At 39.5% G+C, this 72,089-nt stretch overlaps 1 long non-coding RNA gene across 1 annotated transcript; it reads left to right on the forward strand.

Moving 5' to 3' along the window:
* The first annotated feature begins 2,700 nt into the window (after window positions 1-2,700).
* LOC125694789 (uncharacterized) lies at window positions 2,701-55,905 on the forward strand. The gene is made up of 3 exons (XR_007377720.1): window positions 2,701-2,745; window positions 54,306-54,452; window positions 54,888-55,905. It is a non-coding gene; the product is annotated as an uncharacterized LOC125694789 (long non-coding RNA).
* Window positions 55,906-72,089: the final 16,184 nt, after the last annotated feature.

Raw genomic sequence — 72,089 nt, forward strand, 5'->3', positions numbered from 1 at the left:
TGCCATATGCTACCGCTCCATAAAACAAATAATTTATTCACAAATTACAAAGATCACAAAGAAGCGGGAGAACAGAAGAATTGTAACATCAGCTTCATGCACAATCAGCACAAAGGAGGAAACAAATCCTCTGTGGAAACACCTTTATTTGAAGTCCCTGCAGGATTCATGTTTCTGATGGCACAGGTTAGCCTTGCAGCTGGAGAAAGGGGATTCCTCTGAGCTGTGGAAATGCTGCAGGATGTGAGGCTGATGGGTCGCTGACTCTGGCCTGGTTATGGCTCCAGTTCAGCACTTACATCTCATTGACTCTGCAGTGAAACATGTCTGTGTTATGCAGAGTCCCTGTTGCTGAATTGCACCTGGAACTGAATACAATTATAGTTTTGATCTTTCAGGGGATGTTGTCTGTTTTAAACATATATTAAAAAACAAAACAGGCCCATAACATTGGGTTTATTTGCCAGTGATATAGATAATGAGTTATTCAGTTGCAAGCCAGATGTACTTTCCATTTCCATTATTTTCCATTCTCTCTGCCAGATTACCACTGTTTTGGAAATGAAAATAGATTAGTCTATCTCACTTCTGTTTACATCCTGATCCTAAAAAAAAAATCACAGAATCATGGAATGGCCTAGGTTGGATGGGACCTCAAAGATCATCTAGTTCCACTCCTACTGCCATGGGCAGGGTTGCCAGCCAGTAAATCAGGCACCACATCAGACTGCCCAGGGCTCCACCCAACCTGGCCTTGAATACCTCCAAGGATGAGGTATTCACATTTCACAATGTTCCACAGCAAAGAAACAATGATAAGGATTATTGTCATTGGGAGTTAAATAAATTGATTGGTTATTTTAATACTGAATTTTTGGTTGTTAGGGAAAGAAAAAAAAAAAACAAAAAAAACCTTTGGTCAATAACCTTCAGTTATTTAAAAAAATACTGTACTAACATTTAGCAAGATTCACAATTCTGTGCTCTGAATCTGTTTACTTTAAAGCTGCCTTCAGTGCATTCCTTGCTTATAGAACCTTCAGCTATTGCAACTGGGCAGATGCCTGGGGCTGAATTGCAGAGGGGTGAGCAAACACATGAGAAGGCCCAGTCTGATCTGGCACAATGCTTAGAGCAGAAATGGAAGATGCTCTGTGACTAATTACGGTTCATTTTCCCATCTATGAAGAAAATACACCTTTTTTGCTTACTCTATCAGGAAGCTTAAGCTGGTTTCCTTTCAGACCTGTGTTACTGTATTTCAGTGTATTAGTTCATTCTTCTATTGCTGGCAAAAATCTGCAATATAGGTTGCGTTTATAGCTATAGCATATAATCCCTTTTATCCACTGCACATGCCAGATTCCGTTTTGAAGTAGGCAACACTCTCATTGTATCACTGACATTATCATTTTAATAAAGCCTTTTCACAGAATAGTTCTTACTCATCTGTGCAGAAATTGGATATTTCTTAATTTGCCATCTAAGGAACTATAGGACTGCCTGTCTTCATCTTCTTTAACTCTTCGCTGACAGAAATTAGGCTTACATTTCCATTTTTCTATTTGCAAAATAAATATTAAAAATAAAAATAAAATACTCTTGAAAAACTAAATATCCACAGCCGCAAATGATTTAACTGCTTTGAAATTTTAGCTGTCTTCTAGCATGACATTTATCAGTTATTTGGCAATCTATTTGTGTCTCCCATAATGCATTGTTTTTCTTCCTTCAGAGAATGAACCTGGATATATCATAAGCTGTCTTGTCCAAAAATAAAGAAGGACAGTGGAGGAAAACATCCATAGGAAATAGCCATGTCAGTCTGGTGCTCTTATGTAGATCACATCTGTTCCTATACAACTTCATTGCCTCCTTTCTCCTAGAGACTGTGCCATATGAAATATAGGGAAAGTCATACTTAAACAAAAAGGCTGGAGCAAATGATAAGGGGACCAGTTTTCCAGAAGGAAAAATGTTCAGCACTTGCATTAAAGTCTGAGGTTGGGGGATAAGTTATGGGAGAAAGATTTTGGAACCATTTTGAAACCCCATTTTTTAGCCAGCTTTAAACCATGTTTACAAATTGAACCTTAATGCTAGGTATTGACATACTTCTCCAACAGGACATTGATCCAGCAGATACAGAGCTGGAAGCTTGCAGAAGTCATAGATTTACAACTAAATTACTTAGTACAGTTAGAACAGATAGGCTGTCTCAGAAACAGGGCAGGAACACAGCCCAGACACTTCAATTGCCACCTGATGTTCTGTGCACTCCTTGATCAAGAGCTACGGGGTTTGGTTTCCTGTACGCCTAAGGCACAAGTGTCAAAATGTTGCTGGTAAATCATCTCAGGTGAACTTTAATCTGCAGATAGACACCACAGGTGGAACAGGGCAGCTCCTGCCTCTAGAGCAGGAAGCCCTTCTGTTGTTCATGTAATGCAGCTGTGAGCTCTAATAAGCTCAGAGTAAAACCTGCCTCCCCAGGTTCAGGTTTATCAGTGGTGGAAGTGGCTTCCTAGCTGTTTCCTATCTCTTTGCAGTTCTGTGTGGTAGAGCTGAATTGGAGCTGCCCAGGCTGTTATGGAATCCATAGGCATTTGAGGCAAAGTGGAATCCTTGTGGCTCAGGCACATCATTTTCTATAATTAAGTCACAATGGACTTTTGGAGAGCTCTGCTGAATGGCTGAGAGCCTGTGCACAGCTGGGCCTGCTAACAAACTCTGTGCTACTCTAAGGTAAGGCTTGAATTCAGTATTCTAACTTTGTTGTGAAGGATTTTAACTCTTCTGTTTCCATGCTCCTGCACTAGCTTTCTCAGTGTTAAAACTGCATCCAAGCCTTGCCTAGTAGTAGGGCAACAGCATAGGGTTCATCTGGTGTATCCTCATTTCTCTGCCAGAGTGGCATCCTTGCGATCAAAGCTATGTTGTTCCAGCTAGTGCCCCTGAGCTGCTGCAGGATAAGTACATCCAGAGACCCATCAGCTAACATTGTGCTTCATTCCCTGTCCAGTGGACTCTGGCACTTCTGTAATGTTTATGCCCTGAAATTCTCACAGTGTTGCCTTTTTTTTTTTTTTTTTTTTCTCCACTTCCTCCACCACCCTCTGTTTTCCTCCCATGTCTCTCCCTGCCCACACCCTTACCAAATGCATGTCAAGCTGTGCTTATTTGGATGGCACAAAGCGTTTCAACAAAATCTCTTCAACACAAGGGTTGTATGAGGTCTATGGGAGGAGAGGCCTGTGGATCAGGGGCTGGGCAGGAAATCTGCTGTTTGGCTTTTGTACTGACCTGCTGTCTGATTCGAACCCTGCTTAAACTGCTGGCTCCCAGTGACATCTGTCGGGATGACAAAACAGGGAGTGAGTGCTTAGTGCCTACCTATGAAGCAGTGTTGGGCAGAGGCAGCAAAGACAGTGCCTGGCTGCCAGCAGCATCCAGGCTGGGCTGGTGCTGCTCTGCTAGAGGCTGCTTTTCCCCTTTTTCTTCTTGGGTTTATTCAGCCCAGGGGAGAGGGAGCGGAGGGGTTGGCTTGTGGTGGCCTACAGCTCCTCGTAGGGAGCAGAGGGGCAGTGCTGAGCCCTGCATTACACATCAGTTGCAAGATGTGTGGATAGAGAGCAATGCAGAACAAGCCCTGGATCATCTCTGAGTTTGCCAAATCTCTGTGAGCATGTAGAGCAATTAAAAATAAAATGCTCACCCGTGTTACTGATGAGTAACGCTTTACAGTTACTAGAACTGAAAGGACTTTAAGTGGTTGATTTGTTTTCCATTAGCTGGGTTCCTTTGTATTCTTTGCAGTTCTGCCAGCCTGGGCTGTAGAAATAAAGCAGTCAGGTTCAGTTTTCCTCAGAGCTGTTTTCTAGTCAGGTTTCTTTGGGCTCAAACCAGTGACTGAAGGAACTGGGGTTGTTTAGTCTGTGGAAAAGGAGGCTGAGGGGAGACCTTATTGCTCTCTTCCAATATTTGAAAGGTGCTTACAGTGAGAGCAGAGTTGGTCTCTTCTCACTGATGACAGGATGAGAGAAAATTGCCTTAAGTTGTGCAGGGGTAAGTTTAGGTTGGATTTCAGGAAGAACTTCTTTACTGAATGGGTTGTTAAGCGCTGCAATAGGCTCCTCAGGGAGGTGGTTGGGTCATCATCTCTGTCTGTGTTTAAAAACAGTTTGTATGTGGTGCTCAGGGACATGGTTTAGAGGGTTTATTAGTTAGGTTAGTTTAGAGGGTTATTAGTTAGGTTAGGATAGTTAGGTTGTGGTTGGACTCGATGATCGTTAAGATCTTTTCCTACCTGAGTGATTCTATGAAGGAAAAAACAGAGTGGGGATGTCAGAAGTTCCCTAATTATTCCTGTTTCTCTTGTTTTCCAAAGGCTTGTTAGTAACCAGATTTTGGACAAAATTGGTTTCTAGAGGCACAGTTTTACTTCCTTTTTTTTCCACGTGGCAGAGGAAAATCAAAGATGTCAGACTTGGCACTGGTAAACTGTTTATGGTGACAGAACTGTTTCTCCTCAGGCAAGCTGATATGCAATCAAGTATGTTAAGAGCTTGGCAGATGTACTCTTCCACTGTACAAAACAAAAAAAGTTGTGATCTCCTGCACCTCCCTTTTTGTCTAACATGAGAAAAACTTTGGTCCCGGAGTCCTGGCCTTAAAGATTCTCTAACTAATGTAAGATTGGTAACTCTGCAGTTAGAAGTGGCATTTACCTGATCAGGTATACTGGAGGCTTCTTCTACATTTTAAAAAAATATTTTGAGAGTTTTGCATCAGGCTGGCAGTTCCTCGTCTCCCTGGTTTCTGAGGCAAAATGAAGAGGAATGCACTGAAACCTTTTGTCACACACTTATCTGCATTCCTGGAGAATGTCAGTGTCTGGTGTATGACTCATTCATGGCCTCTGCAAAGCTTTGTGAGTCCATTACAGCCTATGCTCATTCTGCTTTATTTCTCAAAATTAGAGCTTCAGTTTTTAGAGCAAGGCATGTGTTATAAATATGAGGATGGCATATTGTGGAGCAGATATGTTCATGTTCTCCTGATCAGTATGTTATTTCTAAAGGGAAATCTAAGCCTACTACAAAAAACAAACAAACAAACAAAAAAACACAAACAAAAAAAACAGGGAAGAAGTTATTTGTTATTTGATAGAAAATCTCACAGTTTCTATGTTCTATGGCTAGAGAGATGCTCTGAAAGTCCATGGGTACTTGTTGTGCTCACATCAAGCAGTAATTCAGAAGAGGTAAAATACAAATCCTATCTTGTCTGCTAAGATCCCTCTGATTAGAGAGTCAAAGTAATGTTGTTCATATGAAACAGTTTAACTGGTGAGGAGAAGTCTGAGAGGGGATTTTATCAACACCTTAGGAATATCTAGAGGATAAGTGCTGTGAGGATGGGCCCAGGCTGTCTTTGGTGGTGCCCAGCGGCAAGACAAGGAGCACAAACTGGAACACAGGAAGTTCCATGTGCACTTTACTGTGAAGGTGACAGAGCACTGGAATGGGCTGCTCAGAAAAGTTGTGGAGTCTCCTCTGGAGATATTCAAAACTCGCCTGTGCTCTTTAATCTGCAGCCTCCTGTAGAAAATGTGCTTTAGCAGAGCATTGGACTGGATGTTCTCCAAAGGTCCTTCCAACCCCTACAATTCTGTGATTCTGTATTCTGAAGAAGATAAATATTCACCAGGCTTATTTCTATGCTATTTCTTTCTTACACATCAAATTGTGAGATAAGGACTGCAATATCTGAGTGTGCGCAACATAGATAGGAAATGGGTTGTCTGTGTAAGAGAATTGAAGGGTAAAACCAAAACAGCTTAAGGTAGTAGCTAGGTCTGTGTATGTAGAGCAAAGAATGAGCATATTTGCTGATAAGTACATTTAGTGGCTTTGCTTGTGTTTTGTCTGAGCTTTCACTGCTTTGTGATTTCAGAATGATTTTGAAAATGATTTTGAAGCTCTGGTGCACATAGATGGGTGAACCTCAAAAGAAATTTTAGTTTTAGTTCAGTTGTACTAATAATCACCTGGTCCCTACTAGCATGGCTGGACTAGTAATCTAAAGAAATTTGTCCTGGGACTTGCTTGTACTGGCAACCTTTTGGCTATTTTCCCCCCTCATTTGGCAAATTTCCTCTGGTTGTTATACCATAATGAGCAACTTTCTATCTTGGTACACTATAACTCAAAGCGGTTCATATGAAACTCAAGAACAAATTCTTGCACCTGGTGATGCAAAGGTAAGTCTTTGTGACTTCAGTGCTTCACTGAAGCAAAGCTTGTTCAGAAAAACAAGACTCACATAGCAAGCAAAGCTAAACTGGAGAATTTTACGACTAGCACACACTGATTCCTTTCTCTTAAACTAATGTATTGGTCTTTAAACTAATACATTGATCCCTATCTGTAAACCAGCCTATGTAAGTATCCTCTAGGGATACCAGAAGATCACACTTGAGAGTATTAATTTTCTCTTTCATTTAGGTACTACGAACCAACTGACAGTACAGAGAGAAGTTCAGTGCAGTTGGAGATACAAAAGAAATGTCCACTTCATGCTTGCTTTACACATCTCTGTTGATTGCAATTGGGCGTTAAACATAGAGTAACGACCACTGGATCAAATGTAACCAGTTTTGTGAGATAATGAGCAATGAAGGACATTAAACAAAACTAAGACAATAATGCTAGTTTTCAGTAACAGCTATAGTGGGCCAGATGAAAATGTGATGCATCTGGTAAATACTTCAAAGGAGATATTTGTGAAAAAGGAGTGCATGGGGTCAGGAAAAGGTAATTCGTGGTAAAGATAGCAGAATCTGAGACAGTTTTTCACTGTAGGGAGCACTGTGGTTATAAGGGAAATGTTCAAACTGCATAGGAGCAGAGACTGATAAGACTTGAACTGCAGAGATTAAGGTATCTGTTTCCAGGCAAGGGGATCTGGGGATTGGATCATTACTGTGCTATTAGCTGTTGGTTGGAGATAAACAAAATGATTGTTTATTCCCAGGAGAAAGAGCTCTTAGAGGTTAACTGACATTGCTAATTTGAAATTCCCTTAAGCAAGATGGCAGTCTCTCACTGGAGCCAGGATCTTCACAAGCTAATTTGAAAAACCAAGGGAAGTATTTCTTTTGCAATGCACAATATGTGGTGAGTGTTTCTTATCTTCTGCAGAGTTATTTTCTGTATTAACTACCTTGAATTGCTGAGTCCAAAACATATTTATACACAATGTTCCTCAGTATTTAAGGAAGGCTTGTGTGAGAATGTGAACTTGCAGCCCTGGTTGATGTCTGCACAAGTTCTTGTCCTGTCTCTAATGCCAACTGAATATATATACTATATATATATTTTTTTCCCCCAGATGTCTGTCTGTCACCTTTCATGAAGGTTATCTTTGGAAAGCAACAAAAAATAAGAAACAAACAGGAAGTAGGAACAGTGTAGTAGCGTGTGTCATTTCTCATTCAGACTGCAGAATTTGTATTAGGAGAGAACATATGAACTTCAGAGCTTTGTGCTGGTCTCTGTTAGGTGGCAGGGCAATACTAGAGGATATTCTAGCAATGAGAAACTGTTTTGTTTTATTTTTTTTGCATCAGGAAGATCTTTGAATGTAGGATGCTGATAGATGGTCTCTGACATTATAGATGTTTCCTCAGGACTGTTCTACCACTTCTCTCCCATGAGGAAGAGTGAGATTGCACAGTGAGACACTGGTAGAACTGAGCGAGCTAGGATTGGGCAATCACTTCTAGGAAATTAAACATGAATAATAGTAAAATAAATAATTTTTTTTTTTTAGTCCTTTATTTGGAATGGATAAAGCCATGATTCACATATCAGATTGCATGTGGACTCTAAGCGCAAGACATCAAAGGCTTTCCACGTAGGTTTTCTCCTGCTCTGTCTTACTAGTGTGTATGGTGCCCTGAGGATGTAACAGGTGGAACTGTAGAATGTCTTATGAGCAGTTCAGATGTGAAGCTATAGGTTTGCTCTAGACCAATGGCAAATGAGAGAGGCCATTGTTTCAAACAGGAGCAATTCTCAGGAGAACTGCAGCCCTTATTTTAGGACATCCTTAAATAACGCAACCCAACCAAAAGTACAGCAATGGAAATAATCACAGAGGCAACAGTGACTTTTTAAAAATTGTTTCCAAAATAATATTCTCCAAAATTCTTTCTGGAATGTATGATGTTTTAGGCTGACTCTGCATGCACTCTGAGTGTGAATTCAGTGAGGTTCTTGCACTAGCAAACTCAGAGCTTTCCGGATCGAAATACTGAAGTGCTTTGGCAGTATTAATAGTTCAGCAGCTTTCCTATGCATTCAAAGCATAGCAAACCCCTCACACAGGGTTGAGCCTGTGCATATATTCTCTCTTTATTTAAAATTTACTTTTCTGATCATTTCCAGTGTTCTGGTTTTGCTTTTTGTGTGTGTGTGCTTATTCATACCACCTTTACTAGTCACTAAAAGAAATTCAACCTTGCTGCATTTGTGGCAGTGGCATTTTGCCTTCTACCTTTTATTGTACCTATTTGTCTCTAGCAGCAGTCAGCATGTGGGTGGTTTGGAGAAAGATTTACACGCTGATATTGTAAGCAAGGTTCCTTTTTATTCTGTAATTTAACTGGGAAGATTGAAACGTTTTACATTATTTTGCCTGTGGTAAAATAGACTTATTTCAGCTTCTGTTTTTCCTTTCTTCTACTTGTTCATTAATATTCAGAGTTTATCTTATCTTTTCCCCTCTTCATTTGGTTTGTAAATGATTCCTTTGCTTGCTCCTTTATTTTTAAGCCTGTTTTCAACTTTTGTTTAATCTTCTTGTTGTCTTTTTTTTTCTTGTTTGTTATTAAATTTTGAGTTAGCTATTTAAGTTTATCCCTTTTCATATTCCTTAAAATGCCAGCTGCTCTTTTTCTCTGTCTTCTATTCAGCCTGTGTGAGTATGCAGAGATGGAGTTACTCCTTCAGCACACCCCAGATTGCCAATTTTCTTCTAGTTTGCTGAGGTGCCAGAGGCTGGGAGAACTTTAGCCTGCCATTCTCCTCACCACAGCAATACTAATGTACACATTCAAGTGCATGGGTGCATCTGAGCTTTGTCCTTGTTATCTATACCATGCAATTCCACATATAGCAAAGGAGCTCCAAAAATAATATGTAATAATCATGTGATAGATGAGTGGGACACAATGGAATTGACATTTAAAGGAAAATAGGAAAAACTTGACACAGGAATATTATGTTATTTAGCAGTGGAAGACATGAATGCCAGGACAGATATATACAGTTCTTCTGAAATGTCATACAAATTTGTTGGGAGCAATGACAATATTGGTATCTTCCAGGGGCATTTGTCATTGTCAGAGGCAGATCAGTAGACTATTTGGAGCCAATTGTGACTATTATGACAATTAACTAATTCCTTAAGGATGAAAGCACTCTTCAGGTTGCTCTGTATACAATTAGACCAGTACATGTGTAAGTTCTATATAGAAGATCTGCTAAAAAATGAAGGGTATTTTTTGTACTGGTAATTTGTTTTAACTCTTTGCATTACTACTTTGCCGTCCTGATTTTAAATTGTTTGAAAGGTTGTATGCTGGTAGATGCAGGACATCAAGTGTGACTAAAAAAAACTAATGCATAATTTTAATTCTTTATTTCCTCTCACTAACATGGCTTTTTGGGGGGATTGTTGTGAGCAGTTTGGTTCGTGTAATTAGAATTTAAGACTGCAAAATGGAAAATTGCCTTATCCCAGTAGTGGCGCTCAGGACCCTTCCTAGATATCTTCTTTAAGAGTATCTTAATCCATCAGATTCCATCATGATACAGTCTATATTATTTATGTGAGTTAGCTTGAAGGCAAGAAAATGGAGGTTGCATGAGTACGAATGCAGAGTTGATGCTTCCATTTTGATATTGCTTCTGGCAGCCTTGGTTGTGTTTCTCAAACCTGAGTTTAGATGCTATTTCCGAGATACAACCTTATCTAATGGCAAAAGAGATAGGTAAAGAGTTGCTTTCCACTTATTGCCCTGGTTTCTGAGTGATCACAGTTGCTATAGACAGCTGTAATTGAAGTGTTTAGTGTTTGTTAAATATGGTTATTACCTGAGGGTTCTTGAAATACTGTTTGCATTTTTTTATGGTCATTGGATTCTCCTGATTACCAGATGTAATAGACTTTTTATGCTACAATGCAACTGTTGAACATTTTAATTGGAATGCCATGTCAAATTTTTAAATTAAAAATCAAATACTCAAAGCACCAGTGCTTTTTTGATTGCTAAAATTAAAACCTAATTGAATTCTCCCACCAAAAAATATCCTGTGGAAATTTAATTAGAAAAGTGTAAGAGCTGATTTTTAAAACATATTAATTTTTAATTAGGAGAAATCAGGCAAATTAATAAGTTTTAAATTTTCCAAAATACAAATATGGAGATGCCATGTAGTACAGTAAAGCAAAGACCCAAATCCAGTTTCCCAAATGACTATATACACAGGGCTTGAGTCTTACCTGACTAAAACAAGAAGTGATGGATGCCTGTTTCTTTGAATTGTCTTTAAAACCACCCATATCTGTCATATCAGCACGTGGAAGGACTACAGTGAAAAGTTAAACTAGCTTTGAATGAATATTTGGAGCAGAATGCAAAAAGAGGAAAGCTAACTGGTTATTTTGCACTGGTGTATGAAGTACACCCTTGTAGTCAGTGTTCACCTGTTGATTGGGAAAGCTGTCAGTGTGTGGGTTGATGTAGGTTCTATTTGCAAGCCCTTAGCTCCTCTGACATGTTGCAAGGTATGTTACTCCAGGGCTCTGCTCCAGAGGCTAGGCAGTTTGAGTTGGATGTTGCATTGCTCTTTATTGCTCTGCCTATGTTTAGTTTACCACTCCATATCCAGGAGGAGTCGCACAGCATAAATAAGTGTGAAAAAATCACTGACAACCTAGGTTGGCTCAATTTGGCCTTGTCAGGACGTTTCCATTTCCTATAGATTTTATTGGTCTGTAGTTGCATACGAAGTGTCAGTCAGTGAATTAGAATGGAGACAATGGCCCTTGGGAAAGGACGATGCCATCATGAGGCAGCCAGACTGGCAGTAATCACAACTGTACTTATTACTAATTTTTCTCTGTTAAAGATGTGCATCTCACAAAGTACTTCTGTATTTTGTGGTGCTGTGTAACTTCATGATATTGCAGTTCGGAAACAATGGAAAGAAAGAAAAATAAAAAGACTAACTCCAGCTCTCTGGAGACCCATTGCTTAATGATATGCACTTAAATGCAGATGGAATAACAAAACGAAGAATGATGCCTGTAGGGTACATTCAGAACTGTGGTATCTCAATCTCTCACTGCTGGAGCCAGGGCAGCGTGAAGCGTTTGCTCACAACCTGCACTTGGAGGGCCAGGGGGGACCTACCATGGAGTTGAGGCTCTGAATCATTTTCCTGGTGCGTGTCTTAAAGTGTGGCACCAATCCCTTCAGATGTTCAACTTTATCATTATTTTGAAAAGCCTTTCCTTGCTTAAAGAACAAAGAAAAAGGAGCCTAATCAAGGAAAGGAAAATTGAAATGTGAACCCCAAACCTTTCTTTACCTTTTTCTTAAGCACTAAAGTACTGCTGGACACTTTCCCTATTGTTCAACTTGACTTGGAAAAATTGCACTTTTGCCAATGACAAGTCTGGTACCCGTGTTTTTTTTTTTTTTTTTCTGGGAAGAAGTTGAGATGGAAGGGTTGAAACCTTACATCTACCACATCCTGGACCATAATGCTAGTATGAAAAGATTATACACTTGCTCTTTTCCTGCAAATTTGAAAGGAACTAAGGCAGGTATATATATGGGCTTCTCTGAGAAAGTTATTGTGTTTCTGCCTGGTGTACCTCACTCCTTCGGGAGACAGGGTGCTGATAAGACAGGCAATTCATCTGACCCCCCATTGCAAATCTTGTGTTACCAGCCCTGAATGCATGTGAATGTTAATACAGAAAAAAGGAAGGAGAGAAAAACCCCAAAAATATACATAAAAAAGGAGTTTGGAAATGTGTCTGTAAACTATGCACCAGGAAAAATTCTACTTTAAGAAAGAAGATTAAATAATGACATGTGAAGCACAATGGAAGGTACATGAACCTGAAAGCTGCCTGAATGTGACAGGCTTTTGGCAATCTTGATCCCAGACATTCAGAGTCTCATACTCTGTCCTAATGTGTACTATCCTGGTCTTCCTCTCCCCTACAGCACTGTCATCGGGCATCTGCCAATGCCAGATTAACTTTTGTGCCATCCTCGTCCCTCCCTGTGTGGTGGAAGCTAGCTTACAAATGATTACTTTGAAACAAAATGAGTAGATAATCTGAGTTTGGTAGAAGGCTTATGTTTGTGTACAATGCAGCAATTTGTGATCTTTGCAAAGGTTTGGGAATTTAAACTAGAGATAGCTAAGCAGGCTGGTTTCTTTCACATTAGTTTAATTACTTATTCTTGTAACGAAGCCTTATTTGTAGCAGAGTAATAGAAAGACAGCATTGTGAATAAAAATTTCCAGCTGAAATAGAGCAAGGTAATTACAGCTTGTCCACTGGGTTGATGCAATAATCTTTCATTTCAGAACAGCTGAGTTCTTTAACCCAAATGTAACCCTCTAGCAGATGCTTCTGTCAGCGATGAGGAGCATGTTTCAGTCTACCTTGAACAGAAATGCTGGGAAAACGAAGGGTTTATGCACAAAAGAAATAGTCTTCTCAGAGAAAATAAATTTCCCAAAATAGGGGAAACCAGGAATTGTTTTCTTCCTGCTTGCTGCATCTAAGCATAAAATTCCCTGGGCTACCTTCTCCACTATCAGGAACCAAATGTTTGAATTTATTTAGAAAAGAAGAAACCAAGGAAACAATTGAAGCGGCTACATAATTATATATTTAAATACTAGCAAATCCAAACAATATATTGGAGTGTTGTCAACATTTGCAAAAGGTAACCACAAGTTCTTAGGATACAGGAATCTTAAATGTTGCTGAAGTTTTCTGAGAATGTTAAGCAAAAACAAAACAAAACAAAAAAACATATTTTTGTCAATAAGTATCTGTTCATCAAAAAGATTCCTCAAAATTTGATTTTTAAGTGTACACAAAGATTTCCAGGACCCAGAAGTTTCATGAAGAATCAATTCCTGTGTTATCACTTGCTTGTAGTACATAGATTACTGCATCTAGGATATTGAAGACCTGAGGTCACATCGCTTCTCTACTGTACTTGGAATTCTGTGTTGTGTTTCTGGGAAATACCAGCTACTTAAGACACAGATCTGATTTCTCTGCCAAAGGCTATTTGCTTCCCTTGTGATGTAGTCTAAACTGTACATCTCCCACTGAAGTAAAACACAATCTGCATTTGGCCTTCTTGGAAGACCTTGATGTCAGAGTGACAGTATTCAGTCAAGTGGAAGACCAGGCACAGTCTTAACATGAACCTTTGTGGGTGTAGCAATGGAAACATACAAATGGTGCTTTTATATGGAATGGTTTCAAAGATACAAACCATCTCTTGTTCTACAGGTCTTTTTGTCTCAAAGCTACTTTTCAAAAACAAAAATTCAGAGGTTACAGGAGCAGAAAGAGAATAACTTACCCCCCCCCCCCCTTTTTTTTTTTTTTTTTTTTTAAAGAAATAAATGTTTAGAAGTTTTAGAAATGTTATTTCCCAAATGAAAAAGCTCCCTGCGCTGACTAACTCTAAAACTTCCCAAAATTGGGATATATGCTCAACTGTGTGCTGTAGGGTGTCTGAATTCTATTAATGTTAGCTGGCTACTTCTGTCTATGCAGAGTTAAATCTATGATGGCTTTGGATAAAAAAAAAAAAGATACTTAAGTATCTTATAATAAATAAACTGAGACTCAAGCACTGAGGAGCAGTGAACTTTGAGGAGTTACAACACTGTAGTTTGCAACTTGATACTCCTATTAAGTGTATTATTTGTTCCATAAACTAAACTGCTCTTTTTCAAGTCTCAGCTGTTTCAGAGGGTGCATTCTGGTTGTTTAGTATTGGTCCATTGGGTACTTTCATCACTTTAATATTAGAAATGCAAAGCATTTTATTTTAAATAGATTGTAATGAATTTTGTAATTAAAAGATTTTTAGTTTATTTTAGTCACAGGAATTACTTCATGCTTGATAGCAAGAGGCCATGGCACACATTTAATGTTTATTTACCGAAGTGGCAAATCACTGACAATTTATGCTGGGTCTAGCTTTACACAATGGGGTTACTGTGGCTGTTACAAACTTTAATTACACAGGGCTAAGTTAGAGGCCCAGACTGTGTTGTGGTATCATAGAATGGCTTATGTTGGAAGGGAGCTAACCAGTGATTCATTGTACTCCTGTCAGTTCCCATGTTGTGTGGTTGCTTAATACTGAATGCAGAGGGCTGAGTGGATCTCGTGACTAATCGAAGACAGAAGTTAGGTCTGGTGCCAGCAGGGTCATGTTGTAACTTTCCACACTGTTTCTACAGCAGAACTTTAAACATCTTCCCTTAAGAAATGGTAGAGATGAAATGTTCTGTGCTCTGCCCTGGGCTGCAACCCATGTTGTCGTGCTTGGTAGCTACTTGTGACTGCAGTGAAGTCACACTAAAGGGCTGGAGCAACCTGATCTGGTGAAAGATCTCCCCTCACCATGGTAGGGAAATTGGAACTAGATGGCCTTTAAAAGTTTCTTCCAAACCATTTTATGAATTCATGATTGATACTTGACAACTACATGACAAATAGGGATTGTGGATACTGGGCCAGATTCTATGGCATTAAGTGGGTAAAATGGGATGATGATGGAAGATGAGGAATCACCGACACAGCTGTAGGCTGTGTGGGTAGGAAGGCCAGATTCTAGCTTGTGATGAATAAAATAATAGTCAAGTGCCTTTATGGGTGAGGGGAGGAGGGGGGGGGGGGGCACAAAACAGGGGGACAGGGGGGTTTGTACCAGTTCTGAAGCTTGTACTGTGGATTCAGTGAGTTTATTTTCTAAAGTGACTTGCACTACTGTGCATGGACTATCACAAAACTCCTGACATGCAACTACTGAAGTTGCGTCTGAAAGCGGGAGTAAGGCTCATGTGGAGTTTTGCAGATGAGTACTGAAGAAGATAAGCCCAGTCTGCCCATTTCCAGTACAGAAACTTGTTGCTGCATCAATTCGGTTCTCAGTTCTAGTATAGCCTGCCTGTGGGAAGGGTGTATCTAATGCAATCTGGGTCTGTGTCCTCAAATACCAGCCTGCATGAAAATGTGGCATAAAATAGTAGGAACTGAAATTAAAAAAAACTGTTAAGTGTATTGCCTGGATGAATGGCTACTTTAATAATGCTTATATATAGCACTAGAAAAAGAGGAAGACAGCTAGGTAAGTGCTTCAAGCTGTGCTCATCACAGTGTGACTGTTTAACAGCATAGCTCCCAGACACAACATGCCAACTCTACAAACTTTGAAAGCTGACTTTTCACACACAGCTCACACTTGTTTCTAGTTCCACAAGAAGCCCCGTCAAGTTGCTATTCATGCAGATATATGCATGAAATGGTTTGTTGCATTTGCTACCCAGGGGGTTTTCAGATTTGGTTCTGACATCGAGCCCTATAATGATGGTAAGGGATCTTGCTGTTGCCTCCTGTGGACTGGATCAGGTGTTCAACATGTTGGCCTCAGAGAGAGTTTGTGGTGGAAACTGAAAGGGCAAAAGTCAGCCCTTCACCTTTGGCTGTACTCAGTTACTAAATGCAATTCCACCCAGCTGCTGAGTGTGGTTATAAGCTGAAGGCTCAGTTCTATGCAGCCCTGATCTCTCATTGCCCTGCCAGACTATGTTTGCAGCAGCTTTCACGAGGCGTTCAGCTTCAGCTTGCTTCCTCCTTCTCCCTCCCATGTGCCAAAAATGTGCCAGTTACAGAACAAAGGAAATATCACAGAGTCAGTTTGGTGGGAGAGCTACAGAGACCAGCAATTACCTGCTGTTATCACTGTGGCTGTGCTTTCTGTCATGTTATATTTCACATTTGCATAGCTCTGTGTATTTGCTCTTTCATCGCTGTTGTATGCAAGCTGTAATCAGTTCATTTTATGGCTGTCTTCAGCTAAATTCTTTGTTGATTTTAACATGACAGAAGTTGAAAAGATTACATATTATAAATAGATAATTAATATATCAGCACAGCTTGTTGCTCTCTGTCTCTCCATCTCTTTATGAGAATCAGTTTTAATGTTTCCTTTTCCTTTCCCTTTCTCTCCTCAATGTAGACAGCCTGAGAATTAAAATGAAGCCTGACAGCTTGATTAAAATTTCACCTGATATGTTTCTGTTTTAAAGGAGGATTCCTCTGTCTTGAATAAATGGATCATGTGTAAAGAATGAAATCACAGGTCTGTTCCAGATAGGGTAATTTTTTTAACTTCGACCACAGCTTAGGATATGTTTATATACTAGGATTTTCATTAAATGAATAAATGTTAAAACATTGGTGGAATTAGCTTCAGAGCATGAAGAGTTGTATAATTGTTATTTTTGAATGGCAAGATGAAACACTAAGTTGCACCAGTTGCAGATAAGGTTAGAATTAAACTCATGCATCCTGAAAACTTCTGTTGTCACCTGAACATCTTTTTACTCAAATCACAAGTAATATCCATAATTCATGAGCTAGAAAGTGTCAATTTTACTTTAGTTTGTAGAAATATAAGAATTTTTCAGTTGATATAAGAATTTCTGCAGATTTAAGCCCCTTAAGTCTGCTGTTCTTAGCTATCTTCCATAAATCCTTTAAGAGTATTTTATGGATCCAGAGGTCTTGTGGCTCTGCTATGGAAAACCAATGCAGCACAAGCTCATTTCTGGGGCTTATGAAGACCTTCCTTTAGCTTTAAATAGAAAGCTTAATGCCAACGTCTGAGAAGGATAGTGGATAATAGGACAGATATCTCTATGATCTCTTTAAAATTCACAAGTCCGGTCCCTTTGCAAATAGTAAGCTTACTGAAAGGAAACTTTTCTTTTCCCATCTCTCATGATACCATCCTCAACCTTCCCCATTGGGCAACACTGTAAAGTACCAAACTTTGTTGCACAGGGTTCAGGAAAGCCTGACAAGAACTCAAATGCTGTGCTTACTTTGATCCCTGGCTAGCTTTTCCTCCTGATACATACCTTGCTAAAGCCAGCTGAGGTACAGCTGGAATAGGGCTGTTTCCATCAGTGTGTATATATGCATATCTGCTTGCAGAATACAGTGTGTCAATAGTCAAAGGTAGAAAAAATATCTAATAAGGACCTCAAGAGAAGGACATAATGCAGAGTTACACAAAAAAAGAGATTTAAACATGGGGAAGATTTAATATCTGAAGAAATGCAGCAGAGGAACTAGAAGCCCCTGGATCCCCAAACCAAAGCTCACACCACCTTAAGCAGAGTTTATGTAGATTAACATCTTTGAAATGGTCAGAATTTAGTTTCAATTGATTAGTCTTTTTCTTCTGGGAGACAAATTCTGTCCGTAATTACAACCTGTCTAAATTTTTTTTCGTTTCAATTATGTAGTAGAATTGATGAAGATACACTGACATAAGAGACAGGCATTGCTGCATACTTTGAATATAATGCAATTAATATTAGTGCTCGACCTCAGTGACTTCAGCATTTCTAACAGTCCAGACTGGGAGTTCACAACAGTTGAGATAAGTACAAATGTGATTTACCTCTGCTGATATGTCCACCATATATTGAATTTAAAAAATCGTCTGTAGTGTAGAATTGTGATGAGGCATTATAGATTTTAATGATAATTCACAGTTTTTCAAGGATTCCTCTGTAATGAGAAATCTTTGAGAATCCAAATGCAACAGTTTGGAGGATAAAAGTGTATTGTATGAATTTTTTGTTTTGAAAAATCCCAAAATGCTGCTGCTTGAAGTCGCTCAAAAAACACTTTAGAGACTTTCCTTTCTCTTTAATGAATAAAGCATTTCAAAAGAATCTCCTGAAAGGAGCTTGCATTTGCTACTAATCCTTTTGACCTCTGTTAACTATTCTGCAAATCTCTGATGTGCTGTAGTTCAGTAACTGGGCAGCCTTCTCAGTTTTGTGTTTTGATTCTTCTGCCTTTAATGTAAGATAAAACAGCATGCTTGGTAGGAAATGATCTCCTGAAGATTCCTAGAAAAATGGAGAAAATTTGAATGCACAGCAGTCATATTAAAATGTTGGCATGAAGGCCTTTTGGTGGTACCCAAATATGTGTAAAATATGCTTTGAAAAAAGAAACAAATTGTCTGGATGGATTTCAAAAGTTCAGAAATGTCCTTGTTACACCTTGAATAACAATGATGATGCAAGCAAAACAGTGCGGAGTTTTTCTTTAAAGTTCCATTCAAAAATCTCAGTGCCATTTACCCCTTGTATATTTACAATGGAGCTGAGGTTAGTCTAATTAATGCAGCTGGTCAAAATTTGGAATAATTTCTGCAGGTGAAATAGCAATATTTTGACAGTTTGTCCAGGATTACGTGGCAGAGTCTAGAGTATTAAAATGAAGCTGTCTTTATCTCCTTCCATGCATAGCTGAATCTGAAAAAAGTAGTTAGATCTTACTGTGGTAAGACTGGTAGCTGGTAAATAAAGTGGTAACTGTACATTAGTACCCATGGCAGTGATGAGCAACAGCAGCCAGAACCATGAGGTTACATGCAGAGAACTCCAAACTCAGCAGGAGCAGAGCTCTGTACTCACTAATGCAGTCTTGGTAGCAGGCAACCATCAAGCTGATAGTGCGTTATGTAAGAGATAATTTAGCCTTGTAATTAAGGGAATATTAAGTGCATAATCGCATTTATTCATTTAATTAAGTTTGGCAAGTTTGTCCTATGACGTTAGATATCAATTGCTAAAGATACCCATTTACATTTAATAAGTGTAATTTGTGACTTGCCTTATTTTGTTATTTGCCAAGTGAACACCTAGAGAGCCCTTTTAAATGGATTAAGCAGGAATACAAGCTTAATGCATTGCAAGAGCATAATTGTACTTTTATTGCTCATTAAATTTTGAGTTAATTATGTAGCAACCAGGTTTATGTTTTATTATATCAAGCCTCAATCTGAGGGCAGTTAGAACTAATCTGAGGGAAGGAAAACAACTTCCAAATGTACTGTATGAATCCTATTTCAAGAATGTTTGTTCAAGTTCTGTTTTTTTTTTTTTTTTTAAGAGAAGGCAGTTATCCACTGCTGTGGTCATCTATCCAGATGTGAGCAGCAGCACTCAAATGAAGGCTCCTGTTCATGACATTTAAGAACCTCCTTGAGCGATGCATGGGTATCTTATTATTGCAGATTCTCGTCTCTTAGAGAGGTGGCCATGTTTTCTCCCATTTCCATCCAAGTTCTGTCATGTTTTGATTCTGTGTTTTGCTCTCATTTACTGTCAGCTAAAATGGTCTATTTTCTTTCCTTTGGTGAATAGTCTGTCCTGGGTAAATTCCTGTTGTCTAAATAGATGGTTTGGTTTTTGTTGGTTTTTTTTTTTTGTATGTTTTTTTAATTTCCTTGGTGTTCTCTGGCATGTCTCAGTATAGTATCTCCTTCTCTATTTTTATAAAGACAACACAGCAGACGAGTTGAGGTACTCTTGTTTATGTAAAGACATTCAAAGTCAATGGAGAACAATCTCATTTGCAGAGTGTTGGCAGTGAGATACGAGGGTGGAAGAGAGATGGAGAGAAATTCTCACCACAGTGATCTCAAGGAAAATAGAATCAGATCTGAAAATCTACCCGGGAGCTCCTTGATTATTATTATTTTTTTCCCACTGATTTCAGACTGGTTTAGGTCAGACCGTTGCAAACCTGTTTCACTTGCTCTGGGTTGCCCCAAACTGTGTGTCCTGGCTATGGAATATGGACTATGTAACAGTTTCTGTCCTGTGTTCTTAATGACTATGGGCTTGGAAATGCTGTAAGGTGCATGAGAGAACTGAGTAGCTCTAGAAATTTACAGTACTCAGTACTAACAGCTGTGGTAATACGCAAGGAATATTTTCAGAGAAAAAGCAGGTTTCTGATTTCCACAGATAAACATTAGTGGCTTTTTTTGCACAGCTGGAAAAGAAAGCAACCACTTTTAGAAATTTCTTTCCATGTGAGTAATCAAAGCAAATATTCAGATGTGAACAATTCTATGACATTTCATAGGGACTTATGGGATGAGTACCTGAAATTATTTGGTTTTTTTCCAGTTTAGACGGCTAAACATACATGATTTGCATAAATCAGTTTCGTGGTACTTAGTGAATCCAGATGTGACCTACTGTCCTTCTGAAACCTACTCATTTTAGACTGGCATCTTTTTGGTGGATCTCTTTGATTTTGGTAATAACCACAGTGACCTGAACTTCAACGTTTCAAAAAGCACTTTGCCAGATGCTGTATGTACCTGGCATTCCTGAGGGAGACTGTTACAAAAGATTGTGGAACCTCTACACATAAGCTTTTGTTGGATAGACCTCCAATCCAGAATTTAATGTTATCTGTGTAGGTGTGAACAGAGTTGTCAATGAAGCAGAAAACAGGACACAGCTGATAGAACAGTGAAGTTAAATAAAGATAAGGCAACTTTGTTGCAAAGCCAAAAAAATTCCATCTGAATGATTCCAGTGTAGTAATTTTAATCCTGCTAAAATTAATCTTTTGGAAGTGTAACCAGGATGAATTTGCTTCCAACTAATGTGGGTTTTGTTTTGTAGAACATGTAGGATTTTATTAGGTTCCACGGAAATAATCTGTTTAAAGTGATTTAAACTGCAGATTTGTGCCTAGAATTTGTAGAGTTTGGTATTCAAAATGTTGGTTTCAAATCAGTGTATTAAAGGCAGTTGCTTAGATCTCAATCCTGTCAAGAACTTTCATCAAAGCCAGCACTAAGCTTTGCCTCAGATTCCAGGATCATACCTAAGTACTACTCCACAAATGCAACTTAAATAACCTTTTGTTATGGCTGATTTTGATGGAGTCACAGATTCATTTGCAAACAGCTCTATAAAAGATTTGTGCTATCAAATACATGGGAACCCTGGGGCAAGGTCATGGCTGATATAAATTTCTGCAGCAGCATATATTATGTCAATTTGTATCAACTGAGCTCTTTCCTTAGAAAGATAAGTTTATGCTTTCCAATATAGAAAAGAGATTGCATAAGTACTTTGTTTGTTGTATTTGTTGTTTTTTTTTTTGTTTTTTTTTTGTTTTTTTTTTGAGTTAGCTCCATCCTGCACCTCAGATGATGTTAAATTGAAAGCTACGTGGCACTGGCTTGGCAATTGGACTTCTACCTAAGGAAGTTCCCACAATCTCCTGCGAGTATATGTGTCTGTGTGCTTTCACTCTTGGCAGAGGTGAATTAGGCGAGTAAATTCCCATCTCTTTTAATGCCTAAAGCCTTGATATTTTTCTCGTGGAGAAAGCAGAAATGAATGAGTTTTTTTTTTTTTTTTGAGTCATCCTTTGTGAAACCATCAGGATTGGTGTAATAGTTGTTACTGCTATCAATGCCCAGTGCCCAGAGAAGCTGGGAAAGTAAAGAATATTTCAGTCTGTAATCTCTTCAACTATACCTGAGCATCCATATTTAGCAGGTCTTGCAAGGGAAGTATAAGGGCTTCAGGTGGATGGCTGGAGAGTGACTGAACTGAAACTCAGCTAACTGAATAGGATGTGGAAAACTACTGGACGTGACATGAGAAATTACTGATTGTCAGCTTCTGATGTCGCCACCTATCACAAAAAATACAGCCATCTCTGTGGGGTGACTGTATTGCATGGGTGTTTGAGGAGAAGCTATGGGAGAAAGGTGAACCTCATAAAAAAAATTGAAGAGGAGTGCTAGAGATTTCAGGGACAGTCAAATCTTGTCAGTCCACCGGTATCAGAAAAAAAACATTAGTAACAGCATGTAAGAGGTACCAAATTCGGGTATGATTATAGCAAAACCAGGTCCAATGCACAGCAAACACTCACAGATGGATTATTTATTTGGTATGTAACTGATGTGGATAAGGCATGTTTTTGGTGTTCCAAACCTTGTGATTAGCTACTGGAAGAAAACACAAAAAAGCTCAAAATCTTATTTTGAGGTTTAACAGTAATGCTAGAACAGTATCACAACTCTTAATCAGGCTGTGCTCTGTGAAAGCAGTTTAAACATTTCTGGCGTGCTTCAGGAACTGAATTACAGGTTGGGTGACCACACTGCAACTTGATTTGAAATAGGACTCCTGAAAGGAAAAGGAATGGTGAGTAAGAGAACAAAAGGAAGTATGAACATGTGAGATTGTAGAAATAAACTCCGTGAGAGGAAATGAGGCTAAGCTAGAGATTTTAATTTAAGTACCTCGTTTAATTGTACAGGACAAAGTCCAGGAAAATATTCAAGCAATTTCAGTAACATAAAGTCATACTTTCATGTATCTCCTAGCAATCTTGCTTTCAGTTTCTTCCAGCTTCTGTAAGAAAAAGTTTCAGCCCAAATGTCAGATCTCCCCTTCTGAGTGTTTTATTTTTCTGGACAGATCCTGAAGTTGCAGATTGCATGTGGTCAAACACACCTTTCCAAAATACAGATTACCAGAGTAAAAGTTATGTTAAAGGACAGGAAGTAAAGTGTTGTTAAGATGACCTGTAGCTTGTCATGAATTTTCTTTTTAGGAAACGATAAAAGCTTAATTGCAGAGGTAAAATGTCACAACATAACACTGCTTTTGATGAAAATGAAAAATGTCTGTTTTTTGTGTGTTCAGGCAACTCATGAGCATACCTAGATAATAAAATATGTAAGAAATTTTTATTTCTATTAAAAGAAGCAGTAAGGACACTTTGATATATTTAATGGTCAGATTCCATCTTACTATAAGGAGCAGCTCCTTCACATTAAGCTCTCATCATGTCATATTTAGTAACTTAAAACTCAGGATCCATAAGACTTCTAAATTGCTAGGAGAAATAATAAAGCTAATTCAGTAGGCATTACTCTTTTTTCCCTTAAAAGTAAAATTAGCCATTCTCTCTATCATGGTGCTAACTTCTTTGACTTTTTGGGATTGCCATCAGCAAAGATGAAAAATTCAAGTCTCAGCAACTGGTGTTCACAAAGCATTAAACTGTACTTTTCATGAGCATAATGATAGAAATTCTCTATGCGTTGCATATTGAATGATTACTGCCTATTTGACTGCCTTACGCTTTCCATTAGGTGGGTTAGTCCTCTTCTGATGCAAAGCTTTCAGGCGAAGTTGCGGTGTGCTGTTAAGCAATCATGTTCCTCTAAGTGGTGCATGAAATGATCCCTGTTCTTGCTTTATTAAGTGTTGCACACAGCTGAGGTAGCACTGCGATTAGTGCCTTTGGTTCTGTGTTCATCTTTGTCATGGTTCAAAGCTGGTAGCTGTACTGTGCAGGCAGCAGAGCCAATTGGTGCTGCTGCTGTTTCACTGCTGCTCAGGAGGCGAAGCACATGAAGCAAAGCATATCATGAGTATGACATGAAGTGCTGCGTGTCCTACTACTGAAGTGCTGACACATCAAAAACTATCTGCTTGTGCTATATCTCTGCCTAGGCTCTAAGAGTAGAATAGTTGATCTAACTAGTAATTGTATGAATTGACAAGTAAAACAAACATGCTCACCTGGGAAAAAGCTATGCCTTGCTTTGAACTCTTTCAAGTCATCTTTTATTCAGATACTATGGTCTAAACTTCTGCCTTTTCGTATTGTCTGGAATCACCTATTTGTACCTCTTTGTTAAAACATGTCTGCGTGGGTTGATCATTACCTCTTCTATTTGTTTACAATCTCTTTATACATTTGAATGTAATGACGCATTTGTACTACAAAAAGCAAAGCAGATTCTTGTGATTTATCAATCTATGTTTCATTAAACAAGTGGCACACAAATATCTGAGGCAACTCCATTTCTTATCCATATATTGAGACCTTTTGCCTGCAGTATTTCATCGACAGGATCTAGTTATGGTGAGAATTTGTCTTGGCTGCTCACATGGTATGAGAGCTGAGTACAGAAAAGCCACTTTGGTTATTAAGTACAAGGAAACCAGATTTCAGTCTTACTTTATTACTAACATAGCCTTCTCCAAAGCTGCCACCCTGTAGACAGCTGTTTGAAAGTCCGCATACGATATTGCTGATAAAATAATGACACTAGGTGATAAGTAGGGGAAAAAATATTGTTGCCCAGACATGATTAAACATCCATGACAGGTAACACAGCACTATCTCATTTATGTTTCAGTTGTTTCCCATTGTTGTGTGACTCTGAAGAGCTAATAATTAAAGAATGAGTCTTGCCATCTATTTTGCCTTATCCAAGTGATTATTGCCTTCTTTATTTTATCAGAGATGGCCAAATTCTCCCTCAGGTTCTCTTTTGTTCAGTATGCTGATTGTCTTCTGGAACATATTTGCAAATAATTGTGTAGGTTCAACTCTTTCTATGTAAGGTTGGGTGATGTAGTGTAAGCTGCAATAGTTACATTTGTGGTCTTATTCATTTTGCGCTTTAATATATTCACCATGCTTCTGTATGTTAAACTGAAGGGCACCTTGCCTTAGAAACAACCTTCCTACTTTCAAATGAAAACTATCCAAGCAAACATAAAGCTGAAGAGACTGCATCAGAATTTGCAGCTTCAAGAGCTTTTAAATAAAGGAAGGACTGAAACAACCATATTGCTATAAACCCCAGATCATCTGCTAATTGCTACTCATCCTTTGGACTTCCACAACGCCCACCAAGAGGTCTTTCTCCTGTAAGCCTTGTCATGTTTGTTCATTCAGTAGTTCTTTTCATCTTGCTGAAGGACCATTTACAGAAACAATAGATTTACCGGACTCCTTCAGCAGAGTTCAGCAAAACATAGGCAGTAATCAAAGTGCTCCCATGTCTTGAAGGATTCTGCACTAGAGGCAGTGCAGCTGATGACAGAATTTACTTCGTCACTAGAAATATTACCAGTTTTCCCATTAATATGTTGGAAAATAATGCGTCATAGAATAGACTGATTTAACAAATAAACGTATCTTGATTTATTTGTGGACTTCTACAGACATTGCATATCCAAGTGACTTGCATGAAAACAGCTAAGGGAAAAAACTTCGTTTGTACAGTGATCATTTCTTCTATAGTAGTAGATGACTTGAATGCCTCTCTTTCTTTAAAGAGAAACTGTAAAACCAGTGGATGTCCAGGAAAGTCATTCTGTGCACAGCTCTCTTTTCCCTCCTGAAGCTGATGGGGTACATGATGCCACCCAGGTACCTCCCCAGCAGATGATGTGGCAGTGCACAACAAAAACTTCACACCACTGTGTGGAAATGGGACTCTTGCAGTATGATCTGAAATATGCAATATGATCTGAAAATCCATAAATGGAAAAGCCCTGGCCAGGCTGAATGGGGCTCTGAGCACCTTGTTGTAGCTGTAGGTGTCTGCATTCATTGCAGGGGACTTGGACTAAACAGTCTTTTAAGATCTCTTCTAACTCAAACGATTCTATGAATAGAAGTGAGATTTGGCCCTAATTTTCAAAGGTCACATTCCTATCTTGCATTGTAAAGAACAATTCCACGTTTTCCCTCACTACCTGAAGTCTTCAACGAGAAATTCTATAATGCTTATTTTAAAATTAATCTCCTGGCCATCCTTCAGATTGACATCTTTATATTTGTGTTGTAGGATGGTTTGAAACAGGGTTATTTCCTTTTGCACTCTGGAATCAATTAAGGGAAGAAAAAAAAAAAAAAAGAAAGAAACATACAAAACAAAACTAATTAATATTCCAGGCCATCCATTCTTACAGTTTCAAAAATCCTCTGCTCACAAATTCATGCTTGGTGTGTCCCAGGAAGCATTTTGTTCAGCTTGCTGGAGGCCTTATATGTAGATCATATTTCTCTCCCAAAGCAAAGTATGATTTTATTTTTCTTAGACAATGTTAAGGAGTATTTATTGTTCTCCTGGAGAAAAGGGGGAATTTAAAGAGAGTATCCTGGAAAAAACTCTATCGTTAAACTAAAGCTGTTGTGCATTACAATGAAATGCTGTACCTGTGAAAGTATGTGACATTCACTACCCAGCAAATTCATTGTTATTACTGTACATTGAATGTCAAATGAATTCATAATGGTGTTATATTGAAGGTAAGACATTATCCCAGATTCAAACAATGTGGTTCTACTGACAACTCACACTAGCCTTCAGGGCAGCGGATGGCACTTTCAGAGCTCTTCTGACAGGATTTTTTAGCGCTCCTGTTACCTCACTTATAAAAACAAATGGCTTAGGAATGGAAGGGTGATCCAAAGCCGCATGAGGTCAGTGTGGGTTTTTCCTTTGACATCAATGGGCTGAGGATCGAGTCTGCAGGGTGGAGAGGGGAGGAAGGAAGGAAACAATGTTAGAAGAGAAATCAGTGAAGAAAAACTCTCCGTTACACTTCCCTTGGGTATTTTTTCGTAACAGCTTTCCGGCTGGATTTAGCACTCTGCCGAGTGGAGAGAAAAACACAACAGCAGCTTGCTACTGCAGGAAAAGGGCAGAATGAAGTTAAAAACAATTCCTTAGCACTATTAGATGGGTTTAATGCAATCTCTGTTTCCTTTAATTTGCTTATGCCCATGAAGATGGAAATGGTCTTGGGAAGGCCACTGGAAAGGGGATAACATGTGGTGGTGTGTATGGGCTGGAGCAGCTACACCCATGGGAAGGACCATATCTGCAGCACCTCCACAGTGACAAGAAAGGAATGTAGTATGTACAGAGTACATAGCAGGGGCTATACGAGGCATTAGCTCTGAGAATGAAGCAGTTTAGAATAAAGTCTATTTCTTTTTTTCACTGAAAAGTGAGTCTGGTAGGTTATTCTGGATGATTTAGAGCTTTTTGCTCTTAGTGCATTATATCATCAACTGGAGTGGGAAATTATCTAGATTGCAGTGGAATGATTTTCTTTTTTGCTTAAGAATATAGATTGCCTCATATACTTGCTATTGAAAAAAAAATGTTCAGCGAGCTAAATAGGCCTAAATAGAGTTTTCCTTTCTTTTGATTTTCTTTCATTGCTCTCTTTATTTGCTTTTGAGGGCTTTTTCTCACCCTTTTCAGCTCTCTCTACTTTTCTAGCACTGTTTCCCTTTTTTTTTACACTTTTCCTAGAGCAAGCATGGATGCAGACTTCTTGTTTTCTCCTTCCTTTCCACCCATAGTTTTAAACTACCCTCAATTTGTGTCCTCTGTTGGCATCCTTTATGGTCTTTTATTGTGGTTGTTGTCTACCAGCACTTCTTAGTATCAGTAAGAAATCAGGTCACAAATAGGGGAGGTCTTAGCTAGTCTGTTCAGGCTGAAGCCTTTTGATTTAGGAGGGAGCTACTTAGCATCACATCATTGATTCACTTTATATAATTCTCACACAGTTTCCCTCTATTTGCTGTATCAGTAGGAGGCCAAGCATTTAAAAACGAATAGGTCCAGTTTTCTGTTCAGTGATGAACATACTCTCAACAGCCTCAGTTGTCTCAACTGTAGGACCAGAATGCGCTCTCTGGGACATGCCAGTACACTACCAAGAGGTAACTTTCTCTTTGATTTAGTCAGTGCATGCTAGGGATTAAGGATATTTTACCTTTGGAGTATAAGACTAACTTGAATCTAGCAAACTGAGGCTTGCTCACTGAAAGTAGAAAGCCCCTTCAGCACTTTAAGAGACTTGTGAGCTAATAAATATTCCTGGAATATCTGTGGTGAGGAAATTCTTCGTACATTTGCTCCAGGTTGAAGAGTCTACCTATTACTCTATTGATACTTTTATTTTTATCATAGGCATGTTATTCATGTCCCATTCTAGAAGAGTCATAACATACACTCTGCTGAAATAACAAAGAGAGATCCAGAAAGATCAGGTGACAAAATGTTGGTATGAGAATGGAAAAATCATTTCATTGTTCATGAAAATACAAAAGCTTTCAGATTTCTGGCTGTCCCAGGGTGAAGGCAAGTAGAACATGAAAGAGAACTCTTCCAATTACTGTAAACTGTAGACAAAGACATTTAGCAATCCACACAGCCTGAAATGTTGAGTTTATAACAGCATTTCTTGAGATATGTCATAGAAACAAAGCACCACAAGCTATATTTTTGTCAAGCAGTGAGTAAGGTCAGAATGCAGTTGGATTCTAAACTCTCAAGGGAAATCCAGTTTCTGTAGGAAAGGCTTGACTCTTTCACTCTAGTGGAAGAACATGCACTGTAAATCACTGTTCTGACAAAATGAGCAAATACAAGCTTTGGGGTCAGTTTCTGAATAACATTGTAAGCTACTGCTGAACAGTAACAGTGTGTTGCTGCAAACTGTACTACAGGAAGACCAGAAACTACTACTGACTTCTTGTCTCTCTGTCTTACTGAGGTTCTTTGTTAGCTGTTTTCAAGTGATATTTTTATGTCACATATGTATATGAAAAGGACATTCATCTAATTGCGTAAATTGCAAAATCAAAATGTGAGAAAGTACAGGGATTTACCAAGGGGGATCTTGAGAAGAACCTGAATCTTCTGAGCTCCACTTGAATGTCCTTGTAACTGGAACAAACATCTACTTCTCGCTGCAATGTTTGTGTACTGTTACAAAGTGGTTAGAAAACATTGCTCTAATGACCCAGATTATGGTCTCACCCCATGATCATTTGCATCTGGACAACCTGAAACGACAATAAACAGAAGTTTTCTGTATTTCATAAGACAAATTCAATTCAAAAACCAAGAATGTTCTATACTGGCTCAGAGATTTCAAGGACGCTTCATCAAAAACGTGTATGATACTCCAAATCCAAAATTTTGATATGGAGCCAATTTTCAATGAGTATACTTAAGTTTTGGATTCCCCCCACGTAGTACGTTTAAATTAGATTGAAGGAGACTCTGTCCTTGGCAGACTTTCCAGAGTCTGAGCTGATGTAATAGTAGCTCTCTGGCAAGTAAATTCATGTGAGAATGGCCAACCATTTACTATTATATTCTTTGCCAGCCTTCTAAAACATCAGATACACAATCTCAAATTCCCTGTCAGCATTGTAGAGTGCTGGTAGAGATCTCCAACACAATCACAGGGGGCCTAAGGTGGTCTACGTTGGAGCAACAGGAAGTCTTGCTAAAGTCTGTGATATGCTTTTCACTTCTGAATTGGGCTTGTTCTGGGTATGATTTGTAACCTAGCATTTCTGGCCTTCTGGGTGCCTTTGTCATGTTATAAATGCATGTTGCAGTTGCTAGTTATGTTTGCTGAATTTGCTGCCAAACAGTGGTATTGTAGATGGCACACATATGGGAATGGTGTAGAAACTTTAGTTAGAATTTCGTGGCACCAAACCATGCCTTATTCTTTTTACTTTCTTTGGCTTTGTAAAATTATTTTTCATTTCAGTAGTAAGAACCAGTATTCTGAATGTTGCATGGTTGTTTTCCTTTAATGTTATGTTTTGACTGTTTTAAGATTTACCTCTGTAACCCCCCCCAACCATGTGTATACATACTACATTATCCTGCAGGGAGGAGAGAGGGTTTGAATGTTGAGGACCAGCTGCTGTAGACAGACTTCCCTAAAGATCTGAAGTGAGTCTCAGACTTTCCCTTTGACTTATTAATGATGCTAGTGGGAAATCAGCCATTCCTAACATACCAGCTTTTCTCTCATTTGTATATCACTTCACTTATCAACAAGAATACAAGAAAGGCTAAAGAAAGTCAACCAAAGCTTCTCTGAGCCCAGCATCTGGACAGTGTCCACCAGCTCCCTGGACATGTTCAAGGATGGAGGGAGATATTAAGGTCACTCTGATATGTGTCTCCAGCTGGCTTCCTTTCTTTCAGATTTGTGACCATAAATCTTTTCTCACTTCTTTTTTCTCTCCCCTCTCCTGACATCATTTGGCTTCTTTCTGTTTCCCCATGCTAGCTCTTGCTTTTCTAGAGAGGCCTGATATTTTTTTCTTAGGGCTTAGTGTCAACCTGATAATATATGTAATAATGGGAGGAGATGTTATTTAGGGAGAATATGAGAAGCAGTCTGCTGTTTGTAGCACTCACATCTGTGCAATAGCAGAGGGGAAGGTTTGGGTCAGATCCTTATTTTCATTTAATAACCCCATATGAATTTTCCCACCAATGACTGATTGTTATGTAGCACTGCTTATCCAGCCTCTAAGAGTTAAATGTGGTCAGGCAGATTGTTCAAGAAACTCACAGTCCATCTGAAATAACACAAAGTTAAGTTACTGAGATATCTGAACACTCCAGATCTCCTTGTTTGCCTCCGGCTGTTGAAAACTTGCTGAACTGCAGTAGGTCCAGGATGTCTTAAAACAGCTTTACCACAAACGCTGTGTCTTATTTGCAGTCATCCTTCACCTTCCTGGAATTCAATGCAGTACTGAAGCTGGGAGTAACTTTGGTGAAAAAACTCCAATCTGTCCAATGTGGGTCTGCCAGTCTTCATACAGATCCAGCTAGAGCATGGGCTTCACTTCATCCTCCACTAACCCAATTCCCAATTTCCAGATACTAACACAAACCTCAGAAACATTCCTTGATTGTAGTGTAAACCTTGTGAATGACTTTTCTGTTATTATACTCAGCTGGGAAAACTGAAGACACTGAGACACTGAAAAACATTTTCTCCCGGCATCAGCATTAGACTAGGTTCCAAGTTAATCAACATCATTTATGTGCTTTATAGTACTGCTCAAAAAACAAACAAAACAAAACAACCCTCAGCAAGAAGAATGCCAGACTGAATATGCAGGGCGGCAGGGGAATGTAAAAATCTGTTTCATCACCTTTGGTGCTAGGGATGATAGAGGATGAAGGAGACTATTACTCTGTATGCTTTTGTGTATACATGTCAACAATGTGTTGTTCCTGTTAAAAGCAGTTCCTAATCCCTGCTGCATTTTCTATTTTAGCTGTGATTCAAATGTGGCTTGTTTACCAGATAGTCCTTCCTTATCAATACAGACCTGTTTAGAAAGCCCTGTGGCTCACCATTATAAATGAGATCACTCCAGTAGTCCAGGCTGTATTACAAGGAGACAACACTGAAACAACTATTCCTGATTAGGAATAGTGCAGTGTATTTGCAAGGATAGAAATGTCATCTCTGCTCTGAGATGTAGTATGCTAAAGGACGCTTAGGAATAAAGGACTAATTTGAAAATAAAGCTCTACTGTATGCTTTATATTAACCCATGCTGGTGGAAGTGTGTTCCTGCCAATTCTCTTTCTGAAATGCAAACTGCATGAGGGTCTTTAGTGTTAATGCATTCTCCCTTTTCTGATAGCCTCCAAGGATGGGCTTGGGGATGTTTAGAGTAGCTTTTGAGACACCGACGCTCAGTGAAATACAAGCATGTGTTTTCTGTGGTAACAGAGACCAGGGAGAAACTTTGTCTTCGCTTTTGTTCTGTGAAATAGGGGTCATCGTGATTATCTTTACCACAGGAGGGACTGCAGAGTTAATAATACATAACCAGCAGCAATAAGCTCAGTTTTTTGAAAATCTATCTGAAATTCTTAGCTAGCATAGTACTTCCACCACCTCTGGTGGATTGTTAGCTGAGTAAGGGTGCAGTCAGACCTCTGGTATTTATACCTCATGTGCCACAATCAGTGAGAAAACAAACAAACAAAAACCTACCATCATAAAACTTTGCTATTTGTCTCTGACAATGAACTAATTGCTGCAATGGGTTCTTTGTATGATATTAGAAGTATTTACCCTGTGCATCACCTCTGTAACCTTCCTGAATATCAAACACATTCACATCTGAAGAGGAATCTGGCATTCTGGCTTCTGGGTACAAATGCTGGTAGTTTTTTTTGCAGATGACAAATATTTGGAAGTCAGCTGCTTTGTCCTTTCTGCATCCTTTTTGCAGCTTGACACTGCAACTATTACGATGATCTTTCAGAGACAGTTACATTAAAAATGAATTATCAGCTGCAAGCAGATACTAAGAAATGTGCAATTAGTTTAAACCAGATGGACTGTCTGTAGGAATGAGATAGATCTGGTCACACCTGAGTTAATGACTCTGCACTCACTCTGTTGCTAGACTCTGAAAACAATTGTACAAAGATGACCTCCTTCCACAACTGGATTTGACCAACATGCAGTGTTGTACAACATGCAGTACAAACAGAACTGCTCAGAGTTAATCGTTGTGCTGGCTTATACGAGGATGATGGTTGTTAGATAGTTCTTTGACATGGAATTCAACGTAAGTAGGTGTCTTCCTTGTTCCAGTTGGTAGTCCCAGTGCTAAGCTTTTTTTGTGGTGGGGGTAAAACTGAGTTTGGCCATGTGGATGAGGTGGAGCAAGAATGGTGAGAAATGTATTACACAGACAGACAGTGACAGAACGAGAGGGATTCTCCAAGAGTGGAGATTTATGTTAGATGTCAGGAGAAATTCTTCCCTCAGGGAGTGGTGAGGTTCTGGAACAGTTTGCTTGGAGAAATTATGGATGCCTCATCCATGGAGGTGCTCAAGACCAGGTTGGATGGGGCTTTGGGTAACCTGGTCTGATGGGATGTTCCCTGCCTGTGACAGGAATGTTGGTCCCCTCTAACATAAGCCATTTTATGATCCTCCAATTCCATGGAGTGGCTAGGCATCCCTAACCGCACCAGGTCCCCCCTCTCGGCAACCAGGAGCAACCAGCGTTGTTAGCAAGGCATTGGCTACCCTGGGTCACAGAATCACAGAATCACAGAATTGTAGGGGTTGGAAGGGACCTCCAGAGATCATCGAGTCCAACCCCCCTGACAAAGCAGGTTCCCTACAGTAGGTCGCACAGGTAGGCATCCAGGCAGGTCTTGAACATCTCCAGAGAAGGAGACTCCACCACCTCCCTGGGCAGCCTGTTCCAGTGCTCCGTCACCCTCACTGTAAAGAAGTTCTTGCGCATGTTTGTGTGGAATTTCCTGTGCTGCAGTTTCCAGCCGTTTCCCCTTGTCCTGTCTCCACTCACCACTGAAAACAGGCTGGCCTCGCCATTCTGCCCCCCACACCTTAGATATTTATAGACCTGGATCAGGTCCCCTCTCAGTCTTCTTTTCTCAAGGCTGAACAGACCCAGTTCACTCAGCCTTTCCTCATAGGAGAGATGCTCCAGGCCCTTCACCATCTTTGTGGCCCTCCGCTGGACTCTTCCCAAGAGATCCCTGTCTTTTTTGTACTGGGGAGCCCAGAACTGGACGCAGTGCTCCAGATGAGGTCTTACCAGGGCAGAGTAGAGGGGGAGGATCACCTCCCTCGACCTGCTGGACACGCTCTTTTTAATGCACCCCAGTAAGCCATTGGCCTTTTTGGCCACAAGGGCACACTTAGGTCTGTCTCAATCTCCCTGAGCTATGCTCCTCAGCAATAGTTAGGCTCTGCATCAGTCTAGAAACCCATGGATGGCCTAAAAAGGGGAATGTGAACTTCAGTAAGATTCAAAATATAGGAACATAGAAGAAAAAAATTGAAAAATTTAAGTGAAATAGCGAAGTTTTTGAGTTAATGCTAGCTTGGCTGCCACCCAGAGGAGCTGCTCCATGCTTGATTGGTGCTGATGAAAAGTCTTGGTACTGAAAATACCCCATAATAAGGCCAAAATTAGCTCTAGCCCCCAGAATGTGAGCTATCACCCCTTTAGAACCCAGCTTTGGTATGAGGACAGGTGTGCCAGGGGGCCAATTCTTTTGCACTGTCAGAAAGAGAGAACACAAAGCTGTGGTTTGAGATGTGTATTGTGTGTAGATGTTTGGTGTATGATGATTACCATGAAGCCCAAAAGGCTTGTCACAGAGAAAATCAACTATAGCCAATGGGCATGCAATTGCTGAGGTGCACCCTTCAGCATACTGAATACATGGCAGAGCATTTTTCAATGTACAGTGCTGCAAGACATTCTGCCAGTTGTAAATGGACTCTGTGGAAAGCAGACTTCCTCAATTGGCTGCTTCCAGCAGAGAGGCAGCAAGGGGAAAATTCACTAGAGGCTTTTTCACCGGGTCAGGCAGGAAGAGAAAATCATCTTTCTGTGGCTCTGCAATAATTCACAGATTCAGAATCTCTTCTGGTTCCCTTGACAAAGGTGACGATCATGAGGAGTAAATGTAAAGCACCTTTACTTGCTCCCAACGGGATTGTCCTGATGTGCAAGAGCTGCACAAGCTGATTTTTGTAAAGTTTCTCTTTCCAATTTTTTTTAACATGACGTTTTTATTTTTAAAGGCCAGATTATAAGCACAGGACCAGGGGATTGGGGATTTCAAAACTTCATTGCTCAGGTCTTAGCCTCTGCAGCTTAGAGAGGTTATATTATGATTTAATCTGAAAAATGCTGTGATGCCTTGAGCTTGTGTTTTTGTTCTCGTTTGTTTTCCCTAAAAGATGTAAAATAAATAAAAAACCTCTTTTTCATGTGGCATTGAAACAGCAAATTAAATAGATGTGGCCAAGTGAAGAGAGTTCCACTGAAGGACATTTCCAGTTGAAATTTTAAAAGGATGTGAGGAGAATGAAGGGAATATTAAGCAAGCAAAAGGAAGAGCAGGTTTGAGCAATCAAGGTGAGAGAAAAGCTCCTGCCTGGGGGTGTTTTATGGGACGGTCATAAAGGAAAAGCTAAATGTTTTGTGAGATGAAATCTTAAGTGAGTGACTCCAGCAGAGTCAGTGAGAGTTCATATGCCCCAGTTGTCACAGTTTTTATAACTTGCTGTTATCGGGCTGTAAAATCAAATAGAAGTTACCTCTTACTTTCAGCCAGGTAACAAGTTAGTGTGCTTGTTGAAAGCAACATCTCTCACAGAATACTTAGTGTCACACCAGAATTGACCCCATCTGTTCACTTGTCCTGGGGTATAGGACTACCAAAAGGACTCTTTGCCTGTCCTCCTGTGACAGAGACATCCCATTCCTCCCATCCATCAAAAATAAGTGAACAGCAATATCCTGAGTCTCAGTTAAAGCACAGCTCTGTAGACTCTTACATTAATCAAACTGCAGGCTGTATTTGGAAGTTTTAGCTGAGTTTATTGAATGAACGGATATTTCTGATGGTAAATCATTTTTGTTCCTGCAAGCTTTTCACGTAGAGTTTTATTTTAAATCTGGTTGGCCAGCTCAAGCCAGTGCTGAATAAACAAGCTGTCTGCCTCTGTAAACAATACCTACAATTTCCCTCGTCTGCAATAATAGCAATAATAGAACACACATACTGCAGGTGGAATATTCCATGTCCCATGAAAATGATTATTTAATGTAATTTTCCACCAGAAAATGGAAAATGTAATGCAAAACAAGGATTTGCCTACTATTTCTGAACATCTGGGAACTTATTAGTTGTCAGTGCTGGAATCATACCATTTATTGGAACTAGATGATCTTTAAGGTCCCTTCCAACCTAAGCCATTTTGTTATTCTATGATTCTGTTGCCCCTCATTCTGGACAGCACATTTTCTTAGGTTGAATAATAATGGCAAGTAAAAGTATAGTAGATCACAGATATGTGGATGTGAGAACTCAAGGCCTCTGTAGCTCAGACTTTACAATGGGACGGAAGAATAAATGTGAATGAGAATATGTAAAATTTTGGTAAGCGTGTACCCCATGCTGTGTGTCAATCAGAATACTGTGCTGAGATCTCTGAACTCCCTTTAGGGGATTGCAGTCACATGTCTTTCCCCTCCTCTACTGCCAAAATACAACGATATTCAGGCAGGTATATACAGAAGAACTGCCATATGGCTTCTTGTTCCACTACAAGGAACAGACCCACGTCCTGCTTTGTGCAGCAGCCATTGGAAAGGCTCTAACTTTTTAGTTGGGTTTGGGGGAGAGGAGATGGAGTTGTTAGAACAGGAGGTCTGCAAATTGATCTACAACACATTTACATAAGTCATTCAAGCTGTACCAGGCAATACCAGCTATAAACTTGGTCTGAATTGGTCATATTTTTTAACCTGCAGCTAAAAAATAGTGGTGAACATTAATTTTTATTTGACATTGAGTGGCTGTAAGCACTTTTACAGACGGGCTTGGTATCATCTGTGTGTCATCTGGAACTACTGAATATACCATCTTAAATCTCTGCATGAAGCATGGAGATCTGGTTACCTCTCTTCTGCCAGAAACATTAGTGGAGCCACTGATGTAGCCACTAGGATATGTTTCAGTGCTTCCTAATGAAAGAGAGAAAACTAAACTCTCAAGACAACTTACTGCTGGGCTAACTTGCTGTAGACACATGATTTTCACATTTTCTGCAGAATGAATTAAATGATCCACATCGAACATCAACAACGGGAGTAACTCAATCTACACTTTAAAGAGCTGGTTGAAGCCCTCACTTCCTCTAGCTTTAGGCACTGATGACTGATAGCAGGACTTGTAAACAAACCAGGAGAGATAGCACAGTCCTGTTCGTTTTTAGTCCCCTGCTGTCACAACAGTTACTCTTTCCTGAGCAGTATAATCTTTATTCTAACCTAGGAACCTCACCTTGTTTATAGCTAGAGAAAAACATTATTCTGTATTTCAGATGAAATGAATTACTTTAGGATATTATGGATTGATTACAGATGAGTTGGAGTCTAAGCACTGACTTTGGCTCTAGATGTGAATTACAAATGCCAATAGAATTATGGTTTTTTTTTAAATTTCTAGGTTCTTGTGTAAGGATGGCTTTGTTCTTTGTTATAAGGAGGAGAAGAATCACACGTTTTCATACATTTTGATTCAGGAAAGTTGAGTAAATGTGGGCTCAAGTGTTGCCATTATTGGGACAGTTTTTGTGATCAGCAACCAGTTCCTGCTCCCTCTACCTCTCCAACCACAGTTCATGAGGTCAGAAGGAAAGCAGTGCTTCCTCCTTGCATTTGGTGCTGCATGGCACCAAAGCAAAGTTAGTATGAGCAATTTCATGTTTCACTGATCTGATTCAGAGACATCATCCACATCCCTGGTTTTGACTGTGATCCATCAGTGGATGGCACTGAACAGGTGACCAGAAGCATCAGGCTCTTGGTTCTGCAACAGAACCAAAAAACCCAGGCTACCAGAACACTTGTGCTAGAAGTTCATCAAACCCAGCAACTTTTGCTAATCCATACATTGTCTCAGAAGATGCATGTTTTCCGGCAAAACTTGGATTTTATCTAAAAACTTCTGAATCTATTTGTGGTTGTCTGTGCTAGGTTCCTGGGTCAGAAGAAGCTTCTGCAATGATAGATTTGCTTCCTAACTCAGAAACACATCTCTAAAGAAAGTTTAGAACAACAATGCAGTTTTCAGCTCCCCACTTGTGTTACAGGCACAGATTTTCCAAAGCTGTGACCTTCTGTTGCTTCACTGAAGTGAAAGGCCACATGGTAGTTATCCCACAGGCACTGTTGTAATATGCGTGGTTACATTATCCTCCTAACTAGTAACAGATATACAAGGCTTTGAAGTTTTGCTTTCTTTGCTGGCTGGGGAGAACAATAGTAAGCAATTGTATGGGCCTGGGGGTTTCTTCAACTCCTTTTTAGCAGAGAATTGAAATAAAAAGCCAAGTTAGTGGAGAAATTGTCAGCTGTGAGAGAAGCCAGCCCACAGTCGCTTGAATCCAATGATCCTTATCCAGACCTGTCTTGTTTTTGAACAAAAACTTAAGCCAGCTGACCTTTCCACAGTCTAAACTTAATTTGTATTCTTGAAATCTGAGGAAAAAATTATCTCTGTAGAATAGCATCTTACATTGACATTTGGTTGGAGTTAATACTAAGAATATATAAGATGTGATTTGTTTGTATTGAATGATTTTCTGCAAGCAAGTAGAGGAAGCCCTAAATTTGTTCTGTTGTACTTGTACCCTTGAAACCATAACAAAGGGGTTTAGATTTTGAAAGCATCTATAAATCCAATGTATGTATAGTTGCCCTGCAGGTTGGTTTTTTTTTTTTTTTTTTTTTTTTTTTTTTTTTTTTTTTTTTTAAGAGTATTTTTTTACTTAGAATGGAAGAAGGTTGCTTGGTTGCTCTGTATTTATTTGAGTCTGTTAAGAGCCTTCTGATAAAAATACAAAGTGACTGAAGCTTCCTTTCACAGGCACATTGGAGTTTTATGAAATTTTCCTTTTGAAAGCTTTTCAGGAGCGCATGGACTTGCTGGTCAAAAGAAGTGAGATGCTGAACTCAATCTTTGTTTAAAAGCAAGTTGTGAATAAGAAAGAACAAAGCACCATGCCAGGATCTATTTTCGCTCTTTTGTTTCCCACGGAAAATTTCCAAATGTCTTGGTTAACTAAGGGGAAAAATAATAAAAATCTCAAGCAGTTCTGAGACTTGTAACAGTGAACAAGCCAAGCTGCCACAACACGTAGGGGCTGGAAGCAAAGAATGCCACAGGGAGAAATTCACCCTGGCACGAACATGGAGTTGCTAGCATTTGTGAAGTACATGGAGTTAACTATTGCCTCTCCTGGGAATATCCTGGGATTTGATGCAAATGTAAATGTCTGTACAAATTGTCAAGTCTCCTCGGTGATAAATACATACTCCCAAAATGTAACATTAACAGCAAAATGCTTCTGCTGCTGTGCTTAGCTGGCACTCTGAGTCAGTGGCAAACGCTGCAGGAGGAATAGTGCACATCATGGCTTTTTATATGTGGTGATAGGCAACCTCTGACCTCTGGATGGCTGCAGTCTAATGGTTTTGTATGAAGGAATAGGTGCTTGAGCACAAACCTGCCTGACAATGTTAATCTTAGGAGATTGAGTGGCAACTTTTAATTGTTATTTTTGGAATTGGATGAATCTTGCAAAGCAATGTGTGTCAGTATCACAAGGGGTGGGACAGCCTGAAGTAGGTGGCTGTTTCTTTTTTTTTATCAGAGGGTGTAACCCTGATGGTGCTCTGTGGCTCACTTTTCCATTTATAAAACCTTATCTGTGGCTTTAGTCATGGAAAAGTCATTTGCAGTACTTTGTTTCCTCTCAAATTGAGGTCAAAATGTGCTAATGTCTGGTGGGAAGGGCTACAGAGTCTTCAGTATAATGGACTGGAAGAGCCATTAAAATGCAGGTAAGGAAGGAATAGCCCTGCAGGGTTAGATTCCTGAGCTGAATGGCAATGAATTCCTAAGGTGATTTCGTAGGATTTAACCAATGGTAAGTCACTGCAGTAAGCAAAGATAATACTAGACATAACTATGTAAACAAGAAAGATAGGTGATTGGCATCTGGATTAATTTGTTAACAGGACTTGTATCAACTGCTATAAGTCATGGAGTTGAAAGGAAAACCAGATCAAAGAGGTTTGAAAAAGAGATAGATCACAAGGACAAAAGGGATCTACACGGACCTTCTCCAAACTCATAGCTTCTTTTGTGTGTTCTCAGTTATTTACCAATTTGTTTAGCCCTCCTACTCCGTAAATCATCCTGGATGAGCCTGAATTACTGAAGTACTGGGTGTTGCTCCCCAAAAAGTATTTTACAAAGCAGTGAGCAATCTGAGAGAAAAAAGTAATTTGAGACTTCAGATATCCATTTTGCAGCTGTTTTCTGCTTCCTCTCTGATCACCATCCAGGATATGCAATTTAGGAGAGCAGAGAACAGGCGCATTCAGAGCAGCTATAGGAAGAAGAGTTTCCACCATTCAGCCCATTTTCATATTGGGGCAAGATTACTCCTTATTTGCACACTGAACAAACTATTGTCTAATTTTAAACATCCCACCAACGGGGTTCTTACCACCATCCCCTGGAGAAAGTGCCTCAGACAAAACAGGGTTTTCCCCAACCATCAGCAGAAAATTTTACTTGGGAAAATGTCAGCCCACTATCATGACCAGGCTAATGAGTTCAAAGACCAGATTTGTGGTCAATGCTGAGGGGAGAAAGGAAGCAATAGTATCAGCAGCATCACTGGCGGGAACTCCTCTCAGGAACCTCACAAAGTGCTGTACGGGTTGTAGGACTGGTGTCTTTGGGGTTTCTGTCCACTGTTTGGAGGGTTGTGTGGCGTTTGAACAAGCAGACAGGAGGCGCTCTTACAATGGCAACGGGTGAGGAGGATGGGGGCAGCTTGGCAGGCGGTCAGGTAGTCACTGCTGATGATTTTGGGATGCATGGAAATCTCACCTCCTCTTGTGGCCTAGTTGGGTTCAGTAGATGTATTGAGGAGTCTTGAGAAGCAAAGTCTCTTAATTTAGACTGGCAGTTTTCAATGATTAACACGATTTTATGAGAAATTACAGTTACAGCTGGTATCATGAGATCTGAAGGAAAACACCGACTGGAATTGTTCATTTTCCCAGAGAATCAGGTTCACAAAGGGGACTGCAGGGCAGCTGTGTGAGCTGGATGCCTGTCTGGAACGCATCTCTTGGCCTTCTGAGCTCTGCTCTCTGAGTGACAGGCTTCCCACTATTAAGGGCTCTGTTTTGGCAGGATGATGTAGGCTTGGGGAGTCAGTATGTGTAACACACTTTTTTAGCTAAAAAATAATATTTTGCAATGGCAAATCCTAAGCAAATTGAATCTACCAAGGTACAGATCATTCCTGACGAGCTGTGGGAGTGTGCATAATTTCTAAGGAAACAAATTAGGAAAGGAGATGGTTGTACTGCGCTTCTTTATAAGCTGATTACTACGAGTGCAATTGACATCACATTTAAACTACTTCCTCTGATATTCCTCTATCTTTTTGTTTTTATTTTTCCTTTTTCAAAGCACAAAAGTAAACAACGACAACATCAGCAAAAACACCTTCAGGGGAATACAGTTGATTTCATGAAATCAATTCAATATGGATAACAACTTGGCAATCCGTGGGAGAGGCTTTGGCAGTGCTGTGCTAAGTATCACCAAAATAGGTTCAAAGAATCAACTGCAAATCATTTTAAGCTAATATAGCAGTGAACAGGAATTATCAGGAGGAGAAATTTTATTTACTTTGTGAAGATAAGATTTTTCTCTTGGATTGCCATTAGTATGAAAGGTAGTGATAGTAAAGTATGTATGAAGGAGTGAGAATTGAAGGCACTTTAGGTCAGATATTAATAGGGTTTGGGATACGGGAGTTAGGGGACTGGCAGAATTTGCAAGCAGAATCTGAAGACTGCAAACAAGGCTTAAAATACAAAAAACACAGACTTCAGAAAAGACGTAGAGTGAAACTTTAGAGGGAATACATACTCAGTAGAGGTTCAGCGGTTTGCAGACAAATTCTCTATGTGGGAAATTACTAACCAACCACAAATTCGCAGAGCACATCTGCATGTCATCTATCTACTCTGCATTTTTTTCTCCCAACACACTGTACCACTGCTTTGGTACTGACAATGAGGATGGGATGTTGCAGAGTTGATATAAATCTGTCATCTCACAGACTTTCCAAGAGGAAAGATATTTCGCTATGAGGTATGCCCATTGTCTACTTTGACTCTGTTTGAGTTTCTACTTCTCCCCATTTACGCCTTTTTTTGTCAGCAGACAAAGAACCATCAGCCAACCAACCAAGAAACCAATAACCCCAAACGTATCCTCAAACTTTGCAATTTAAGATGCAGCCCACCATGAACATTGATGAAACTGAGGTGGAAAAACAGCCCTTCACATGTCTTGCAACATTTTTCTGGAAAACAAACAACAGTCCTTCCTCATTATATCCTTTTCATGCATTACAAAATATTGTAACAGAGAGGAGAGTTAAAAGGAAGTCTTGAAAGAATATAGACTTGATAAAGTTCAGCGGTTTTCAAACACAACTTTTATGTAGGGAATTACGGACCAAAATGTATTTCAAAACTAATGCATACATTGCCTTCTCTTCTGCTTAGCACTAGCTCCATGTCTGTGTATAAGGCATTCTGTCATGGAGATGAGACGTGGCCGCGAGTCCTGTTCTCCCAACAACAGAAATCCAGCTATTGACCTAATTATGGGACTCTCCTTGCTGAAGGCAAAGGAATGACCTTTTCTAAATAGGAGTAGATTGCATATCTCTGCATACCCCTTCTAGCAGGTTATCTAAGGGTTATCTGTCAGCCTCCCTAATTCCACATTTGGAAGTAATCTCCTCTGACCTGTACAATGCTGGATAACTCAGGTACAACGTTGCCCAGTGGTTCTTGATGGGAAGAAAGCTAAGCATTTAAGCGCAAAACTCTGCTTTCAGTTAGAGCCCTGGAAACTCTAAAAGAGGTGAATAAGAATATGGATCTAGAGTGTGCGTGACTCTGTCCCAGCCCTGAAGCTGGCGGCTTTGTCTCCACCCAATACCCTTAACTCATGAGACTAATATGTCACTGTCCACGCTCTAGCTGATGGTTCTTTCTCATCTCATTGTTTATACTTTCATGACCTTTTGTTGTTCGGGTGTCAAGAGCCTTCATTATCATTTTAGACATGAGGTCGTGCTTCTAATCAACCCTCCCCCCTTATTCAATTAACATTTCCAATGCTTTTAAATTAAGTGCACTGGTCCACAGGCCAGGGAATTTCCTTCCAATTAGTACCAGTAGTGAAAGGCATATATCAAAGTTTATTTGCTCATATCAGTGGTCTCTTTTGATCTTCTGAAAGGATCTGGTGAACATACAATTAAGAAGTTCCTCCTAGGTATATTTCCCCAAAAGACCAACAACACCTGCTGGGGTCTATTAGCATTTCAATATGTTTCCCACCTCAGGAAATGTCTCTGCTTCCTTGCCTGACTGGTTAATGTGGCTGCATATTTTGCATGCATACCACTTAAAATCACTGCCTGCCAATGAGTTGCTGAGGCTCATTATTGTACACATTGCTCAACTAGGGATTAGACTCTGTTCAACCTTCTTCACCTCTCATGGGAGGGTCAAATGTGTTCAACCATTTGAAAAGGGTCAAACATTCAAAGCTGTCAGAGTGGAACCAGCAGCATCCATGCCAGACAACAAGAGAGTGACGGGGCTTTGTAGGAAGTGCTTATTTTAGGCTCGTGATGGGAACATTTCCTGATGACTTCACATGCTTATCTCTAGACCATGCATGATTACCAGGCCTTGTCTTTTTAGCTGTTGGTCATGAGGACCAAACAGAAGGGGGCTCAGACAACATGAACACATCCTGATCTCAGTCTCAGATTACCTCATTTGGAAGGAGAGCAGAATAGCTTGTAAGGAGGATATTCCACCATGTTATTACTTTTAAAGTACAGAACATTTAGTGCAAACCAGAACATGTCAGAAATAACCTTTTTAATGAGACTTAGGAATAGATCAACTCTGCCAGAAGTTAGATGGGAGTGTAATTGCCTCAGCATTTGCCTGTAGCAATGCACAGTATGTCTACATTTTGACCTGGTTTAAGCATGTCAAAAGGATTCTTTATCCAGATGTTCACTCTCACAATTACAAGTTAGTTGCACCAAGTTCCCATTTGAACTTAAGAAGATTCCTATCTGCATTTTGCCAAAGCCAACCTGTGCAAACGGAGCCCATAATTGGGAGCATGATTATAAACAGAGATAGTCCTAGAGCACTGAAATTCAAGGCCCGGTTCTGATTTCATAGACAGGTGGTTTGTGCAGTTTTTCTTTGCTTGAGAGCTCACTGCAAATGCATGATATATGGATGATGGTTGAGCTATGGGAACTTTTTCTTCTCCCCCTTACGTCTTGTCTCTGTGACTGACAGCAATACCACGATTACCCTATTACTGATGTGCATTAGCACATAGTGGAGTATGGACTCATGCTGTATATCCTCCTCTGGGTCCAGTACATTCAATACTGTACCCTGAAGTCAATCATCTTGTAAACACAACCTTTATTTAATCAAACAGAATGATGAAATGATGAAACAAGAATTATGATGATCTTTTCTACTCTGGTGTTTATTAAAATTTAGGTAATATGTAGGGGTAAAAAGTTCACAAATGGTCCTGAGTTTGCTTCTTGTGTAGTGAAGAACCATCTTGTGGTCTGTGGTTTCTGGGGATGGGTTGTTCTGCAGACCAATCTGGACTAAGCATCTATTATACGATTTGCTGAGATTACAAGGGACAAGATTCAATGACCCAGATTGTTCTGTCTAATTCAATTCCCCGTATATAGTTCAGAGACAAAAGTTTTTTTCCAAAGTGCATTCAAGTTCACTGCAGACTGAGATCAGTTTGGGAATTCTGTAAAGGAAAGGACTTTCAGTTATCTTGATGGCTTAAAAGGTGGGGAAAAAGCACTTACAACAGCAAAAGAAACACAGAAATACCAGTGACAACATTAATGGGCCAGGAGGAATCTAATCTGAGACTTTTAGGTGGAGAGCACTGAGTCCTTTCTTGCATTTATCAGTGAAAATCAGAAGTAACTCCCCCAAAGTCAGTAGATTTATGCCAGCACAGCCTAAGGAAGCAGACTGCCTGGAACCATTGCTAATTTGAACACAGACCAATATAAGTCTGTGGGAATAAATCTTACATAGTGGGTATTAAAGTGAAATGTTTGTGTCAGCCTAACCTGTTCCACATGTCAAAGTCTGAGGGATACTACAAACTGGGAAGATTGTGAGAGTGAGAATTAAAAATATCTCTCTATATGTATGTGTCTGAGAGTATTCTTACAGAAATTAGTAGCGTTTTTGGCGCTGGTTTCAAGGCGTATAGGATTCAGAGCATAGGAGAATAGAAGACTACGATAACAGGAATTTTAGACAGGAAATTTTAATAACCCATCAAAGATGGAATATACTGGGATCTGAGTCTCAACATGCTTACCCTAAGATCATAAACATGATTGGACAAATATTGAATGAGAGAATTGAAATAGCTGGAAAAGGTTGTGCGCAGTTTACTGTGAAGGCAGACATCCCAGTTGTGGGATTGCTGATGTTTCTTCTGTGCTTGCAGCACTTTGCAGCACAGAGCTGAAAGCTGAGGCTGGGTGTTGTGATTGTACAGACATCAGGAGTGAAGTCATCTCTACAAAGCTGCTTTGTGCACTTGGGGATCCAATCCATCAGCCAGCAAAAACAGAGAGAAACTTGCTATGTGACAGCAATGGCGAATAAATGGAGTTTGTGGGAAGACCATCTTGTGAACGTGAGGGTCCCCTGAGCTAAGACCCTTGGCGTTGGCACCTCTTATTAAATCCAGTACCATCCCTCTTTTTGCTGCAGAAACCTAAATTCCTGTGTGCACTCATCAGGGTTGGTAACTTTGCAACCCCAATAGGCCTGGGAAAAACTAAGAAGATTTGATTCATTTATCACTGTAGCCTTGGATTTAAATGCCACGGTCGCCGGCTTTCTCCCAAGAGGAGCTAAAAATCTTTAGATACTGGTATCAACATATTGTCTGCATGACTCTTCTTTATAAAGAAATCTTGTTGTCACACACCGATCAATGAAAAGCAGGTATGCCTTGAGTTTCTAATCATTATGAATTCATTTAGAATTCAATGCAATGGCAGCAATCACGTTGAATTCATTAGGGAATTTGCAAGGATGGCTTATGTAGTTCCACAGCAATTCCTTTGTAATTCAGCACTAATTAAGCATTATTTCATGCAGGAAATAATGAGCTGTGGAAACACTGTTAGTGCCAAATAATGGAATGAAGGTGTGTTTACATATTATAAAGACTCTATGAATGTTCAAAGAGGTTAGAGCAGGTCTTGACTTTTTTACCCTGGGGAAGAGAGAAGGATCCTAAAAGAGTTATCCTGCTTAACTCAGTTGAGCGTAGGCTAAAAAAATATTGAGTTAGAGAGGCACACTGTGGAAACTGGACTCTCACTCTGTCTTTGCACATCTGAAATGTCAGTGGTTTAATTATTAGATTGCTTCCAAGTCAGTGCCATTCCTAAGAAGAGTTTACATGTTAGCCAAGGCTCAGAATAATTGAATTGGTGCAGCAGACCTTGGTGTTATTTATAGCAGAGTGTAAGATTTGAAAAATTTCATTTGAAGAGTTTTTGACACCAGACACTATTTTTCAATATTATTCAGAGCCAGACTTCTAAGTACTGAACAACTGTATGTTTCCAAGAGCCCAACACACTGGGGATGCTCATATTCCAGCTGAGGCTCAGATCTAAGATGAGGTTAAAAGAAGCAGTTCCCTGTTTTGTAAGAACATTGCCATGATCATTGCAACTCTAACACTATTTACTGTTTCTGAGAAAGGATGGGACCATGTTCAAAGCCACATGGGTCTGCTTTCTTCAAAGCAGATGGCAGGAGAGCCCTGAGTGTGGCTCTGTAGCCCATCACTGTGATTGTGCAGGACAGGATGGTACTAGAACAAGGACACAACATCATAGATCTTACCCCATTAACACAATGGGTGGGATTTTAAGAGGAGTTGCAGTGTTCACACCCTAGGAATTTTGTCTTTGTATCACAAAACAGACCTCTAGAAGACAGCTGTGCGTGAACAATTTAGCTGGAAATAAGTTCATCAGATGCATGAATCTTTTGGCTAGCACTGTGACTTGCAAATACTTGTTAAATACATTTGTCTCCTTACCCACAAAAAGCTAACATTAACTTAAATTATTGAGAATAGTGGGATTGTTTGTTTGTTCGTTTGTTTTTGCTTTGAAAGCTCAGCAGAATGCCTAAAATAGCAACTATTTTGAAAAACATTTGGCAGTAAGGGGAAGAAAATCAGATGTACATAAGTTGTTTTTTGTGATAAATCCCACAATATGATTTCTGATGGAGGTTTTTAAGTAACCTGCATAATTACTTCAGACATAGCTATTACAATTCCTAAAAATAGTATTTTTGTTGCTTTTATTGTAAAGGAAGAAATAATACCTAAAGGGAAAAACTAAGATTTTAAATAGCTTCAGTGTGACTCAATGCCCGGATACACTCTGAGGCTCACCTACAAGGAAAGATGTGCTGGGAGAGAGACACCAGTATTACCAAGTTGTATGAAACTGTCCTTTATGGCATTTCATTGAAAAGTATCTGGAAAAGGATCTTGTGAATTTTCCCCCTGAAGTATAGAATAAATAGCATTATGAAGGCTTGTAACTCATTTCCTTGTGATCACCATGACTGTGCAAGGGAGCCAGAGGGAGAGATAGGTTGAAAACTTACATTGGAGCTGGCCGAAAGCTTCTTTGTATTGAACTGGATTTTAGTGCCCAGGAACAAAAGAGAAATAACTACACGATGCCTATTCCCCTCAAAGTGTTGCTCACTGGAAGTGGCACTGAGGGGCAGCAGCTACCCAATAAGGGAAGCCACAAAACCTTTTTGTTCCTGAGTTGTTCATGATGACAATACTTGGAGGAACAGCTTTTTTTCTGCCTACTGCTCTTGTTAGTAATGTCGCTCAATGGCAACATTGGCATCATTTTCCAGCGGCCACTGGAGGATGAAGGCTGAGAAACATTTCTTCTGCACTGGATCTTTCTCCTCTGCGTGGATTTCTGGGACAGATATTAAATATTATATCACTACAAGAGGTAAAGTGGATGGCAAGGTCAGGGGGAACTCATTGTACCTTATGTTGTTTTCTTTATATCACTATTTTTCCAAGTCCCATCTTTACCATTAGGTAGGCAGGCACTGTGTCAGTCCTTCAATCAGGTTGGCATTTGCCCTAACCTGTATTGACTTGGGAGACCTCTTCATTTCCTCCTGTGACTCTCCTCAGTCTTTCAGCTCTGAAATTCAATATACCAGAGAGTGGAATGCAAGAAAGCTTGGAAACCTAAACTAATCAGTTGTTGTCAGGTGAGAGCTTTGTGACACAGCACGAGCAATCATTTTATTTCTCTCAGTTTCCTGGAAATGCTGTTTTGTTTGAATTCAAAATGCAAGTCAAACAGGAAGAACGTACTATTGAAACCTGTCTTTTAGAAATATCCCATTTGCTTGCAAGGGAAACCATTTTCTCCCCAGATGTTTCAAAGACCAAACTGAAACTCCTGCTAATCTAAGCCCCTGATAGCTCTGCACAAAGCTTATTTCTTGTGTATGATGTTCCATTTCTGTTGTAGCTATGGTTGCTTCATGTAGATTTTTTAACCCCTTTCTCTTCAAAACAGTAACTTTCCTCAATAGACTTGTCTTCAAACAAAAGGAGATGCTGCAGCTTTAATGAAAATTTAAAAGTCAATGAGGCACACACAAAAAAGAGACATGACCCAGGATGAGCTCAGTCCAATGAATAAATTCAAACCATTTAGTGGATGCTTGGAAAGATCAGAAGGGCACCTTTGCTTGCAGCATTTTAACAAGCTTCCGTGAATTAGCGAGAGGCCTGAAAAATGAGTGGCAGTGGTGGGAAGTAATTCAGTTGTGATCACTTGAGGGTGATGAATGAGGAAGTGACATAGTCTGTGCAGAGACGAGTCATCTTTTCTGAAACAATTGTACTTAGCTCTCATGGCTGGAGATTTATACTGCAATGATGGTGATGGTGGTAATTAATGAAACAATCCTGGATTTTGGGGGGAATGTGAGAAGTGAGGCTCAAGAAGGAGCAGAGTGAAGACCCACAGAGATTTTCTCAAAAGGCTGAAATATTCCAAGATGCTGAATGTTGCTGTATGAATTTGATAAATTTGTCTTTAGCCTGGGAGATAGAGTGTGGTTTAAAAGGGCTGGGAAAAAATGACTTCAAGGCATGTTTTAAGGTAGATGGAGGATGAATTAAGATTAATGAGAGTCTTACAAGTGGGCTGAAACTAGCAGTCTTGATATGAGAACAGTGATAAAAGCCAGCAAGACCAGCCTTAGAATGTGAATTACTTGCTTTATTCAGTACCCCTTGTGGTTATGTCTAAGCCATTTGTGCGTGCATGTGTGTGAATGCACATATGTATGACTGACATCCATTTTAAAATCTTAGTGACCATTAAGACAAAAGGAAGAATGCATCCTTAAAGTCCAAAATGCAAAATAACATTATTCTTTCTCCCCTAAAAGTAAATCAAAATGCTGATTATGTCCGGTTAATAGTTAAATATGCTGCAAGTTAAATAGACCTAACAAGGCAGTTTTCAAATAGGAGACCTGGTAGGAGTTTAATGACATCTTATAGTTTACTCATCCTGGCAATATAATCATTAGATTTCGTCAAGTGTAAAGAAGAATGACAAAACATTACCCCAGAGCAACTTACTGTATAGCTGCAACAGTGAAGCTGCTAAATGTACTCCCTGAATATTTACTTCCAGTTCTGATCGTATAGATTTGGCTTCATCTATGAAAGGCATGGCTTCATAGTTTTCTGGAGAATGCAAGATAGAAAGATTCACCTTACAAGAGAGGTTTCCAAGTTTGCTCTGCAAATTGATGTAGAAATGTTAAAATAGAGCCAGACAATTGAAACTGTCTTGGAAACAGGGAGGGTTGTGGGTTTCTTTGTTTGTTTGTTTTGTTTTAATGTTTTTTAAAATATTTGGGTTTTGTTTGTTTGTTTTTCAAAATACACTTTTCATAGAAGGAAGTAGATTCTGCAATGGGCACACATACACCCATGCACTGTCCCCAAAATCACGTGGATCCAGGCAGAACTAATGCTGCTTAGAGGAACTTCATGGGAGGAGAAATCTTGTTGCTGAAAGATCTGTAATGCAAAAGCCATTCATCATGAAGATGAAAGTGAAAAAAAGCCCACACAATGATATGTAAATATATTCAGATATTTGTGAACACTAAATCATAAACTCCAAGGGGGTGTCAGTATATGACATTGCCATTGTGTTCTGTCTGAGGTTGGAAGCTGGATAACCCTGTGGATTGTAACGCTCAGTGAGGATAGATTACACCAGTAGAGAAATGCCACTTGCTGAAGGGCTTGGTAATGCAGCATCTGTATGTTCCTCCTCTACAATCTTTTTAAATTGTGTAGAGATTGTCTAGAGAACCTGTGTGGTGTAAACACTTGTACTGTCACTAAGAAGGATGCTTGCAAGTATATTCTTAAAAAATATGTGTATAATCATTATACCATCTTCACCATATCTTGTAGTAGGGGTTGATTGAAATCCATAGCTCCTGGAAAAGGAGACACCTGCCTTCTGCATCACTGAATGACAGCTACTCTACATAATTTCTGGGCAAGTGAATAGCCTTTGAAAGCAAGAGATCTTACTTTGGTAAGATCTCCAGTTAATTGCAGGTGGCAGGACTGGAATCGGACACGATTCAAAGTATGAAGGACTTCTTTGTATTATACCACACTCCTTTTTATGCCTCTTTTATACTGTAAAAACCTGTAACCATAATATATATATATATTAATATGGTGTTACACCAACAGCATAATGTAAAGAGACTTTAGTGAAACTCAGACAAAATTTGTTGAGTAGCAACTGGACCTACATAGATTTTCTCACTGGTGAAAAAGTTGTTCCATATTGGTCATCCTGAGGCTAACTATTATCTTTTTTTGCTCAGTGTTTGAATTTGTGAAGTCCTCAGGAAACGACTGTATGATTTTGGATTTCATGTTTTTAGGCAAAATATGTCTTTGAAGAAAAGTAGTCTTCATGAAATTTTTCCTTGTCTCTTCAAAGCACTGGGAAATAAATTTCTAGAGGAGGAAAGAATGTCTTTCATACATAAAGATAAGCAAATCCTGAATTAAGAAATGGATAACATCCTTGCTTCGTTTTTAAAATAACAAGTACCACCTTGCTGAGATTTGTGGGTTTCCTGCAGTTACCCACACACTTACATACTTCATAAGCACAGTCTTCCCTATATATGGGAGCTGGGCAGATTTTTGTTTCTATTGCTGCATAGTGTTTCAGTAATTTTGAAGTGCTGCAATGCAATACTTCTTCATTGATTAGATTTTGCATTTCACAGTGTGATTTCTATACAGTTTAGAAGAGAAACCCAAATCTCTTCATCCCAGCATGTTTATTCTGCCAAATACGTTATTGGGTGAGAAAAGTAGGAGAAAAAGATTAATGAGTGGCCCTTAGAGAATCTTAAATACAGGCAAGAGTTATGCTAAAGCATCTCGTTGTCAAAACTTGGTGAGTAACTACTGTACAGCCTGCCCTGAGCCAGTACCACATAGTAGCTTTTTCCATCCAGGATCAAGAGGATCAAGCCAGAGAATGCTTTTTTGCAAGCACTTTTTTTTTTTTTTTTTTTTTTTTTTTCCCAAATAATGAGTTGTATCATGCAGCTATTTAATAGGGTGAGTCTTTAATTCTCTTATGAAACATGGACCATCTCCCTGCCTGCCTTCCTGTTTTACCTGATTAGTGTGGTATTTTGGAGATGGAGAGATTGAATCCCTTAAGAAAATATTTGAAATGAAGGCATCTGAAAGAGGGTAACCTTGGCCTGGCCTGAAGTAGAGGCATTCATGTGCTCACCTGCAGAGAAGGTATCTAAGGTATCAGCCCTGGGGAGAAGAAAAATAGCTCTTAGTACATCTGGGAGAGGTGGCAGAAGGCTGGGAGAAGCTGAGATATAGAATTGTCTCGTTGAGCTCTAAGCCCCTGGCATGGGCAGGGTTGCCAAACACTAGACCAGGCTGCCCAGGGTCCCATCCAACCTGGCCTTCTTGGTGATAAATTGGGTGTTGTTTACCCTCTGGGGCTCACCAGCTTGAGTTTCATCTGCATCATAAATATTCATGTATCATGTAGTAGCCACACATCTCCCCCGGAGCAGAACAACAGACCTAAATAGCTGCTTGCTGCCTACCCTTTTGTCCTTAGTCTCTGGGTCTTGGTCCTTCTGTAGCTCACCTAACATAGCTGCGGGTGGTGGCTGCCTCCTGTTCTGCACTAAACAACTTTGTTAAGCCAAGCAGGAGAATAAGAAGGAAGGGATTAACTTTATTAAGTAAAGCCTCTGATAATTTAACTCCTGTAATTAAATACTAATTATGTGATATTCATCTACGACTGGATGTTGAGTTCTGTAAGCAGTCTAGAGAACTGTGTGTGTTCTTTTGGCATTCTTCTTTTTCATGATGCTGCTGAAGGGAAGGCACACTATTCTTGGAGGGATGCACAGAGATGCTCTATTCTGTGGCTGTGTTGCATGTACAGAAGTGCTGCTCCACTGTTGTGGTCCAGTTCTCTGCAAATGAAAGGCTATGCAGAAAGCTGCTTAGAATGCATCTTTCATTCAAAACCATCTCACAAATCAGAGTAGTAAAAACCGTGTGTCTTTTTTTCTGTGTCTCTCAGTACAATTGAACAGATGAGCAAGATCCTACCTAGAAGGAAAGAAATGTCGCTGTGCTGGAACCTTACTCTCTGCTCATATCCTGTTCTTACAAATAGGTATTAAAGTTCAGTAACAGGCAAGTGAATAAACTCTTCAGCTGTGCAAGACAGCATTTTAGTCACCAGATAATTTGGAAAGAGCCTCACATGTTAAGTTTTTAGAGTTATTCTGCTAATATAAATTTTTAAACCTTCTTGCCTTTAAAAATGAGAACTGTGTCTGAGACATGCTTTTGTTCATTTTGATATAGATTCTTCTCTAATTTATGAAATTATGCTGTTGTATGTAGAGCCCAACTCAATTAGCTCCCTCAAATGGCTATTTTCCACTTGATCTAAGCTACATTCTAAGGTTACAGGCACAGAGCTCTCTAGCACTGTAATAATAGGCTTTTTTTTGGCATCCTTCCTTTTCGATTTGATTAGTTTTTCCTTCAGCCATTAGCAAATATTTTTTCCTAGCTAAATCCTATTTCATGTTCTCCAGCTTTTTAAAATTCCTTTTTCTTTTCTTTGGTGTTTCTGACACATCCAAGTGAAGCGTCAATTGCAAGTTTAATTAACATATCCTCTGCTTTCTTATTTCATGTGCGTAATAACAGTGCTGAGCAAGCATAAATCCAAAATCAGTCCCTTTGGTGTACCCTAAGCTCCTTCCACTGACCAGGTTTGACTTCATGGATTATTGTGACTATGGTGCTTTGTTTAAATCCCTTAGACACTCCTTTGACCTTGTAACAGAGTATGCATCTAGGCTGATTTTTTTTTTTCCAGATGAAATCACTGTAGTCTCTGGCATTGGTTTTTAGCTCAAATCTGCCACTTGAATATGTGGACTGGAATGAACTCCATCCACAAACACTGAGTAGACAATCCCTTGAGAACAAGGAAATTTCCAGCTAACATAAACCTGAAAGGATCAGGCATTGCCTCAGCTGCATGCACTTTTGTGCGTCTTAAGGAGGGAGAGAGCAGAGAGAAACTCACAATACATAACAGATCTTTGTTTTACTTCCTCAGCTAGCACAGAATAGGGATAAATGCAATAACCACATATTGTACTTTATCTGGCTATAGCAGTGAGTCTTTTCATCTCTCCTTTTAGATTCTCTTGAAAATGTCTTTTTTTTCCTGTTACCTCTGCTTAACTTTTTCAAGCCTTTTTCACTAAGAATACAATAGAAGCATTTTAATATATAATAATTACCTATTCACTCAGTAGAACATACAACTACCATGAATTTAATGTGCCTGGCCTAGTAGCCAATGGCTGCATAATTCTGCAGGCAAATTCTGTTTCCTGGAACTCGTTCAGTTATTCTATGAACTAAACTGGCAACTGGAAGTTAATAGCAGATATTAAGGCAGCATTGAGTATTTTGTATGCTGTTAACAACACATGCACAAAAATTAGAATAATGGAATCACCAAGGTTGGACAAGACCTCCAAGATCATCCAGTCCAACTATCCATCTATCACCAATATTTCCCACTAAACCATGTCCATCAGTACAACATCTGAACTCTTCTTGTACACCTCACCACCAGCGACCCCACTACCTTCCTCGGCAGCCCATTCCAGCACCTGAACACTCTTTTGGGGAAGAAATATTTTCTAATCTCCAATCTGAATCTCCCCTGGTGCAACTAGAAGACATTCTCTCTAATTTTATTGTTAGTTACATGGGAAAAGAGGTCGACCCCCACCTAACCATAACTTCTCTTCAGGTAGTTGTCAAAAGCGACAAGGTCACTCTGAGCCTTCACTTCTCTAGTTTAAACAATCTCAGCTCTCTCAGCTGAATCTCATAAGGCTTGTGCTCCAGACCCCTCACCTGCTTGTAATTACATGTATTCAAAGACTGCCATTGGATCTTGCATTTTGGGCAGGACTTGTCTCACTGGGGTTGAGTTTCTCCAAGAAGTTGGTGTCTTCCTGAGCAACCTGCATTCAGATGGGAGGAAATACCACCCTGAGGTGCCATTCTCCCTCCATTGCCCTGAAGTCTCATTGTTGAGCAAGCTGATACTGTGGAGGTGAGGAGTAATCCCCATTTGTGATGGCTGTTGTAGTTGTTTCTGGATGAACAATTTCACATTAACTTCAGATTACTCACTTCCTAGGTTGTAAATGCCCAACAGTGGCTCTTTTCTAAGGCTGCCTATTCTCTTTGTTTACCACTGAATGTGTAAGGCAATTCTAACAAAAAGCTGGAGGTTTAAATCCAAGCCCTGGTTTAGAGATTTGCTTTACAAATGCTTAAACCTTCAAACCAAGGAATAGAAAGGTAAGACAGAGCCTTAAAGAAGCCCTGTGAAATAACTGTAAATAAGTTATTTTGCCACTTCTCTTGAAAACTCACATATGCATAACAGTGGTTCAAGCACAAATCCCAGGTAATTATATGAATTTCAACATCCGCATGAAAAAGGGGTATTATAATCCTTCTTTTTGCTGTTGTTTCTTCCCAGGCCCTCAGCACACAAAGCTCTCTGCCTCAGAAGCTGGGATGAAGAGACGAAGCCCTGAATCCCCTGTGGTCCTCGTTTTGCACACTACCGTACATCTCCTGCATTTCTGTGATTTGCATTCCCCTGTGAAGCAGCCAAATGAATAAACATTAAACATGGAGACCGAAAGAGCAATATTCTTGCTAAAGAAGCTCTCTCTTTCAAAAATCAATGAGATAATATCCTTTTAAAGCTATTTCCAACTGTTGTCTCTCCTGATTTGGCTCTCTGGGAGTTGAAAATATTGAGGAGATTACTGACAGATTTAACAACGGAGAGGTTCACCTTATTTCGATCTGGTACTTTTAATGTCCTCTAATGCTTTGTCTATGCTGTGAAGCCAGACAAGAGGCCATCTCACTGCTTTTATTTGGTCAGGTGAAGCACTGGGTAACTGTGACTTTCTGGATTATTTTAGGGAGGACAGCCATGAAACTGGCAGAAAGTCAGTGGTATCATGGAAAAGCATCTCATCTCCTGCAGGTTTGCCACCACTTTCTACTATCCAGCAGGGAGCAGCCTGAGCTTACCTCAACAGAGCCCTGCTCCTGCTTAGCCCTTTTGGAAGAGCTGGAACATGCTCATATCCTTCCAGCTACACAGAGGCACATCAGTGGCTGCTTAGAGCTCCAGCTTCACAGACCATTATAGAAATAATAGTCCTCACAGGATCATTTCTAAATGACTTGTGAAAATAGATTAGGTACATTGAGTTCAGGCAAAAAACATCTTTTTTATAGGTTTTGTGCAAACAATCTGTTCCTTTGATACATCTTGCTACTGAGTTTCAAAGAAATCAAATTGATGAAGCTGTGAAGAAAGCAATTTGTTAAAAATTAAGCTTTCTTCTTGGGAGATTCAAGTTGAAAGAACATCTCTGTAGACTGTGTCTAATCAGAACCTTTGAACGCTATCAGGCATGCCCCATTAGGGTTGCCAGCTTTCCAAAACAAATTACTTACTCTAATCCCTTGCCTGATGTATGCTGTAAAAGACAATAGTTCAGCTTGACAACACTGTCATTGCATGAGATTTATAGTGTGCAGCTGAGGAAACCTCAATTTATGCTTTATATCACAAAGTGGCCACGAACCCCACTTCAAGACAGAGAGTATTATAACTATCAAACTTATTTAACCTAACTTGCCAGGTTTTCAATGTCTCTGGTTCAGCTCTGTTAGCTTGAGCAGAGTTGTACTGATTTACACCTGATGACAGTCTGGCCATAATAAATACTCCCTTCCTCCCCAGGGTCTAGAACTTTAAGATCACTTGTTATCACTAAGAACTGTGAATGGACTAGGCAGCAGTGAAGAGAATAAATTCATTCACTTGCACTGCAGTTGATTACAATTATTAAGTTGTAGTTGTGAGAGTTTTTAGCAGGAGTAAAACAGCATAGTCCCATGAAAGTAATGCAGTATTTCCATCCGTTCACTCCAGTTTTTGGAGTGCATCACTGTGTACTTAAACTCGTTCCTTACACAATTATTTTCTTTATGTAATGAGCTTGGTCTTGTTTAATTCATTCTGTGACTAGTCACTTGTATCGTCACAAAGGCTTCATAATGTCATTAAAACATTCAATTGGATCATAAAATAATTCAGAATTAAATGAAGCACAGTAGCTTAAATTATTCTGTAACTTTCAGCTGTGCAAATGTAGTGAAGGAACTGTGTATTTGAATTTGAATTGGAATAGAGTAAGTCATCTTCTAACAAAAAAAAAAAAATGCAGTTGGTATAATCATATTTTGTATTAGATAAAGTGTCAGTGATACCATATGTCTTACAGAATGAGAAAGGAATAATTCCTGTGGTATTAATTTTGATGAGCACAGATCAAGGTAGGTAACCATGTCCTGCACCAAGCTGAGTTGAAGGAGACAAACATGCAAAGAAACCAGGGATTCAGCTCTACCAAAATGCAGATACCTAGCAAAAGTGGCCTGGCAGCTCTGGTGGTACCAATGGACGTGGATGTCTTGGGATGCTTCTAAGCCTCTTGGGCCTTTGTTCTCTGAGAGGTTTGAACAGAACTGAGTTTAAGGTCCAGAGTTATCCCAAGTACTGGGGTGAGATTTCTCCCATGCTTCAAGCACAGTTCCTGCTCATGGATCAGAGTCTTTTCTAGAGCTTGAACTGTGAATTTGAACTGCATGCATCCCACCTCTGAGACAGTGCTTTGTTTGGACAGAACAAAAACTTTTCTCTCTTTGAAGTGGGATTTCAGTGGCCTTGGACTACAGTTCTCTATGCCACTCTCAGAAGAGAACTCTCAGAAAACTATTTGCTGGTTGCTGTACACTTGAGGCAATTTAAGATTTCTTGGTTTAGGTACCAACAGTGCTACCGAGCATTTTTACCTCTAGTTCTTCTTTCTCTGTTTCCTTTTCCTTCTCTCTCCAACAGAATCATCATCTTTAAGGAAGAGGGAGTCTTCATTTGCAACATCAAAGACAAAAATATAAACAGGAAGAGGGAGTCTTCATTTGCAACATCAAAGACAAAAATATAAACAGTCCACACGTATCATGTCATGTTTTCTTCCCAAACTTCATTTTGCAGCCAAATATGATTATAGAAATGAATTTGAATGTTAGAAAAGGTAACAGTGAAAGCTTTTTAAAGGTTTATGTAGGAATGTTGCTAGGATGGAAAACAGAGACAGTGCTTCTTCTTCCAGAAAACTATTAAATGTGAACAAAATGCTGTTGGTCCTGGAGAGCTTTAGGCTTAGTAGGAACAGTGAAATTTCTGAAACATTTGCATTCTGAACATTACCCTTACAGCTGTGTCATGTTTTTGTTCCTGTTCACTTATTAATCACTGCAGTTTTCAATACTTTGTCTACTAAACATACAAGGATCTGATCAGCTCTCTATCTTGTATGTCAGTATTTCTAGTGCAAACTCTCTAGCTTTATAATTTTTGCTTGACATCATGGTAAATGTGTGGTTCATTTCCCTTGAAGTGAGATGCCCTCTGCAATGCTTCCATACAATCTGAAATCTAGAAAACAGAAAATTTCTTCAGGTTAAGTTTTGCAAAAACCTTACTTTTGGCCTCATTTGACTACAGTTAAAATGGTAATGAGAAGACAGTTGGACTAGATGATCTTACACGTCGTTTCCAACCTTGTGATTCTGTGGTTCTATGATTCTATGAAAATCAAAGAAACTTTGCTACCAATATCATACAAACAAAATAACCAAAATCTTACACTTCTAAAAATGGCAGTCTCTTAAATATATCTTTGTTTTGCACTAAATGTTTTTGAATTAAATATTCTTATGTCTCTTTAAGGAAGAAAATCTTTTCCCTCTCTTTCCTTGGAAGGAATAACATTGTACTTATAATAAAGTTTGCTGTCATGATAACTTAATTGAGGCAATAAGTCTTTGCAATCTTTGTGCTGGTTTATAAAGCAGTGACATTTTCCTTTCCTTTAAAAATTAAAATGTAGAGCTAGTCTGGATATTGAAATGACAGTTCTGTTCTTTGCATATGCACCTATGTATTTTCCACCTATGATGCTTGCATTGTGGAGGGAAAAGAAATGGATAGATTATAATTATGACAAATTGTGCTAGTACACTTTTCCTATTGTCTTCTCTTTACAATAAAGAAACCGTCCTTTCCATGGAAAGGTTTTTGGAATTCAGACAAATCACTGTTGCAAGTGAGCAGATGCTGATGTGGACAATAAGATGGGCTTAGGTCAAAGCCCAAATGAAGGGCTAGTGTCCTGTCATCCTGCTGAGCTAAGATGGAAGCTCAGCAATATACATAGTATGTTGGAGGAAGAACTGAAGAATTTCCAGGTTTGAGTATATATGTTGAAAGCAGTTCTCTCACTTTCATGTATTTTTGAACCTTCCTGCACCTCTTTCCTTCAGGTGTTAAACCTTTCATTCCTTTTGGTACTTCTGTAGACATTAAAATTGGCTCTGATGTCACCATTCACATTGTTGAGGACCAGAATTTTAAAGGGTGGAATGGAAAACATTAATGGTAAGATGCAAACCTTGAGAAAGTAAGGCTAGAGTACTGAACAAATTATCCCAATTTAGGCTGCATTTTCTCATGAGTCTCTTTGACTTTCTGGTGACAATAGATATAAGTTTTAGGATTTGACTTTTGATTGTAACTGAGTGAAAAGGAGCAGGAAATTTTCAACACAAGTGACAAGAGGCAAAAATCTGATGCTCTAAACAGATAAATTTCACAAATTGTATTCACTTTAATTCATGATGTAATAAATATCAACAATAAATTATTCTACCCTCCCCCCCCAAAAAAACACTCAGAACACTGGGATGGCTATCAGTGTTTATCCATGCTCCATAGACACACAAAACTCTTGCATATTGGAAAAGCCAATAGTACCTAAATTGATGGCTGCCTATTCAAGACATCTCATTTATTATACTAGATGTGATACAGACAAATAAAAGAATGACCCTAAGGAGACTGCTATGTGAAGAAGAATAGGAGGATAATGAGGTCAGATAAAACGTCTGGATCTCATTAATCCCAAAGAGCTAAGAGAGCTTTCAGTGACAGTACAGCAAAGATGGTGAAGCGTGATGAAGGAGCCCATACTGACATCACTGTTACCTGGTAACCCAAACCTAAAGAAATCTCCATCTCTTCTTTGTAAATGGCCAAAAAAAGCACAAGGACGCTTGGTAGTACACCCGCAGGCAAACGTTCTATTTACTGCATAAATATGGGTTTGAGTCAATGAGGTGTTAGTCTCTTTCACTTTCTGTTAGCAAGTTGCTTGCCTAACATCTCACCTATGTATCCATTCTTGCAAACATAGCCCCTTTCAATATGGAAAACAGCTGATTTCTATCTTTCAGAATAACCTTTTGCATTATGATAGCTTGTTACCTCCATGTAGGCCCCATACATCACTTCTTCTTGATTAAACAAACCTAGGTCTTATTATTTTCCTATAGGGCTTATGCTTTTTTTTTTTTATCAGGATCTCTATTTTGCTGCTCTTTTCACACGTGGTGACCCATTAAAACCTTTAGATTCTTTACAGCTATGCTATGATCTAGCTGGCCATTCTCCATTTTTTAATTTTCCATCCTAAATACAGCATCTGTATTGTATTTAATCTTATTGATTTCAGGTCATTTATCCAATTTATTGTGATCATTTTGAAGTCTAATTCCGTCTTCAAAAATTCTCATGAGCTTTCCAGTAGGATGTCATCCACAAATTTTATATGTGTAATCTCCATTTCATGATCCAAGTCATTTATAAAAATATTGAATAACAATAGGCATAGGACAGGCTCCTGTGGGGCCCACATGATGTGACCTTCCAGCTTGACAGCAGGCTATTGATAACTACTCTTTGCATAAGCTTTTTCAGGCATTTGTGTATCAGCTTTGTAGTGATTTTGTCTAGATGATAATCCTTCATATGTCTGACTCCAACCCTCTACAGAAGCTCATTGTATTGTATCTACTTCACTGCAACAAATCTCTCTCTAATTACCTGATCTATTGAGACTGCCCTTTCTTGTCAATGCCTCTTTCTAAGCAGGAAAATATGGCTTTTCTTTATTTACACTTTCTTATACTCTGTTTTTGGACTTGGGCACTGCTGATTTTCATTTTTCTTCTTCAGCATCAGCAGCAGGGGGAGATCTGGCTTTCTGTTTTGCCTCTGGAGATCTACATGGTCTTTTCTCTTTATTTTTTCAACAATCATGTCCCCTTAAGTATCTTCCTCCTGTTTCCAATGCCAGATATAAACCTTTCAAGAAATGGTGTAATTCCCAGGTTTAATTAATAAATTGGCAGAACACTAAAGCTTTTTTCATGGGTGATAAGCCACTGTATGGTGGAACAAAACAAAAACTAAATACCCAACATACATTCAGGTATAAAATAGTGCCACTGATTTGCTTAATCTTCATGTTATTAGTAACCTATATATTCAAGCAGCCTTCAGCCTCATTAGCAGAGTTGGTTTGAAGTATGAGATACAGTTTTCCACAGTAGAGGGTTTCTTGGAGTCAAATGCTGAAGGCTGTGCACATCTGCTTTCACCCAACCCCTCTCCCAGAAGCATGAGCTATTCTTCTCTGTGAAATGGTCTGGGACATCCTCCATGAAACACTCGGAAGTGTCCATTCACATTTCTTTCATCTTACTAGACTGTCTTTCCAAAAACATGTTGCATGGATTTTGTAAAATCCAGGATGCCATCTGCCGGGAATGACTGTTGAGTGCCCCAATGAGCAGAGCAGAGAGATATAAGCAACAGAAGAACTGCACTGATTCACAGCAGCTGGGGATCTATCCTTGAATCCTAAATGAACCCTTTAGTGATAACCCGAGGTCTGGCTCACATTTAGTTGCAGCAGTGGGCAACATACGTGCGTGACACAAGGATTTGTACTGCTGTGCAGCTACAACTCCATCCCCAGCTGCAGGTCACAGTGAGAAGCCTTCTGGTTGCCAAATGTCCCCAGTCATTGCCTCTTGCTACTAGCATCTGTGATTTGCAGTGTTAGACAGAGGTGCTATATGCTAAAACAGATTCCGTGACACATTCGTGCTCACAAAATGCAAACACTTGTAAAATGCAAGCACAATTTAGTGTGTGTGTGTGTGCTTTGAGAGAGGCTGGGAACAGTCATTGGTTCTGGTCTGAATTGGCTTCCTGGTTCAGGGCACACTTATGAAAGGGATTTCAGCTACCCGTTCAGTGCCAAATGTAGCAGATGGTGATAGGATAGTAAATTATGTTAAGGAATACTTGAACAGTTTCTTTCCCACTTCTGTAGTTGGAAAAACAAACAATTGAGTCACTTAGGGTAATGGCAGATGCAGTTTCATGCGTGTCTACCACCCTGATAGTTTTATAGAACATCTCAGAGAATAAAGAAGCAGGTTTAATAACCATGAAAATGATTTGAATAATCCTGGAGCAATCATCATTTCTAATTTAGAAGTTTATATTCCTCTGTTGCTGAGATTTGAATTTGTGTTTCCAGTCCAAGTATTTATTTACTCATATTCTGCATTTTTTTCCTCACAAATTTCCTCTTATTTACAAAAAACATTTCTATAAAACTTTCTAGCCAACTGGATGCGATAAGTCACATCCCTGGGTGTTTAAACTATCTTCTACATAGCTTGTTTTCCAGCTCTGCCTCCTTTGTTTGCTAGTTTCCACACCTGTGAAAGACCTTTTCACAACCTGGCATTGTAGGACCACAGAAGTTTGTGTTGGAAGGGACTCCAGTCCCACCTCCCACTTGCAGCAGAGTCACATTGCTCGGGGCTTTGTGCAACTGGGTCTTGAAAACACTCAGAGACTGAGGTAGCCCAACTCTATTGTGATTATAGTATCAAGTAGAAATCTCTGGTTTGAATTCAACTCTGTATTTAACATAAATCTATATTGTCTGACCAGTCTGATGGTCTTGTCTACTGTTCTTTTCTTTCTTTAATTTTTATTGTGCATGAAAAAGTGTATGAGTGAATAGATGTGCATATACACAAATATCCCTGAAGTGTTTCTTTGCTCAGAAGAATGCCTACAGATTAGGAATTTATTTTCTGTTCTGCCAAGGTAAGATACAAACTAGTCTCCATTTCAGTGGGACAGGACATCTCATTTCATTAACCAAAAAATTAATGGCTCTGCTGGCAATTTGAGGAAAGTAACTTACCGAAGAAGAGCCTTAAGTGTGAAAATGATGGAAAGCAAGAACAGTTCTGTACAATGAAGTACACGAGAAAACATGTAAATGAAAAAGATAAAACTGTAAAAGCATACATTATTCATATCATGATCTAGCTAAATAAGAATAATTAATCCCCTTTGTTTGCTCATTTGCTTTGATCTTATTCTCAGAAAGGTACACAAACTGTCTGAACTTTTGAATTCCAACTTCTAACCTTATACTCTCATTCATGTTACATTTGGGACTATAAAAAACAAGATGGTACATAGCCAAAGCATCACCTCTTTTTTTGTACACCCTAGGATCTAAGTCTAAGGGTTAGGTATCTATCATTTGACCTGTGTGTATGTTACTCTGTTATAAGAGAGGGGCTGGTTCCTTCTGCAACCATAAATCACTGATGTGTGGCAGAATGATCATCCATATCATCTAGGTGTGCGCTGTTGGTGTCCTTGATATAAATGGATCAGCTTGCAGCCAGTAATAATTCAAACCAAGCATTTTTCAGGATTTCAGTAAATGGCTATAAAAAGTTCTATGTTCAGGACTGGATCATCCCTGTTGGGAAATCTTGTTCTCCTTTGGCACTCTGTCTTCAGAAAAAGGAAGTAAGCAGATTTTTATAGGGTAGATTTTAATGTATTAGGAATTTTTCAGCGATTTTAAATGGATGCTTTGGATTTAAGCAAGAACAGGGTCATCGAATGTGGCTTAAGAGAAAGGTCACTACACTGGTATTTGGGAAACTCTTATAGCAGCCTACAAATGATCCTTCTTCTGGACAGTGAATAATTTAGACTGGTACTGATCACCTGAAGAACAGAGGGGGGATGAGGGAGAGATTTCTTTCTTGGGGTCTGGTGATGACAACTGGAGTAGCTGCTTGGCTGAAAAAGGATCACTGGAAAAATGACAGATGAGGGTGGGTTAAGTGTTGCAAAATACCAAGAAAAGAAGTGGGAAAAAGAAAGGAAGGGCATTTCCCTGATATTTCTAGTTCTGTTTTAATGCTCAGCCTGGAATTTGAGTCCCGTCTGGAGATTAAGTGGTTAATCACAATCAAGGCTGTCCAACACCTACTGCTTTCTCCTTTCCTCCTAATGATGCCTAATACATCCCTAGAAGCCCAGAGCTTCTCCAAACCAGTTCACCTTTTGTTTTCTAAGTGGATGGCTGAAATGCTTAGTTTTGGAGCTGAGAGAGGCTCAGTTTAGAAAAACAGCAGTGGTGGCTGGGAGGCAGCGTAAGTGAGGCTCACCTCATCAGCAGAGATGCCTTGTTGCTGCTGCACACAAAGCTACTGCTTTGTGATCCCAACCTGAAGGTCTCTCTGCCCAAGCTTCTTGTGATGCATGAAAGACAGTAGTTTGAGTGGAAAGCCAAAATGTTTTCCTTTTGTTTTCTGTTATGGAAAATATGTTTTTTTTCCTCTGAAAGAACATGCCTTTTCCAATGACTGGTTTACTGGCATACCATTGAAAGAGGTAAAACAAAGGTGAAAAGATGTTGAGGGAGTTGGCCACAAGTATTAGAAAGCCTCAGGTGTGCTATAATTGGTGCCAGACTCAGCTGGTTGCCAGAGATTATAATTGCCAGCCCAAAGTTTGATGATTTGGCATCTCATGATTCCCTCTTCCCAGAGGGGGACAGGTGTGGGAAGAATGAGGCTGATTTCATCTTTTTGCAACCTGATGAGTCCCTGATACAACAGGAATTTCCATGTGGCCTGTGCTTGGTTTCACAAAGCAAAGGGCATTGGACAATGGCAGTGAATGCTCTACTGAGTCAAATTATTTCCAGGAATAATCCTTTTCTATATAGGTAGGAGTTACTCTTATAACTTGCTTCTTATTTTCATCTATGATAATCTACTTTGTACTCAGAAGTATGTTTTCTTAATATATACTTATTTCCTTTAAGTTATTTTCATTTAGATGAATGTTAACATCTGCTAGGAAGATTCCAACTTACTGCTGTGAATTATGAGCACCCCTAATTATATTTAATTCCTTCTCCTATAACAAGGAATAGTATCTATACTACATTCCTTCTCCTTCTTAAGATCTTGACCTGCCCCAAGAGCTTTCTGTTTTTTTCAGAATAGTGTATTAATACTCTCAGGAGAAAATAAACCTAAAAGTACCTAAACTAGCCTAATATGGGTTTTATATTTTTTTAATCTATTTTTGGATTTTCTGCAATGACCAGTATATGTAATAAATAAAGCTGACGACCAGTGCTTTGTCTGGAAGGGAGTATTGACAATTCTGACCTTACAGTAAGTCTGAGAATATTAAAATACCATTTTCTGGTAAACCAGTCATTTAGCTGCTCAGGGAAAGGTAGGACATTGCTTTCTGAGCAGCTGTTTCTGCTCTTAAGGCATCTAGTGGAAAACCATGAAAATGCATCAAGATTTCACTGTACATGAGAAACCATTAAAGCTTTCAGTTACTAAACCTACAGAAGAAGAAAAGCATAGTAAGGTCTCATAGGTTGTGGCAGAGTTTAGAACTGAGTCATTGCTTAATCTCTATTGAGTTTCCTTCAAAAAAGAATCCCCCCAAACCAATAAAATCCCCCACAACAGTACACTTTCATTCACTCAGTTGAAAAGGTAATATAATAACATTGGAGAAATACTAGATGTTAACATTTTTATAGCATAGTATCTAATGTGTCCTCCAAGATGATTTGTATGGGGGTGAGGGGATGTCAAGAGGCCTTTCTTGTGGGCTCCTTCCAGTTCGGGATATACTGTGCTTCAAGGCCTCCACAGCAGTTCACCAAATGTGCTGCAGACCATCAGTGATCAGCCCCTCTGTTAGAGGGAAGCCCTGGCCCATCCTGCTCAGCCACAGCTCCAACTCGCTCTATGGTTTGGTGTTCAGGGCAGTGACAATGAAGCTGCCAGTTTTGGGACAATCTGTAGAGTTTGTGATTGCTTTGTATTTGCTCAAGTTCTTTTCCCCTTCCATGTCACGATTTAACACTTTGTCTGTTTCTTCTAATGCATATTTTATGACCTGGCTACTGTCTTTTAATTGTCTGAGCAACTCAAGCAGGTGGCCTGGTGGCTTTATAAATGCCATTGTGGTGACTAAAAGACACATTGCACTTGGCACCATTCTTTACAGTGTCTTCAGGGGTCTGGGATTGACTTGCTCTGGTGACAGAGCCAACATTTGCAATAGCCCTGTCCACTTTCTGCTAGCTTGACAGCCAGAATTCACCTCTTGTTCTCTGCAAATCTACATGGGGACAAACTCGATATGAGATTTTAAATTAAAAACAGTGAAATCTACCCAATCTACCTAAGCCCGAAATGTGTTCCAGATTGGATTGACAGGGACTGCATAATAAAGCAGGGATGCAAACTGGAAATAAACTGAAAACTTAGCTCAGGATGGATGATTTTATGCTAAATACGATTTGTGGACTATACGGCGTGTGTTAAACTGAGATTCACTCAAGCTATTTCTGTCACTGGAATGGAAAAATAAATCATACTGTCTGGAACTGTTGCTTCAGAATAATACACAGGTTTTAGTGATGCTGTACTCCTCTTTCAGTATCTTGTTATTGCTACATTATTTAGAGCTTGCAGATATCCATCACATTACTCCATTTGTTGATTCAGCAGTCTATACAGAGCGTACATAAAATTAAGCATGTTTGCATCCCCCTAAGGTAGCATAATTAGTTTCATGATTATTTCAATGTTTGTGTTCTCTATATGGATTTGTTTCTCTTTCATATCAAGATACACAGATGAGGTCTTCAGTGTGTGATCAGTGCGAGCAGTCCTGGTATTGGCTTCATTTCCAAGTTCTTAAGTTTCTTCTCTTTTTGGAGGAAACAAAAAATAATTCTGTAGACCAACCAAGATATGTTTTGAAATTGAACTTAATTTTATTGCAGAAAATCAAAACTTTCCAAAATAAATTAATCCAACTTTCAAATTTATCTAATGAAACTACACTTTCTATCAAATACGTGCATCCAGACCTAGACATTGTAAGAGGATGTGTGGGAAACTGTTTTTGTCCATAAGCATAGAGGACAAGATTTAGCTTCTGTGAAATTTGGCATTTTATTGAATTCAAGGAAGCTATGACATTTTAAACAGTCAAAGAACTAAAATCTTTTTTCAATTCTTTTGGGGAACTGTGGTGGTAACTGAATGCTCTCACACAAAACCTATGACAGTCATAGCATTTCATCTCACTGTAAACTGAAATAAGCACTACTTTTGTCATCTTTAACCAGATTCTCCACATGTAAAAGCCCTAAAAGACAAAGATTTAAAACAAACGGGTGTAGGAAGAAACAGAAGCAGGGGCAAGGGGAAGCCCTGACATGAAAAAAAGGTGAAAACCTGAGGAATCCTAGCAGATCGTATCAGGATGGAAGAGGCACAAATCATCAATGTCTGGGAGATACACATGTCATGCAGCCAACATGCATCACAGTGGAGTTTGAACACTTTATTTGCATCACAATGCAAATTTTTCTTCCTCCTGGACTGCCACATACTGCTGCACAGACATGAATGGGTTATTGGTCACATGCAGATCTGGCAGAATCCAACAGAAGTGGGTCACGTAAGAGTTTCCAGGTGTGAAGTGTTAAGAAAAAACATGCATAGCATAATGCTATTTCTATAGCCAAGGCTGCCTTTCAGTACTACCTCTGAACTGCCTTGTTTAACTGGCGACTCAAGCTCTGATGAAATAAGCAACCTTCTTATACCAAGTCAGTCCAAGGGGCAAGACTAACCGTAAGCAAAATGGCTCAACAATGTCTGTAGTTTCACCACCTGTGAGAACGGAGAGAAAAGCTTGCAATACAGCAATAGCTACTCCAGAGACAAGTGGTGATAATACAGTGATGCTACTCCAAAACCTTCTTCAGCTGATTCTTTCACCTCTGGCTTTCATGTAGGGATTTGTTTAATCTTTTGTTGATAACACGACAGCAAACAAAGCTATTATTATAATAACATGATTACACATCTATTCAGTCTTTAGACTTATTGTCTAACTAACCTTTCCTACTAGGCAAGTGAGAATTTGTGAACGTTAACTTACAATAATCTTGCTTGCTTTGCACTAATATTTCATTGCTAATTAGCAGCATTTCCCCCCTGCAGAAACCCATTTAATAAAACATTGAATTTTTAATGTTTTTACTGGGGTAGGTGTAAGCCTTGTGCAAGCCTGTGGATTAATACTTGTCTTTATTTTGCCCTTGCTGAAGCACATTACTGGTGTTATGGTCACCCTTGTCCTCTCAGACCATTCAGAATCTAATAAAAGCACTTCCATTGCTCTCTGAGACCTTGTTTTTACACTTAGCCTGCTATTTTAGAGCCAAGATGTATAAATTTAATAAAGAGATGCTCTTCTCAGTGATTCATTTATGATAGCAGAGGTGCCAACTTCCGTAAATCTGTCTAAAATAATGTTTGGAATTATTACTGAATTGTAGAGGTTTCATACACAGACATAAGCGAACTTACAAAGTTCCTTATTTGTACTCTGCAAAAATTTGAAGCCTTAATGAGTGTGATTTGTGGGCTGAGCTCATAGTTTGGAAGGTCTTTTTGTGGCTTGACTGGTGACGTGCTGATACAAATTATACAACTTTGACAGGATAAGGCAGGAGTAATTTTAATGTAGGACGGAGAATGCTTCGCTACTCATAACTTTCGTTGCTCATTCCTGAGTTCAAGTCTTGGCCAGACTGGTAGCAACATAAGATGAAAATAGGACAGTTGTACCCCAAAGGCTTCTGCATTCCTTCAGTCTGTAAGGCCTTGTACTTGCATGTGTAGACAAAGATGCATTCAGATGCCAGTAGGCACATATGCATGCAATGACCTATTCTGTGCCTCTCTTGTGGGTTTTTATACATCAGCCAATCTTCCCTTCTTAGAAATACCCAGCTAAGAGGTCAGTGGTCTGCAGCCTGTACAAGTTGAAGGCCTCAAATTAGATGCAGAAGAGAACTAGCACAAGAACCTTGATAGAACGGAAAATTTGCTTTTCCATATGTGGAGATATAAAAAAAGAAATGAAATATCAAACTAGGTCGAAGTATAGCCAAGAAACTGTTGTGTCCTGAGGAAGAGCACTCCTAAAACTCTTAAAGTTTTCATTAGAGTGAACTTCATAAAACAGCCAATAGACTGTAACCAATCCTCTCCTTACAAAGACTTTATTACAAAAGCAAACAAAAAATTTAGAACAACTACGACAAAAGCTGGGAAACAGACCATGTCAGACAAAGTAGAAGGTTCTTTTGTTGCCCTTGCATTTTGTTCCCATTGGGTTTTGTACATTGGCCTGTCAGCCTCACTTCCATCCCAGGAAAGGTGATGGAACAGCTCATCCCAGGGACTGTCTCTAAGCATTTGGAGAACAAGAAGATTGGGGCGGTCAACAGGGTTTCACCAAGGGGAAATAACACTTAGCCGAACTGATAGACTTGTATGACAAAATGACTGGCTGGGGAGATGAGGTAAGAGCAGTGGTTATTGTCTACTTGGACTTCAAGAAGGCTTCCAACATTTCTAGTAACATTCTCATAGGTAAGATCAGAAAATGTGAGTTAAATGAGTGGGCAGAGAGGTGAATTAAGAACAGGCTGAATGGTAGAGCTCTTTTGTTATCGGTGGCACTGAGTCTGGCTGGGAGCCCCTAGCTAGCAGTGTCCCAAAGCAATCTGTACTGGGTCCAATCTTGTTTGAGTTATTCATCTGTGACCTGGATGAAAGCACAGAGTGCACCCTCAGCAAATTTTATGATGATACCAAATTAGCTGGAGTGGCAGATACAACAGTGAGACCAGTGAGATGTGTAGGGAAGAAGTTCAACAAGGGCAAGTGCAGTGTCCTGCATCCGTGGAGGAATAACCAACCCTGTGCATCAGTACAGGTTGGAGGATGACCTGCTGGGAAGGAGATCTGCAGAGAAGGACGTGGGAGTCCAAGTGGATGGCTGATCATGAACCAGCAGTGTGTCCTTGAGACCAAGGCCAGTGGTATCCTGGGCTGCATTAGGAAGAGTGTGGCCAGCAGTTTGAGGGAGATGACCCCCCCCTCCACATGTGGAGCCACATCTTGAGTACTGCATGTACTTATGGGCTCCCTGGTATAGGACATGGAGCTTTCATGAAGATATATATGATTCTTCCAACTCACAGTCTTGGCATTCTGGTCAAGGCCCAGATTTGAAGCCAAAGCTTAAGGGTTGAGAGGATCTGCAGTTCCGCTTGAGCTATTCCAGACATGAGAGATTCACTGCAAAATATGAAGATAAGCTGTGTCCCAAACCTTCTGGATCCATGATTTCATGTCAGAGTTCACTAATTAGTGCCAGGAAGTGTGAAAAGTAGGAGGTGCAAGAAGACATTTCATGTTATGTTGGCTTGTTACATAGCATGATACAAAGAACTGGGAAAAAAAGCTGGGGATGAAATACTCTCTCAAACTTAGTATGTGAAGAGATACTGGAGCTTGCATAGAGAGAGCAACCACAAGTATCCACGTTTTTCCAGGCTGAGGACAGACTTTTTGGTGCCTAAGTTACTTCTCCTGATGCCTTGGAATGTACACAGTATATTGTGAGTATAGGAATGCAGGCAGAGTATCCTGATATATTATTGCCCACTGCCATTAGGAGCAATGAGTGGAATCCTTAATTGTCACAGTCCTGCATTTTCAGAGTTCCTGACATACTAGAGTAAAGCTTTGATGACTCTCTCTCTGATTCATACTAGAAAATGTTCGTAGTTGCTTGATCTTCTCAACTATCTTGATAAATGAAGAATATGTTGAGAGAAATACAAATGAATGGGTCTAGGAAGTCAATGTGAGGAAATAGAACATAGAGGATGCACAGAATTTCATGGTTTGTTTCCTTCCACGTGGAAATGGAAATTCCTGGACTTCAGACATTTTCCCCTCTCTCCCGGACATTCTTGGCCTTCATAGAAACAAAAAACTTGATTTAAGCTGAAATTCTACCTAAACCAGATATCTTTATACATGTTCCCTTCTTCTTTCTTTCCCTGGTCCCTGTCCCATCCCTGTGCTGGCTCTGGCTCCTGTGGCAATACAGCAAGTCAGTTCTGCTCATCCAGCTGACAGAAAAATCACCGTAGCCAATAGATGAACCACTGCTTAATTTTTTTCCCTGGAAGCAATTTGAATCCTTTCTGTATTAGTGGGTGTGGAGAGTTGTTCATCTTCTTAAAACGACTTGGACATGAATCTGGATCCGTTTCTTGTGAGGAAGCTTAGGGACTCAGCCTGCTGACCTTCCTAAAAGGAGAGCATTTAAAAATACTCTCAACGATTTTATGGAAGTGTGAATATCTTCTATAGTATTATCAACTGTAGTAAAACGTCTCTACAGTGTCTGAAGAGGTAATTTTCTATTATCTGCTAGAAGCCTTTTAAGTAGGAGAAAAAGAGTGCTTCACAGTTATGCTACTGGCTAAGGTTCATCCTGCAAACACAGAGAAGTACCACCTAGGGCTCTGACAAACACACATCTTTGAAGCACTCTGGTATTGAAGCAGCCCCTGTGGTAGCTCTGTACAACTTCTTATTGTGTTTGTTTTACATCATGCTTCAGAAGGAGATTCAATAAGTTTCTCTCTCTTTTCTTTCTCTATTTTTTATTGGAAATAATGATGGACTCAGATTATTTGGATGCATTCTGTAATGAAGCACTCAAAATGTTATCTGCATTCAGTCCTGCCTGCCTCCTCCCATATTTTTTCTGTGAAGGAATTAAGCAATTACTGTACAGTGGGTGCCTCCAAGTGTTAGCGCAAATGCTTCCAGATGTAAATCAGCAGGGTGCGTAAGTATAAAAGACAGCAATAAGGAAGGAAAGGAAGATAGTATTCTGCCAACAGAGGCCATGTTTCAAAGTGGTATAAATATGTAAAAATATACCCTATCTGAAAATGTAACGTATTTCAGAGCAAGGCTTGAGGATTGTTCTATTGCTGGAAGTGACGTTCATGTCAGGGCTGCTGGGATTTCTTTCGTACTGTTTTGGTGTCATGTTTTATCCATGGTCATTTCAGTTTTGTCCCATACAGACCCTGGAATTGGGCATTCTATACTTTGGAAGCTTCCTGTTTCTCTAACAGAGATCTTTAACCCTTGTTTGCTCAACAGCCCCTGAACTAGGGGGGACAGTATCCAAAATGCATGCAACTCTGCCAGTAGAAATAGCTGCCCATGGACCACAGGTTGAAATCAACAGAATATGGCAATAAATAGCCATGGTTTCTGGTCCTTACTGTACCCCATCTGCAATGTCCTGGCGATGTCAAATAGCTCCTGATGGAAACTCTCTCTAGAGAAAAAGTACTCGGCGGTCTCTGGTGCTCCCCGCTGTATAAGACAATTTCTAGCACTTATG

Source organism: Lagopus muta, chromosome 6 (assembly GCF_023343835.1).
Source record: "Lagopus muta isolate bLagMut1 chromosome 6, bLagMut1 primary, whole genome shotgun sequence".
In the NCBI taxonomy this organism is placed as follows: Eukaryota; Metazoa; Chordata; class Aves; order Galliformes; family Phasianidae; genus Lagopus; species Lagopus muta.